Below are 72,089 nucleotides of genomic sequence, written 5' to 3' on the forward strand. Positions count from 1 at the left end.
TTTTTAAGTCTGATAGGAAACTATACACAGTTGAAGATGGAGTTTACATACACCTTAGCCAAATACATTTAAACTCAGTTTTTCACAATTTCTGACATTTAATCCTAGTAAAAGTCAGTTAAGATCACCACTTTATTTTAAGAATATGAAATGTCAGAATAATAGTATAGAGATGTCACGTCCTGACCACTAAAGGGGTTATTGGTTATTGTAGTTTGGTCAGGACGTGGCAGGGGGTGTTTGTTTTATGTGTTCCGGGGTTTTTGGGTAATGTTCTTGTTTTGTATTTCTATGGGTTTTCTATGTTGTGTATTTCTTTGTTGGCCTGGTATGGCTCTCAATCAGGAACAGCTGTACATCGTTGTTGCTGATTGGGAGTCATACTTAGGTAGCCCTTTTTTCACCTGTCTTTTGTGGGAAGTTGTTTTTGCACTGCTGTGTTTAGCCTGCAATACTGTGTGGCCGTTCGTTTTCTTGTTTTGTTATTTAAGTGTTCAATAAAAGTTAAAATGAGCACTCAACCCGCGCAGCCGTTACAAGAGAACGATTCATTTCAGCTTTTATTTCTTTCATCACATTCCTTGTGGGTCAGAAGTTTACATACACTCAATTAGTATTTGGTAGCATTGCCTTTAAATTGTTTAACTTGGGTCAAACGTTTCGGGTAGCCTTCCACAAGCTTCCCACAATAAGTTGGGTGAATTTTGGCCCATTCCTCTTGAAAGAGCAGGTATAATTGAGTCAGGATTGTTGGCCTCCTTGCTCGCACATGCTTTTTCAGTTCTGCCCACACATTTTCTATAGGACTGAGGTCAGGCCTTTGTGATGGCCACTCCAATACCTTGACTTTGTTGTCCTTAAGCCATTTTGCCACAACTTTGGAAGTATGCTTGGGGTCATTGCCTATTTGGAAGACCCATTTGTGACCAAGCTTTATCTTTCTGACTGGTGTCTTGAGATGTTGCTTCAATATATCCACATCATTTTCCCACCCCATGATGCTATCTATTTTGTGAAGTGCACCAGTCCCTCCTTCAGTAAAGCACTCCCACAACATGATGCTGTCACCCCCGTGCTTCACGGTTGGGATGGTGTTCTTCAGCTTGCAAGCGTCCCCATTTTTACCTCCAAACATAACGATGGTCATTATGGCCTAACAGTTCTATTTTTGTTTCATCAGACCAGAGGACATTTCTCAAAAAAGTACAATATTTTGTCCCCATGTGCAGTTGCAAACCGCAGTCTGGCTTTTTTTATGGCGGTTTTGGAGCAGTGGCTTCTTCCATGCTGAGCGGCCTTTCAGGTTATGTCGATATAGGACTCGTTTTACTGTGAATATAGATACTTTTGTACCTGTTTCCTCAAGAATCTTCACAAGGTCCTTTGGTGTTGTTCTTGGATTGATTTGCACTTCTCGCACCAAAGTATCTCTAGGAGACAGAACATGTCTCCTTCATGAGCGGTATGACGGCTGCGTGGTCGCATGGTGTTTATACTTGCGTACTATTGTTTGTACAGATGAACGTGGTACCTTCAGGCGTTTGGAAATTGCTCCCAATGATGAACCAGACTTGTGGAGGTCTACAATTTTTTTCTGAGGTTGGGGCTGATTTCTTTTGATTTTCCCATGATTTCAAGCATAGAGGCACTGAGTTTGAAGGTAGGCCTTGAAATTCATCCACAGGTACACCTCCAATTGACTCAAATGATGTCAATTAGCCTATCAGAAGCTTATAAAGCCATGACATCATTTTATGGAATTTTCCAAGCTGTTTAAAGGCACAGTCAACTTAGTGTATGTAAACTTCTGAACCATTTGAATTGTGATACAGTGAATTATAAGTGAAATAATCTGTCTGTAAACAATTGTTGGAAAAATTACTTGTGTATTGCACAAAGTAGATGTCCTAACCGACTTGCCAAAACTATAGTTTGTTAACAAGAAATTTGTTGAGTGGTTGAAAAACAAGTTTATTGACTTCAACCTAAGTGTATATAATCATATTTTTACTCGTATTATCTGTAAAGTATTTCCATTCATTTTTTAAACTGGTACCGGGTTAAAGAACCAGACGGGTCATGTGAGTCTTGTGCGCATTGTAGAAAAAAACAAACGGCATGTACGTGAGAGTCTCAGCTTTCAATGGTTTGTAGCCCAAACCGTTCGTACAGACATTTTTGTGAAAATACCAATTATCGGGATGTCTCCCGGTCTGACAAACACCGCTGTAGCTCTGCCACCTTCCACCGCAGATGCAGCAGGCCGACATCAGCTGATGCGGTGTATTGAGACACAGCCCATGCTAAACAGATATCTATATCTTAAACCGACAGAATTTAATGGGGATTTTCTTTATGATGCTAATTAGACAGACGCTGGAGCGCTGGCATCAACTCTTGGGGGATTAAGAGCAGTGTTTCTTAAGATGTATAAAATAACAACTTCAATTACATTTTTAAACAAACAACATCTTATAAAGGTTTTATGGACCATTCATAAAGGCTTTGTAGACACTACATAGATGCTTCTCAAAATAAAAGCAAAGTCCTACCTTATAAAGGGGAAGTGAATAAGTGAACCACAAAGAGGATGCTGAATGATTATGAGTGACTAACGCATGACAGTCAGGTTCAATCTGTGTGTGTGTGTCAACTCTGTGTACAGCCTGGCCACATGCCAAAGTACCCAGAGAGGAACAGAACATGAAGTCCCCTATAATAATCTTAAATTCCAAACAGTCAAAATATGGAACAGGCAGCTGAGTCATCCAGTACGAGCTAGCGCCATCCGCCATGTTTGTCTCTCTGACATAGCTTTATCAGAGTTGACATGGAGGGGACTTAGAGATAAACAACATGTTCATTTCATTCTGTGCCCAGCCATTTGAATCTGAACACAGGAGAAACATGAAAAACATGTGACCTTTCCAATCGTAACCAACCAGTGATACATTTCCTCTAATGTAAATATTAATGTCCTCAGTTTACGGAATCTTGTTATTTTTCTGCATCTGTCGGCATTCCGTAGGCAGCCTCCACACAACCCTACTGTTTAACAATGGAGGGAAAGAGGAAGGGATGGGGCGGGACTCCACCTCCTACCTCTCCATTTCCTCCCTCCATCCCGCCTTCCCACCGGAGGCAATAAAGACACGAAGTGGAAATAATTGGCGAGCATATTAACTCTCCTTCTGTTCCTCCCCAGGACCGTAAGGAACACCGTTATGCCGGGTAATGTGCGTTGTTGCTCACCTCACCACCAATGTGTGTATCCGAATTAGCTTGCCTCAGTACGATTTTCGCAAAAATCACACCTTGGGGGAATATCGCCCCGACGCTTGGAATGCGATTACAAACAGTAAGTTATCGCCATGGGCACAATTAAAAACTTTGCCGACGTGTGTTGTCTTATTGCAAATTGAATCAGGTATTTCGATGGCAGGGGGTTGTTACTTGTTAATTACTGAGGAAGGCTTCCTAAACAAGTATTAACAGGACTATCTGTTTAGAAAGAAACCATTACCTTGTTGCCTCCTGTGCATTCGGGATGGGCGGGATGGGGGATCAGCGATTTGGAGCAGCACATCATCTTATATTTCTCAGTGTTCATGTCACGTATGAGAGTAAGGTAGACTTTATACCATTTTATTTGGATTCATTAGTTGCCATAGCAGCAGAGGCAGTTGGGTGCAGAATATTCAACAACAACAGTAATGACAGAAAGGAAACAGGAGTTCAGAAGCAACCCAAAGGTCTTCATAATTGCCTCTTCAGGATGTTCTAAGAACACACCCAACATTAAATGTACATTTAAAAAAATGTAAGATTTACAATATTATGATTGTTGAATAAAACCTGAATGTTTCAAAACAAGAAAGAAATGTATTCAACCTTTCAACAAACCTAGTCCAAGGGCTGCAAAGTGCACAACAGCACCAGTGACCAGTGACTTCAACACCATGTCTTGCAGCTGTATAGTTTCTCACCATGTTTCTGTCCCAGCCATGACAGGAGAAAACATCCCAAGTTATGGAGGACAGCTGCCTCACAGCATACCAGTCTTACTCTCCCCGAAACATGTTCTGTTGGGCTGTGTTAGTCAATGCCCTTGTTAATAAAACACACAGGTCTTAATCAGAGCTAACCCGGTCGGTGTTCTGTGTTGTCTGAGTAAATCCAAAGTGTTTTGTGAGTGACTGCGACTGCGTGAGGCACTGATTAAAGCAATGCCACAGGCCAAAAGCTGTCCACTTCTCTCTACTAGCTGCTTTCTGACATTTCATTCAGCAAAGCTTTCTGAGACTGAAGACACTGACACAACAAGGCATGTTGCCAGGTCACTAAACATGGTACTGTTTGAAAAAGGAATGAAAGAAGAAGAAAAGCTCACTGAGATGCATCGTGTGATGTGACCAACTACAGTACATGTTACTTCACCGATTGTGTTTTACTTGGTGCTCTACAAACACTACACAGATCTACACGGATCCTTGACCAGCTAGTTACTGCATGGAACCCTGACCAGCTAGTTACTGGATGGAACCCTGACCAGCTAGTTACTGGATGGAACCCTGACCAGCTAGTTACTGGATGGAACCCTGACCAGCTAGTTACTGGATGGAACCCTGACCAGCTAGTTACTGGATGGAACCCTGACCAGCTAGTTACTTTATGGAACCCTGACCAGCTAGTTACTGGATGGAACCCTGACCAGCTAGTTACTGCATGGAACCCTGACCAGCTAGTTACTGCATGGAACCCTGACCAGCTCCTTCATTGCAGAATTTGTTAAATAAAGAAACAAATTCAGTCTTTGGAGTGTGTCACATTTTTTTTTATATAATTTTTTCCTTGAAACGTTTGAAAAACCTCTGTTTTTTTTGCCTGGCGTACAGTATTTACAGAGCTTGTCACAACAATTGCGTGATATCGCTTACGTAATGATCTCCTCTCACAGGCAATGTGTACAACTCAATTATATTATCCCTGTATTAACACAGACACCAAAAACAAGCATAGTATTCACCACACAGACAAATGAATGACCACTTAAACTACTGCAACATCTCTCTCACTCACTCACTCACTCACTCACTCACTCACTCACTCACTCACTCACTCACTCACTCACTCACTCATGGTCTAACACTTTCTGTCCTTCTTTCCCTCCATCTCTCTCTCTCACCCTCTCTTTAACACAAGCAGTTCATGCAACACTTGTGCAAAACAAGCAACAAAATAAGGTTGAGGGTGCAGAGATACCAAACATAGCTCTCAATTACAGCTCAAGTGAAAAAAGATCTCTCACTTGTACTATTTCTCTTTGTTTCTCTCTGCATTGTTGGGAAGGGACCGTAAGTAAACATTTCACTGTTAGTCTACACCTGTTGTTCACGAAGCGTGTGACAAATTAAATTTGATTTTATACACACGCACACCACCACCTCCACCACTTCCTCCTCCACTACCACCACCACCTCCACAACCACCTCCTCCACCACTTCCTCCACCACCACCACCTCCTCCACCACTTCCACCACCACCACCTCCACCACTATCACCTCCACCACCATCACCACCACAACCACCATCACCACCTCCACCACCACCATCTCCACCTCCACCACCACCTCCTCCACCACTTCCACCACCACCACCACCACCACCACCCCCACCACCTCCTCCACCACCACCAACTCCTACACCACTTCCACCACCACCACCACCTCCTCCACCACCACCTCCTCCACCACTTCCACCACCACCACCACCTCCACAACCACCACCTTCTCTACCTCCTCCTCCACCACCACCTCCACCACCACCACCATCTCCACTACCTCCTCTTCCACCACCACCACCTCCTCCACAACCTCCACCACCACCACCATCACCACCACCATCACCACCTCCACCACCTCCACCATCACCACCCCCACCTCCACGTCCACCACCACCACCACCACCACTCCACCACCAAAGTGTCATAGAGATGCGATGTGTTTCATTTGTCAACTCTCAATCTCTGCACAGAGACACTTGTGTATTTATCAGTGTGCTGCAAGTAGCCGAAATGAACTGAGCTGAGAGTTTGGAGTGACTCGTCTGAAGCACTGAGGTATGGTTTCTTTCATCACGTGTCCTGTCTGTGTGTGCCCACGGTTTTACCTCAGTTTTCAAATGTGTGTAGCCTACTCTCTTGTCAGTGTTATATCTGGGAGATGGAGAGCTGGAGATAGCTGTATAATAAAATATGTTTCTACAAGCGCTGAAAGCTGGCCAGGCAACAGGAAAGCTCTCCATCCGTCCACCACTATCACCCAACCTTGAACCAGCTGCTAAAAAGGCAGCATATGAGGAGAAAAGGATAAGAATTTTTTCATTTAACCTTTGTTATTTACAATGATGGCCTACCCCAACCAAACCCTAACCCAGACTACACTGTGCCAATTGTGTGCAGTCCCGTGGGACTCCAAATCACGGCCGGTTATGATGCAGCCTGGAATCAAACCAGGGTCTGTAGTGACACCTCTACCGCTGAGATGCAGTGACTTAGACCGCTGCGCTCAGGAGTCCAAGAAAGATCATAGGTTCAAAACGACACGGAGGGAGATGTCATGTACTGCTCAACAAATGTGTAAGTTAATCAAAATAGTTCTAGCGAACTGTTCTAGCAAATGTTAGGTTTAACAACCTGTTACCAACTGACAGCTTCACCGGCTGGCTAGCTATACAGCTAAGTTAGGTAGTTGTTAACTAGTGTTAGCACAATTGCCAGCTAGCAATGTTGTGTTAATGGTAGTTAGCATTGGCTCGCAAAACTACGTCTAACTTCTAGACTAGAGTAACCAAATATGACAAATAGTGGACAGCCTACATATTGTTTTGCAGCGCTGTAGAATTGTATGCATTCATTTTTATTTTTATTTTTATTAACCTTTCTTTAACTAGGCAAGTCAGTTAAGAACAAATTCTTATTTACAATGACGGCCTACACCGGCCAAACCCGGACGACGCTGGGCCAATTGTGCGTCGCCCTATGGGACTCCCAATCACGGCCGGTTGTGATACAGCCTTGATTTAGCGCAGGCTAAACTCGACAGGCTAAATTGGGCTTGAAATTTAAATGGGGCCTGAGAAAAACTGTCATTGTTTCAAACAAATTAAGTGATTTGAGAATACAACCTTTAGTGTCAATTAAGGTGCTTTTAAACTAGGATAATTTGCTCCACAAGAGGCTGCTGATGGAAGGACGACTAATGGAATTGCATCAACTATATGGAAACCATAGAAACCATGTGTTTGATGTATCTGATCCCATTCCACCAATTCCGCTCCAGCCATTACCTCGAGCCCGTCCTTCTCAGTTAAGTTGCCACCAACCTCCCATGGAACACACAGCCAGTGTTAAGGGAATATCATTTTCCCAAATGGGGTCCCCTGCGTATTCTATTGTCAATTTGGGGTGATACAGAAAATGTTTGGGGACATTTTGATCTCTTTGTTTTAGACATGTATCGATGTATGTCACAATTGTGAGGTAAACAGATGTCAAACAGCTTTAATTAGCCTGGAATAGGTTGGCAAGGTTATTATTCTATCCAGTATTAAATGGTAATTAATCAATTCTGCCCCACAGGGGAAAATGTCAATGAATTCACTGATGTCACTGATGTACTTCATTGTGTTGTATGCAGATTCAGTTTGTTATGCACTGAGTGTACAAAACATTAGGGACACCTGCTCTTTCCATGACATAGACTGACCAGGTGAATCCAGGTGAAAGCTATGATCCCTTATTGATTTAACTTATTAAATCCACTTCAATAAGTGAAGATGAAGGTTAACCTGTTGGGTCTAGGGGGCAGCATTTGCACGTCTGGATAAAAAAAATGTACCCGATTTAATCTGGTTACTAATCCTACCCAGTAACTAGAATATGCATATACTTATTATATATGGATAGAAAACACTCTAAAGTTTCCAAAACTGTTTGAATGGTGTCTGTGAGTATAACAGAACTCATTTGGCAGGCAAAACCCTGAGACATTTTCTGACAGGAAGTGGATACCTGATGTGTTGTATTGACTTTAAACCTCTCCCATTGAAAAACACAGGGGTTTAGGAATATTTTGGCACTTCCTATTGCTTCCACTAGATGTCACCAGCCTTTACAAAGTGTTTTGAGTCTTCTGGAGGGAGATCTGACCGAACAAGAGCCATGGAACGGTGATGTCCCATTAGACACCTGGCGCGCTACTTCATGTTGGGTACCCTCGTTCCAATACGTTATAAAAGGCTATGCATTCGTCCACCTTGAATATTATTCATGTTCTGGTTAAAAAAGGCCCTAATGATTTATGCTATACAACGTTTGACATGTTTGAACGAACGGAAATATATTTTTTCCCCTCGTTCATGACGAGAAGTCCGGCTGGCTTACATCATGTGCTAACGAGACGGAGATTTTTGGACATAAATGATGAGCTTTTTTGAACAAAACTACATTCGTTATGGACCTGTGATACCTGGAAGTGACATCTGATGAAGAGAATCAAAGGTAATGGATTATTTACATAGTATTTTCGATTTTAGATCTCCCCAACATGACGTCTAGTCTGTATCGCAACGCGTATTTTTCTGGGCACAGTGCTCAGATTATTGCAAAGTGTGATTTCCCAGTAAGGTTATTTTTAAATCTGGCAAGTTGATTGCGTTCAAAAGATGTAAATCTATAATTCTTTAAATGACAATATAATATTTTACCAATGTTTTCTAATTTTAATTATTTAATTTCTGACGCTGACTTGACTGCCGGTTATTGGAGGGAAACGATTTCCTCAACATCAATGCCATAGTAAAACGCTGTTTTTGTATATAAATATGAACTTGATAGAACTAAAAATGCATGCATTGTCTAACATAATGTCCTAGGAGTGTCATCTGATGGAGATTGTAAAAGGTTAGTGTATCATTTTAGCTGGTTTTATGGTTTTGGTGACCCTGTCTTTGACTTGACAAAACATTACACACAACTCTTGTAAATGTACTGTCCTAACATACTCTAAATTTATGCTTTCGCCGTAAAACCTTTTTGAAATCGTAAAACGTGGTTAGATTAAGGAGATGTTTATCTTTCAAATGGTGTAACATAGTTGTATTTTTGAAAAATTTGAATTTTGACATTTATTTGGATTCAAATTTGCCGCTCTTGAAATGCACCTGCTGTTGATGGAGTGCACCACAGGTGGCACGCTAGCGTCCCACCTAGCCCCAAGAGGTTAAAGAAGTATTTTTAAGTCTTTAGACAATTGAGACATGGATTGTGTATGTGTGCCATTCAGAGGGTGAATGGGCAAGACAACATATTTAAGTTGATTTTTATGGGGTATGGTAGTAGGTACCAGGCACAGTTTCAGTTTGTCAAGAACTGCAACGCTGCATGATTTTTCACACTCAACAGTGTTTAACATGAATCTGAACACTTTAACATGAATCTGAAGACTGTTATTTATCTAATCAACTAACTATGTTTAATTGTTACCCGATGAAATTAATCATGTAACAATTAACTCATTAGAATCTGGGGCACCACGAGAGCGGTTCTTTAAAGAGTTACCATCTCCAGAATTAAACTCTAAAAGGTCTTTACCTATCACGTCTATAAACAGTCAACTTATTCATCATAACCTCGTACCATATCATCATTCTGAACAGTCGTAACCTCCTTGCATCTGCAAAAACCCGTGCCTTACTTATGATTCAGTGCTACATAAATTGGTTCAATGATTTATTTACTAGCTAATTAAATGGTAACACAGGATAAACATACACACTTAATACGTTAAAAACAGGTCCCTAGTGGACTGACAACAATATGACTGCTTGTTAAAAAAGAGGTGGGAAGGGCGAGAGAGAAAGGGACAGAGACACTTAACCTTGGTACATTTAGAAACTACTCTCACTGACAGTAATCACATACTTTTCACAGGAAACTCCGTCCTCTTTGAGTAATAAATCATTAATGTTTTTATGTGAAATGCCTGGGGTCGCCCTGTATCGCTCTCGGAACCAGGCAGTCATGGGAAAGGGGTTGGGCCTTTTTGCGGCACACTTGTAAGACTGATTGTCCACAAGATTTCCAAAAAGTCTTCTACTGTTGTTCACCTCTGCAGTTGTCCGGTATCCGGTGACTTGTCATGTACAGTCGTGGCCAAAAGTTTGAGAACGTCACAAATATTAATTTCCACAAAGTTTGCTGCTTCAGTGTCTTTAGATATTTTTGTCAGTTGTTACTATGGAATACTGAAGTACAATTACAAGCATTTCATAAGTGTCAAAGGCTTTTATTGACAATTACATGAAGTTGATGCAAAGAGTCCATATTTGCAGTGTTGACCCTTCTTTTTCAAGACCTCTGCAATCCGCCCTGGCATGCTGTTAATTAACTTCTGGGCCACATCCTGACTGAAGGCAGCCCATTCTTGCATAATCAATGCTTGGAGTTTGTCAGAAGTTGTGGGTTTTTGTTTGTCCACTCGCCTCTTGAGGATTGACCACAAGTTCTCAATGGGATTAAGTTTCCTGGGGAGTTTCCTGGCCATGGACCCAAAATATTGATGTTTTGTTCCCCGAGCCACTTAGTTATCACTTTTGCATTATGGCAAGGTGCTCCATCATGCTGGAAAAGGTATTGTTTGTCACCAAACTGTTCCTGGATGGTTGGGAGAAGTTGCTCTCGGAGGATGTGTTGGTATCATTCTTTATTCATGGCTGTGTTCTTAGGCAAAATTGTGAGTGAGCTCACTCCCTTGGCTGAGAAGCAACCCCACACATGAATGGTCTCAGGATGCTTTACTGTTGGCATGACACAGGACTGATGGTAGCGCTCACCTTGTCTTCTCTGGACAAGCTTTTTCCAGATGCCCCAAACAATCGGAAAGGGGATTCATCTGAGAAAATGACTTTACCCCAGTCCTCAGCAGTCCCAACCCTGTACCATTTGCAGAATATCAGTCTGTCCCCTGATGTTATTCCTGGAGAGAAGTGGATTCTTTGCTGCCCTTCTTGACACCAGGCATCCTCCAAAAGTCGCGCAGCTGAATCAACTTTAGGAGATGGTCCTGGCGCTTGCTGGACTTTCTTGGTTGCCCTGAAGCCTTCTTCACAACAATTGAACCGCTCTCCTTGAAGTTCTTGATTATTCAATAAATGGTTGATTTAGGTGTAATCTTACTGTCAGCAATATCCTTGCCTGTGAAGCCCTTTTTGTGCAGAAACAATGATGACGGCACGTGTTTCCTTGCAGTTAACCATGATTGACAGAGGAAGAACAGTGATTCCAAGCACCACCCTCCTTTTGAAGCTTCCAGTCTGTTATTCGAACTCAATCAGCATGACAGAGTGATCTCCAGCCTTGTCCTCGTCAACACTCACACCTGTGTTAACGAGAGAATCACTGACATGATGTCAGCTGGTTCTTTTGTGGCAGGGCTGAAATGCAGTGGAAATGTTTTTTTTGCGATTCAGTTCATTTGCATGGCAAAGAGGGACTTTGCAATTAATTGCAATTCAACTGATCACTCTTCGTAACATTTTGGAGTATATGCAAATTGCCATCATACAAACTGAGGCAGCAGATTTTGTGAAAATTAATATTTGTGTCATTCTCAAAACTTTTGGCCACGACTGTAGTCCTGAATAGAACTACAGAGTTTATTTTCCTTCCATTCGCTCCTGAAGATATTTCTTTGAAGATAGGCTAGCCAGTCGTGTCGATGGTTCCCAGTGGGGTGATGAGAGTTGTGTAATATGATGGTTTGAACATAGTAGAATGGTCCCACTTAAATTCACTTTTGAAAATACTTTACAGCTAATCAGCCGTACTAGTGATTGTCCGGGAGGTGAGTTTATTGTCTCTACCTCGTGTAGGTGCAGCTTCAAGCTTTTCTGGTCTGGTATGTTAATTCTTAATCCATCATTTTATACAGTTTGTTTGAAAGGGGCGGTTCTGTCAGGCGACAACGTTCTCTGATCTCACTCAGAGGTGGTGGCTACTTACTTGTAAAAGGTTATGTAAAACAATTATCTCTTATAGTTTTCAAATCACATTCTTCCCTTAACAAAAACACATTAATAATTTTTCATATTACGTGCACAACGCATAGGATGCAATCTTCGTCCATGTAGTGGATATACTTTCCAAGTTACAGTATTTCCTTCATAACAGTTTAAATGACATCGCAAAATAACAAACAAAATGACATTTGTGTTCTATAGATCGCCTCTGACCATTCCCCCCCATTCTGTGTTAGAAATATTGTTCCAGTAGTTGCTTTTGAATGTGTTAGAGTTTTAGTGGGAAAAAGACTCTTGAAACAAAGGACATTCCTTCCGCAGCTGAGACGGTGTATGAGTGAAGTTATTCATTGCAAAACCTGACCTATTTGGATTCTTGTGGACAGTCATAACAACAGTTTCCCATGTGTATCAAGAACGGTCCATCTCCCAATCGACATCCAGTTAAGTTTTAACAACCGTGGGAAGCATTGGAGTCAACATGGGACACCATTACTAATGTTTTGTACACTCAGTGTAGTTTGCATATTGTTGGAGAATCAGAGGTTGTCCAATGTTACTACAATTACAATAATGATCATATCGCATCTGTCAATAGAATTTGTATTTTACTATTACAGAATTTTCACTTTCTGACAAGTATTTTTAGCTATTGGACAAGTAAAAAAAATCTGTCCCATTTGTCCGAATCAGTCCCACCTGCCTGGCTGGGTGTCCACTTGGCACTTCCTTCTCAATGGTCCCAGATGTCCAGATCTGGCACTGCCGAGACTAAGAGGTGTAAGGGTTTCTATGTGCAGGTACATTCTGCATGTTTTCAAAGGTCTATATTACAGTATACAAAATAGTGGAAGGATTGTATAATTCTGTAAGGTTATCATGTCAAGTTTTTCATTGAGTCAGTTTACCATTACAAAAAATAAAGGATAATCATAGTGCATTGTTGAAAGGGTCACAGAATGTTTCAAACTCTGGCAGCATCAAGATTCAACACAGTGTGGGTATTCTCTCTTCATAGGGCAAGCCAAAACTCCCACCCACACTCCACACCTGAGTTCCTGTACTGTTATTGTTGGCCACCCCAAATTCGCCCACCCCAAAGTCAGTTAACTTTGGGGTGAACGGGTTCTATTGAACCACGGCCTCTTCTACACCGTACATACCACTGAGACATCATCTATACTGTATAACCACTGAACCGTTATCAATACTGTATAACCACTGAACCGTCATCTATACTGTATAACCACTGAGACGTCATCTATACTGTATAACCACTGAACCGTCATCTATACTGTATAACCACTGAACCGTTATCAATACTGTATAACCACTGAACCGTCATCTATACTGTATAACCACTGAGACGTCATCTATACTGTATAACCACTGAGACATCATCTATACTGTATAACCACTGAGATGTGAGCAGGACGTTCATGAAATTAAATAAAACAGAGAGAGAGAGAGAGAGAGAGAGAGAGAGAGAGAGAGAGAGAGAGAGAGAGAGAGAGAGAGAGTTGGCAGCTATTTTTCATTTGATCTGTAAACAATAATTTCTCTTGTCTCCATCTCCTCCGAAACGGTCCCAAAACAATATCCCACGCTTTCCTGCATTTCAGACAACATAAAGCTCTGTGTTGGAACAGCTGAGTGTGCAGGCTCTATTGAAGCTTTATCTTGGCCCCTGCTACATTCTCATCCATCGTATCAGGATATTAGGTAATGTTGTTGGACTCATCCGGAGGTGCCAAGGAGCGCGGAGAAACAGATGGCGCTGAGAGACAGGATAAAACAGACACAGGTAATGAAAGACAAAAAAATACAGCCCATCAGAGGAGAGATAGATAAATGGCTGCATCCTCCTGGTGAGACCTAGTACTTAGAACAGATCAGACATCTCATCTCACGTCCAGAGAATCAAATCAAATCAAATCAAATGTATTTATATAGCCCTTCTTCCATCAGCTGATATCTCAAAGTGCTGTACAGAAACCCAGCCTAAAACCCCAAACAGCAAGCAATGCAGGTGTAGAAGCACGGTGGCTAGGAAAAACTCCCTAGAATGGACAAAACCTAGGAAGAAACCTAGAGAGGAACCAGGCTATGAGGGGTGGCCAGTCCTCTTCTGGCTGTGCCGGGTGGAGATTATAACAGAACATGGCCAAGATGTTCAAATGTTCATAAATGACCAGCATGGTCAAATAATAATAATCACAGTAGTTGTCGAGGGTGCAAAAAGTCAGCACCTCAAGAGTAAATGTCAGTTGGCTTTTCATAGCCAATCATTGAGAGAAGTTTCCTAATGCAACAGGGACGGCAACAATAGCCGCCAAGTCCCAGAATTAGGCAAACCCTTTGTTTTGTTTTCAACATAATTGTCATGGAGTTTTCAGAGGCTTCGTTATAATGGTCAGTCAATGTGTCCAGTCTTGTCTGTATTCAAGACAAACAACAGAACACACATATTAAATGGTCATATTACAATATAGTCATGAAATGCATTTTCAGTATCAGCTATAAAGGTTTAGACACCTCTAAGTTGATTGTATAAAAATAAATAAAACGTGTATGAATCACCAAAAGACTTCTTAAATACATACACGGTAATAATAGAGAATGTAAGCACTCTAACCAGTCCCAGGTCAGCTGTAGCACATCGGTCAACTCCACTAACCACTAATGGTTGTGTTTGCATTCAACATGCAATACAAGGTCCCTGTCTAGCCCACGAGGGTTGTGTGTGCTGTTAAAGCCTACTGAGGTCCACTAAGGCCTACTGAAATGCACTGAGGTCTACTGAGGTCCACTAAGGTCTACTGAGATGCACTAAGGCCTACTGAGATCCACTAAGGTCTATTGAGATCCACTAAGGTCTACTGAGATCCACTAAGATCTACTGAGATCCACTAAGGTCTACTGAGATCCACTAAGGTCTACTGAGATGCACTAAGGTCTACTGAGATCCACTAAGGTCTACTGAGGTCCACTAAGGTCTACTGAGATCCACTAAGGTCTACTGAGATCCACTAAGGTCTACTGAGATCTGTTACGGACTACTAAGATCCACTAAGGTCTACTGAGATCCACTGAGGTCTATTGAAGTCCACTAAGGTCTAATGAGAGTCACTGAGGTCTACTGAGGTCCACTAAGCCCTACTGAGGTCCACTAAGCCCTACTGAGATCCACTAAGGCCTACTGAGATCCACTCAGGCCTACTGAGATCTGTTACGGACTACTAAGATCCACTAACGTCTACTGAGATCCACTGAGGTCTATTGAAGTCCACTAAGGTCTACTGAGATCCACCAAGGTCTACTGAGATCCACTAAGGTCTACTGAGATCCACTAAGAACTACTGAGATCCACTAAGAACTACTGAGATCCACTAATAACTACTGACATCCACAAAGGTCTGCTGAGATCCACTACGGCCTATTGAGAACCACTAAGAACTACTGAGATCCACAAAGGTCTGCTGAGATCCACTAAGAACTATTGAGATCCACTAAGGTCTACTGAGATCCACTAAGGTCTACTGAGATCCACTAAGGTCTACTGAGATCCACTAAGAACTACTGAGATCCACTAAGGTCTACTGAGATCAGCTAAGGTCTACTGAGAACCACTAAGAACTACTGAGATCCACAAAGGTCTGCTGAGATCCACTAAGAACTATTGAGATCCACTAAGGTCTACTGAGATCCACTAAAGTCTACTGAGATCCACTAAGGTCTACTGAGATATACTAAGGTCTACTGAGACATATCAACGCTACTGCAGCCCCCACACATCTCATATGTATCCCATACACAGAACAGTTTTGGCCTTACAGTAACGGTTATTTCTATGTGAGTTATGAAATTGCTCTCAGCTTAATTGTAGCAGTAGAGAAGTAGTGGGATATAGAAGAGTTAGGAGAGGAGGTGGAAAATAACAGACCAACTCAATAACAATTTTCATGTTTTAGAGATGTATTATACTATTTTGTATTAATTGAATTCATTAATGTATATGTTGGTTTGTGTGTAGATGTATGGTGCATTTTCTTACTGAATGAATCCAATGTGATTTGATTATTGTGCTATCCAGGGGGCAGTACAGTATGGTACAGCACAACTAGAAACAGTGAGAATCTCTGACAGACACATCTAACCACACACGTCAGTCATGACTTTACAGATGTTGCATCTTCATTTGATCAACCTGTTGCAGAAGAATGTTCCTGCAATGCAGGAAATGTAAAACTTGTAGTGTATTTGAAGTTTAAAAACACTTTTGAAGTTTATAAGTTTCCCTTATGGAAAATGTCCATTAATTAAAATGTACATAATAATTAACATGTTCTGTTGCTGCAGGCTTATTTTCCTGCTGTAGCAAACTGGCTCAAATTAAGATCCTACATACAGTACCAGTCAAAAGTTTGGACACGCCTACTCACTCAAGGGTTTTTCTTTATTTTACCATTTTCTACATTGTAGAATAATAGTGAAGACATCAAAACCATGAAATAACACACGGAATCATGTACAGTAGTAACCAAAAAATGTGTAAAACAAATCAAAATATATTTTATGTTTTAGATTCTTCAAAGTAGCCACCATTTGCCTTGATGACAGCTTTGCACACTCCTGGCATTCTCTCAACCAGCTTAACCTGGAATGCTTTTTCAAGTCTTGAAGGAGCTTTCACATATGCTGAGCACTTGTTGGCTGCTTTTCGTTCACTCTGCGGTCCAACTCATCCCAAACCATCTCAATTGGGTTGAAGTTGGGTGATTGTGGAGGCTAGGTCATCTGATGCAGCACTCCAAAACTCTCCTTCTTGCTCAAATAGCCCTTACACAGCCTGGAGGTGTGTTGGGTCATTATCCTGTTGAAAAACAAATGATAGTCCCACTAAGCACAAACGAGATGGGATGGCATATCGCTGCAGAATGCTGTGGTAGCCATCCTGGTTGAGTGTGCCTTGAATTCTAAATAAATCACTGACAGTATCACCAGCAAAGCACCCCCACACCAGCACACCTCCTCCTCCATGCTTTACTGTGGGAACCACACATGCGGAGATCATCCGTTCACCTACTCTGTGTCTCACAAAGACACGGCGGTTCAAACCAAAAATCACACATTTGGACTCATCAGACCAAAGGACAAATTTCCACCAGTCTAATGTCCATTGTTTCTTGCCCCAAGCAAGTCTTTTCTTCTTATTGGTGTCCCTTAGTAGTGGTTTCTTTGCAGCAATTTGACCATGAAGGCCTGATTCACGCAGTCTCCTCTGAAAGGTTGATGTTGCGATGAGTATCTTACTTGAACTCTGTGAAGAATTTATTTGGGCTGCAATTTCTGAGGCTGGTAACTCTAATGAACTTATCCTCTGCAGCAGAGATAACTTTTGGTCTTCCTTTCCTTTGGCGGTCCTCATGAGAGGCAGTTTCATCATTGCGCTTGATGGTTTTTGACTGACCTTCATGTCTTAAAGTAATGATGGACTGTCGTTTATCTTTGCTTGTTGTTCTTGCCATAATATGGACTTGGTCTTTTACCAAATATGGCTGTCCTTCTGTATACTACCCCTACTTTGTCACAACACAAATGATTGCCTAAAACGCATTAAGAAGGAAAGAAATTCCAGAAATACATTTTTAACAAGGCACCTGTTAATTGAAAAGCCTTCCAGGTGACGATTGCATGAAGCAAATGGTGGCAAATGGTGGCTACTTTGAAGAATCTCAAATGTAAAATAGATTTTGATTTGGTAACAATTTTTGGTTTCTTCATGATTCCATATGTGTTAATTCATAGTTTTGATGTATTCACTATTATTCTACAATGTAGAAAATAGTAAAAAATAAAGAAAAATCCTTGAGTGGGTAGTAGTGTCCAAACCTTTGACTGGTACTGTATGTAACTAGATAAATAAAATACCATCACTGGTGTCCCTCTCCACCCATCAAATATTACCCACAAATCTTCCCCGGGTTGTTGTGCTATGGAAACATCTGTTGTTGTGTTGAATTCTCCCCTTTCTTCCACATCACGTTTCCCCTGCTCTACCTATGGGAGGATCGGGTAATGTTTAGCTGGGGGAGTTGGAGAGGAGGGAAGGGTGAGAAGGGAGGGGATGTAGGGGGAGAGTAAAGATTGTAGGGATAAGAGGGGGGAAGGAGATGGGAGTTAGGAGGGAAGGGAGAGATGGGGGAGATTAGGAAAAAAGAGGGAAGTAGGGCGAGAGTAGAGGAGGTAGTGAGAGATGGAGAAGATGGGGAAGGGGAGGGGAGTTAGGGGGAGATAGGAGGGAAGGGAGAGATGAGGAAAAAAGGGTAAAGTAGCGGAGAGGAGAAGGAAGTTAAGGACATAGAGGAGGGGAGAAACAGGAGAGAGCATGATGTAGATGGAGAGAAGAGGTAGAGATGTAGAGAGAGAAAGAGAGGTAGAGAGAGAGAAAGAGAGAGGTAGAGAGAGAAAGTGCGAGAGAGAGGTAGAGAAAGAGGTAGAGAGAGAGGTGGAGAGAGAGGTAGAGAGAGGTAGAGATAGAGAAGTAGAGAGGTAGAGAGGTAAAGAGAGAGAGGTAGCGAGAGGTAGAGAGGTAGAGAGGTAGAGAGGTAGAGAGAGAGGGAGAGAGAGAGAGAGAGCGATAGAGGTAGAGAGAGAGAGCAAGAGAGGTAGAGAGAGAGAGAAAGAGAGAATGCGAGAGGGAGTTAGAAAGAGAGAAAGTGCGAGAGAGAGAGAGTGAGAGAAAGAGAGAGGTAGAGAGAGAGAACGAGAGAGTGGTAGAGAGAGTGAGGTAGGTAGAGAGAGAGAGAGAGAAAGTGAGAGAAAGAAAGAGAGAGGTAGAGAGAGAGAGAGAGAGAGAGAGGCTGTGTGCTTTCTATTAAATTAGCAGCGTATTAATTATATTTAGGTATAAACAAATATGACTAGAGGACAAAACAACACAGATTCAACAGTAAGCACAGTGTGAAAATGAGCCATTTAGCCAATTATGCTGACTTTATTACTTTGCACAGCTGACTATCGTTTCTCAACACAGAGCAAAACTAGTGCTCATTACAAGGCTATTAAGCTCTCATCTTCCCCAATCTGCAGGTACCCTCTGTCTGCTCTGCTGATGTCAACATACATCTGTGGATTGTAACGTCCTTGTCTCTGTTTCTCTCTCTATCTCTCTCAATTCAATTTCAATTACAATTCAATTTAGTTATTTTTTTTGGCATGGGAAACATATGTTAACATTGCCAAAGCAAAACAATAAAAATGAACAGTAAACTTACACTCACAGAAGTTCCAAAATAATAAAGACATTTCAAATGTCATATTATGTCTATGTACAGTGATGTAACAATGTGAAAATAGTTAAAGTACAAAAGGGTAAATATACATAAATAAGGGTTGTATTTACAATGGTGTTTGTTCTTCACTGGTTTCCCTTTTCCTGTGGTAACAGGTCACAAATCTTGCTGCCGTCACAAATCTTGCTGTTGTCCCTCTCTCTCTCTCTCTCCTCTCTCTCTCTCTCTCTCTCTCCCTCTCTCTCTCTCTCTCTCACAATTTCATTCAATTTCAATTCAGTTCGAAGGAATTGTATTAGCATGGGAAGAGTAGACCAGATTCAACCTCATTTTGTGGGTAGTGTGCACATAGCGTTTCTTCTCTTGAGAGCCAGGTCTGCCTATGGCGGCCTCTCTCAATAGCAAGGCTATGCTCACTGAGTCTGTACATAGTCAGCTTTTCTTCATTTGGGGTCAGTCACAGTGGTCAGGTATTCTGCTACTATGTACTCTCTGTTTAGGGCCAGAGAGTATTCCAGTTTGCTCAGTTTTTGGTTGATTCTTTCCAATGTATCAAGTAATTGTCTTTTTGTTTTCTCATCATTTGGTTGGGTCTAATTGTGTTGCTGTCCTGGGGCTCTGTGGGGTCTGTTTGCGTTTTATGAACAGAGCCTCAGAATCAACTCTATCCCTCTCTCTCTCTCATTGGAGAATGAAGAGGGTCTCTTTCACTAATTTGCTCTGTCATCTCTGAAGAGTTTCCTATTGAAAACCAGTCTATTGTCTCCTCCACGTCACTCAATGTTCCTTCATTCACATCACATATATTACCTTCAAATTGATACACGCAGGCATAATATCACATCCTTCACAAACTCCCTAAAAGCTATCTCCTCTGTGTATGTGAGGGGTATGATTTGCATTTTAAAGTGTTATCTTTGTATCAAGGCCGTCTCTGTGTGTGTGTGTGTGTGTGTGTGTGTGTGTGTGTGTGTGTGTGTGTGTGTGTGTGTGTGTGTGTGTGTGTGTGTGTGTGTGTGTGTGTGTGTGTGTGTGTGTGTGTGTGTTTGATACCTACATAAACTCTAAAGTAATGGAACGTGCCAGTATGTGCACAGTTAGATGTTCTGTAACAAACACAGAACATCTAACTGTGCACGTGCTGTGCACGTCCATTACTTTAGAGTTTATATAGGTATCAAACACACACACACACACACACACACACACACACACACACACACACACACACACACACACACACACACACACACAATTTTCTCTCACTAAATAAGTCATTTTGGATTCAGCACTGTGAACATGTTTATTGCCATTGTCTGAGGAATATGAGAGCTGCAGTGTTTTCACTAGCCTGGCCTGAGCACTCATCAATCACACAGCAGAGTCAGCCTTCTCTCTCTGTCTCTCTCTGTCTCTGTTTCTCTCTGTCTCTCTCTGTTTCTCTCTCTCTGTTTCTCTCTCTCTCTGTCTCTCTCTCTGTCTCTCTCTCTGTCTCTGTCTCTCTGTATCTCTCTCTGTCTCTGTCTCTCTCTCTGTCTCTGTCTCTCTCTCTGTCTCTGTCTCTCTCTCTGTCTCTCTCTCTCAGCGCAGTCAAACACTAATTAAGTTACGGCTCTCAGAAACTACAAGTTTTGAAATGTGATAAAAGTAATGAGATTTCTATGAGTCGGCATTACTTACAGAGGTGAATCGATGACAATAATGACCTCTTCTTATTACACAAATGGACTTTCCTCCATTTGTCTTTCTGAAGGAGGTTTTGATAGTCTTCTTCCTGGGGGTGTTAAAACCTGTTGGGGCTACAGGTTAGCAATGAACCCCGAGTCGGGATTGCTAACAAGGCTGGAAATTCAAAACATCAAAAATCTAATAATTTCAATTTCTCAAACAATCAACTATTTTACACAATTTAAAAGATAAACATCTCCTTAATCTAACCACATTGTTCGATTTTCAAAGAGGCTTTACGGCAAAAGCATAAAGTTAGATTATGTTAGGACAGTACTTAGCCACAAAAGTACAAACATCCAATTTCAATTCAAGGTCAGGCGTCACCAAAAGCAGAAACCAGCTAAAATTATGCACCAACCTTTGACAATCTCCATCAGATGACACTCCTAGGACATTATGTTATACAATACATGCATTTTTTGTTCCATCAAGTTCATATTTATATCCAAAAACAGCATTTTACAGTAGCGTGAAATTCAGATTTTTTTCTTCTCTGAAATGCTTCCGGTGAACATAACAAAATTACTATTCGAAAACATTGGTAAATTATAATATTGTCATTCAAAGAATAATATATTATCATCTCGTAATTGCTACCGAATGGCCAGATCTCAAAATAACTTTACTGGGAAATCACATTTTGCAATAAACGGGGTGCTATGCTAAGAACAATAAGCTATGCTATACAGTTAGCATCATCTAATATCGATAATAACATTGTAAATATCCCCTTACCTTTGATTATCTCCATCAGAAGGCACTGCCAGGTCCACAACAAATGTGGTTTCTTTTGACAAAGTTCATAATTTATGTCCAAATAACACCAAGTAGTTTGCGTTCATTATGCTCCCACAAAACGTGGTGGGGGGGGTGTAAAATCACGCCGAAAAGCTAAAAAAACCTAGTAAATAATCTATTTACGTTCGTTCAAACATGTCAAACGTTGTTTATCATTAATCTTTTGGTCCATTTTTAACATTAAACATCAGTAATATTTTCACACAACCTATCCTATGTCTAGATAAACAATTGTGACAAACTCACGCTTCTCAGATTTATGCGCAGGCGCAAAAAAATGAAGTGACGACATGTCAACTTCCATGCATTCTAATTTGCTCTCTGTTTATCATAGACGCTTCAAACAACTTTATAAAGATCGTTGACATCTAGTGGAAGCCGTAGGAGTTGCGAAATGAATCCTTTCTCACTATGGTATCTATAAAACAATGACACTAAATAGTACAGTCACAAAATTCACATTTTTTTAAATCTATTTTTCACAGGTTTTTGCCTGCAATATGAGTTTTGTTATACTTACAGACACCATTCAAACTGTTTTAGAAAATTCAGAGTGTTTTCTATCCTAATGTGTTAATAATAAGCATATCCTAGCTTCTGAGTTGGTGTAGGAGGCAGTTAAAAATGGGCACATATTTTTTTCAAAATTTCTCAATACTGCCCCCGAGCCCCAACAGGTTTTAATGAATACTGTATCATTACCATCTCCCTTTATCATGGGTCTCTCTGTGTTCCTCTTCTTAGGAAGGAGGGGGAAAATACGGGCTTATGACTTTTGTAATGGTACTGTTTCCTGTTTAATAAAATGTCAATCATAAATTTGCTCTACGATGGTTAACGGGATTTTGCATACAACCCATAATGATACCTTCCATGGTGGATGTTTGGATGTTTCAAGATCTACATCCAATAGAGAAGTAACATTACAGTAGCCATCCAATAGAGAAGTAACATTACAGTAGCCATCCAATAGAGAAGTAACATTACAGTAGCCATCCAATAGAGAAGTAACATTACAGTAGCCATCCAATAGAGAAGTCACATTACAGTAGCCATCCAATAGAGAAGTAACATTACTGTAGCCATCCAATAGAGAAGTAACATTACTGTAGCCATCCAATAGAGAAGTAACATTACAGTAGCCATCCAATAGAGAAGTCACATTACAGTAGCCATCCAATAGAGAAGTAACATTACAGTAGCCATCCAATAGAGAAGTAACATTACAGTAGCCATCCAATAGAGAAGTAACATTACAGTAGCCATCCAATAGAGAAGTCACATTACAGTAGCCATCCAATAGAGAAGTAGCATTACTGTAGCCATCCAATAGAGTCTATATACAATGTGAGCAAATGAGGTGAGATAAGGGAGGTAAAGGCAAAAAAAAGGCCATGGTGGCAAAGTAAATACAATATAGCAAGTAAAACACTGGAATGGTAGATTTGTAGTGGAAGAAAGTGCAAAGTAGAAATTGAAATAATGGGGTGCAAAGGAGCAAAATAAATAAATACAGTAGGGGAAGAGGTAGTTGTTTGGGCTACATTATAGATGGGCTATGTACAGGTGCAGTGATCTGTGAGCTGCTCTGACAGTTGGTGCTTAAAGCTAGTGAGGGAGATAAGTGTTTCCAGTTTCAGAGATTTTTGTAGTTCGTTCCAGTCATTGGCAGCAGAGAACTGGAAGGAGAGACGGCCAAAGGAGGAATTGGCTTTGGGGGTGACCAGAGAGATATACCTGCTGGAGCGCATACTACAGGTGGGTGCTGCTATGGTGACCAGTGAGCGGAGATAAGGGGGGACTTTACCTAGCAGGGTCTTGTAGATGACCTGGAGCCAGTGGGATTGGCGACGATTATGAATGTCATGAAGACATGTAATGAAGACTTTGATATTGTTGTTCACATGTCAGGAAGACGTTGATATTGTTGTTCACATGTAATGAATATTGTTGTTCACATGTCATGAAGACTTTGATATTGTTGTTCACATGTAATGAATATTGTTGTTCACATGTCATGAATACTTTGATATTGTTGTTCACATGTCAGGAAGACTTTGATATTGTTGTTCACATGTCAGGAAGACTTTGATATTGTTGTTCACATGTCATGAATATTGTTGTTCACATGTCATGAAGACTTTGATATTGTTGTTCACATGTCATGAAGACTTTGATATTGTTGTTCACATGTCATGAAGACTTTGATATTGTTGTTCACATGTCAGGAAGACTTTGATATTGTTGTTCACATGTCATGAAGACTTTGATATTGTTGTTCACATGTCATGAATATTGTTGTTCACATGTCATGAATATTGTTGTTCACATGTCATGAAGACTTTGATATTGTTGTTCACATGTCATGAATATTGTTGTTCACATGTCAGGAAGACTTTGTAGCTTGAGTGTTACAGATGTCTACTAAGTGTTTTCATTCCTTCAGTGCTTGCGGTCCCATATAGACTCATCTTACATTATTGACAGTATCACTGTGTCTGATCGTTGGTTTTATAAATAGACCAGACCTCTTAGCTAACCCTAATTATCTTACTGCCTACTGTCTACACTAAACATGGCTCCCCGGGCAGGTGTTACACACACACACACACACACACACACACACACACACACACACACACACACACACACACACACACACACACACACACACACACACACACACACACACACACACACACACACACACACACACACACACGCACACACACACAGACAGACAGACACAAACATGCACGCACACACACACACACACACAAACAGACACATTTTCACACATGCGTTGATGTGTCATAACACACCTGCAACAAAATGGACAGCTCCTGAAGTCCACCATAAAGAGGCACAGATTCAGGATGAGTTTAGTATCCCTCCTATTGGGTTGAAGAACACAAACCTGATTTTGTATCAGGTCTATTGGCAACATCATCCTATAGGTCTAATTGACATTACAGTATGTAGACGTAGCTATAGCCACAAACTAGCTACATAAACCATGACAGTGGCACTGAGTCTGACTTGACATGCAAACACACATACACAAACCAGAGGTATATAAAGTGAGATTAGGAGAGTTGAGAAGCCAAACCCAGGGAGAGTCATACCAAGATGACGGAGAGAGAGAGAGAGAGAGAGGAGAGAGAGAGAGAGAGAGAGAGAGAGAGAGAGAGAGAGAGAGAGAGAGAGAGAGAGAGAGAGAGAGAGAGAGAGCACAAAACATTAGTAACACCTTTCTACTATTAGGAGTTTCACCCCCTTTTGCCCTCAGAACAGCCTCAATTCAGAAGGGCATGGACTCTAGAAGGTGTCGGAAGTGTTCCAAAGGGATGCTGGCCCATGTTGACTCCAATGCTTCCAGAAGTTGTGTCAACTGGATGTCCTTTGGGTGTTGGATCATTCTTGATACACACGAGAAACTGTTGAGCGTGAAAAACAGCAGTGTTGCAGTTCTTGAGAGAGAGAGAGAGAGAGAGAGAGAGAGAGAGAGAGAGAGAGAGAGAGAGAGAGAGAGAGCGGGCAGGGTTAGCAACGGTCTGAGTCTGGTCTGGTACTTGGCTCCTCCTGGTATTAATAAGGTGAAGGCTAAGACGAGCTGAGGGACACGGGAGACTCAGCATGTGCTCCATCCACTGATGGGCAAGTTCAAATTAAACTAATGGGTAAGGGAATAAGCCAGAAATCAAATTACCAATCCAGCTTCAAAAACAAATTAGTCGGGTGCCAAAGTTGTAATTGATAGCAATGCAGGAGCATGGATTTGGATCAGACAATATGACCTAGCTAAGTTTGTGACCGATATGTTTGCTTCTCTGTTGTTCTTGATTAAATATTAAAGAAATTGTTTGTGACAATGGTACCATCGGTGTGTCTGTGCGTAAACACAGGACAGGACTGTGTATACACGGCCTGGTTAGGGGTACGGGGGGGGGGTTCCCCAGGTGGAGACCAAACAAAGAATGGCCTTCAGTTGATTCAGATTTTTCAGGGGGAGCAGCACCTTCAGCACCTTCAGCACCTTCAGCACCCTCAGCACCTTCAGCACCGTCAGCACCTTCAGCACCCTCAGCACCTTCAGCACCCTCAGCACCTTCAGCACCTTCAGCACCTTCAGCACCGTCAGCACCCTCAGCACCCTCAGCACCTTCAGCACCCTCAGCACCTTCAGCACCTTCAGCACCCTCAGCACCCTCAGCACCGTCAGCACCCTCAGCACCTTCAGCACCCTCAGCACCTTCAGCACCTTCAGCACCCTCAGCACCCTCAGCACCGTCAGCACCCTCAGCACCGTCAGCACCTTCAGCACCCTCAGCACCTTCAGCACCCTCAGCACCCTCAGCACCCTCAGCACCCTCAGCACCTTCAGCACCCTCAGCACCTTCAGCACCCTCAGCACCCTCAGCACCTTCAGCACCCTCAGCACCGTCAGCACCCTCAGCACCTTCAGCACCCTCAGCACCTTCAGCACCCTCAGCACCTTCAGCACCTTCAGCACCCTCAGCACCCTCAGCACCTTCAGCACCCTCAGCACCTTCAGCACCCTCAGCACCTTCAGCACCCTCAGCACCGTCAGCACCCTCAGCACCTTCAGCACCCTCAGCACCGTCAGCACCCTCAGCACCTTCAGCACCCTCAGCACCTTCAGCACCCTCAGCACCGTCAGCACCCTCAGCACCTTCAGCAGCCTCAGCACCTTCAGCACCCTCAGCACCGTCAGCACCCTCAGCACCGTCAGCACCCTCAGCACCTTCAGCACCCTCAGCACCGTCAGCACCTTCAGCACCTTCAGCACCCTCAGCACCCTCAGCACCCTCAGCACCCTCAGCACCGTCAGCACCCTCAGCACCTTCATCACCCTCAGCACCCTCAGCACCGTCAGCACCTTCAGCACCGTCAGCACCCTCAGCACCTTCAGCATCATCAGCACCATCAGCACCTTCAGCATCGTCAGCACCGTCAGCACCTTAGCACCGTCAGCACCATAAGCACCTTCAGCACCTTCAGCACCGTCAGTATCTTCAGCACCGTCAGCACCATCAGCACCTTCAGCACCTTCAGCACTGTCAGCATTGTCAGCACCTTCAGCACCGTCAGCACCTTCAGCACCGTCAGTATCTTCAGCACCGTCAGCATTGTCAGCACCTTCAGCACCTTCAGCACCGTCAGCATCGTCATCTTCTTCAGCATCTTCAGCACCCTCAGCACCCCTACTTCCCGCGGCTATGTCTGTAGTAATCAATTTGTGTTGACAAATAGAGTTGTTGCTGCGGCATTCCAGTCTTGTAACTCATGTGCACTATCAAAGGATATTTCTTCACAGAGACTCTTGGTCTTGGATTTTGATTTGTTTTAATTTCAGCCAAGGGAAAGGATTTAATATAAAAACATAATGATCAGCTAAATCTTAGCAGAAATCAAACAGTGCTGTGGATCAGCAAAACGCGTACCTCAAGGCACAGTGTTGTGTGTGTGTGTGTCTGTGTGTGTGTGTGTGTGTGTGTGTATTTGAGTGTATATGTGTGTGTGTGTGTGTGTGTGTGTGTGTGTGTGTGTGTGTGTGTGTGTGTGTGTGTTTTGTGTGTGTGTGTGTGTGTGTGTGTGTGTGTGTGTGTGAATGAGTATCTCAAGGCACATTAACTCAGCCTGAATAAGAGATTATATATTTTTTTTTACCTGCAAACCTTCAAAACTTCTCCAACCCTCTCGCGTTGTCCTCAGTGAATAATGTAAATACAAATGTAGATTCTTTATAATAATGAAATTATTTTAAATTTTTTAAAGTAGCAAGGGGAAACGATCCGTGGAAAGATGGCGGTATTCGCGCAAAACTGCAAGTTCGAAACACCGCATTTAACCATGACAAGGTGACTTGGAATATGAGTACAAACAGTCCAGTTATGCCCTCCGTAAGGCAATCAAACAGGCACGTCAGTACAGAGACAAAGTGGAGTCGCAATCAAACAGGCAAAACGTAAGTACAGAGACAAAGTGGAGTCGCAATTAAACAGCTCAGACATGAGACGTATGTTGCAGGGACTCCAGACGATCACGGAGTATAAAGGGAAAACCAGCCATATTGTGGACACTGACGTTTTGCTACCGGACAAGCTAAACACCTTCTTTTCCCACTTTGAGGATAACACAGTGCCGCCAAGACAGGCCAAATCCAAGGACTGTGCACTCTCGTTTTCCGAGGTCGACATGAGTAAGACATTTAAGCGTTATACCCCTCGAAAGGTTGCCGGCCCAGACAGCATCCCTAGCCTCTCAGAGCATGCACAGACCAGCTGGCTGGAGTGTTTACGGACGTATTCAATCTCTCACTCTCCCAGTCTGCTGTCCCCACTTGCTTCAAGATGTCCACCATTGTTCCTGTACCCAAGAAAGTGAAGGTAACTGAACTAAATGACTGTCGCCCCATAGCACTCACTTCTGTCATCATGAAGTGCTTTGAGAGGCCAGTTAATTAAGGATCTTATCACCTCCACCTTACCCAGCTCCCTAGCTCCAATGCAACTCACATACCGCACCCAAGGATAGATCCAAGGATGATGCCATTGCCATCACACTGCACACTGCCCTATGTAAGAATGCTGTTCATTGACTACAGCTCAGCCTTCAAAACAATAGTACCCTTGAAAACTCATTATTAAGATCGGGGCCCTGGGTCTGAACTCTGCCCTGTGCAACTGGGTCCTGGACATCCTGATGAGCACCCAGGTGGTGAGGGCAGGCAACAACACATCCGCCAAAACACATCGAAATTGAGCTCAGGTATATCCTGTTTCCATCGATCAGCTTTGAGATGTTTCTACAACTTGATTGGAGTCAACCTGTGGTATAACTAAGTGCATGCTCTTCAACCGATTGCTGCCCACACCCTCCCCCCCGACTAGCATCACTACTCTGGATGGTTCTGACCTAGAATATGTGGACAACTACAAATACCTAGGTGTCTGGTTAGACTGTAAACTCTCCTTCCAGACTCACATTAAGCATCTCCAATCCAAAATTAAATCTAGAATCAGCTTCCTATTTCGTAACAAAGCCTCCTTCACTCATGCCGCCAAACTTACCCTCATAAAACTGACTATCCTACCGATCCTTGACTTCGGCGATGTCATTTACAAAATAGCCTCCAACACTCTACTTAGCAAACTGGATGTAGTCTATCACAGTGCCATCAGTTTTATCACTAAGCCCCATATACTACCAACCACTGCGACCTGTATGCTCTCGTTGGCTGGCCCTCACTACATATCCGTCGCCAAACCCACTGGCTTCAGGTCATCTATAAGTCTTTGCTAGGTAAAGCCCTGCCTTATCTCAGTTCACTTGTAACCATAGCAACACCCACCCGTAGCACGCGCTCCAGCAGGTATATTGCACTGGTCATCCCCAAAGCCAACACCTCCTTTGGCCGCCTTTACTTTTAGTTCTCTGATGCCAATGTCTGAAACAAATTGCAAAAATCTATGAAGTTGGAGTCTTATATCTCCCTCGCTAACTTTAAGCATCAGCTGTCTGAGCAGCTTACCGATCACTGTACCTGTACACAGCCAATCTGTAAATAGCACACCCGACTACCTCATCCCCATATTATTACGTACCCTCTTGCTCTTTTGCACCCCAGTATCTCTTCTTGCACATCATCATCTGCACATCTATCACTCCAGTATTAATGCTAAATTGTAATTATTTTTGCCTCTAGGGCCTATTTATTGCCTATCTCCCTACTCTTCTACATTTGCACACACTGTACATAGATTTTTCAATTTTTACTTATTTTGTGTTATTGACTGTACAGTTGTTTATGTGTAACTCTGTATTGTTGTTTATGTCATACTGCTTTGCTTTGTCTTGGCCAGGTCACAGTTGTAAATGAGAACCTGTTCTCAACTGGCCTACCTGGTTAAATAAAGGTGAAATAATAAAATACAATAAAATATTCAATTGATTGGACATGATTTGGAAAGGCACACACCTGTCTTTTTATCAGGTCCCACAGTTGACAATGCATGTCAGAGCAAAAACCAAGCCATGAGGTCAAAGAAATTGTCTGAACAGTTCCGAGACAGGATTGTGTTGATTCACAGATCTGGTGAAGGGTAGCAAATAATTTATAAAGCTTAGAAGGTCCCCAAGAACACAGTGGCCTCCATCATTCTTAAGCTCTCTTGGGTAGGGGTGTCATAAGCGTCGTAAGGATTGGACCAAGGCGCAGCGGGTAAAGTGCTCATCTTCTTAATTTATTAGAAATAACACTTAAACAAAAGAAACAAATGACGAAACAGTCCCATAAGGTGCACAGACTATACAGGAAATAACCACCCACAAAACACAAGTGAAACAAACACAACTAAATATGGCCTCTAATTAGAGACAATGACAACCAGCTGCCTCTAATTGGAGGTCCTACCAAAAACCCAACATAGAAATAGAAAACTAGATTTAGAAATAGAAAACATAGAACCTAAACCAAAAACACCAAAACACACAAAACAAACACCCCCTGCCAAAACTACAATGACAAACTACAATGACAAATAACCCCTTTTACTGGTCAGGACGTGACAAGGGGGGCTGTATTTTCACGTACGGATGAAAAGCGTGCCCAAAGTAAACTGCCCTGTTACTCAGGCCCAGAAGCTATGATATGCATATAATTTGATTTGGATGGAAATCACTCTAAAGTTTCTAAAACTGTTAAAATTATGTCTGTGAGTATAACAGAACTGATATGGCAGGCGAAACCCCGAGGACAAACCATCCCCCCCAAAAATTATTTCAGCATACCACTATTTTTAATGGCTATCACTTTAAATATAAGGCGAAATCCTCCCAGATTGCAGTTTCTAGGGCTTCCACTAGATGTCAACAGTCTATAGAAAGAGTTTCATGCTGGTTTTTGGAAAAATGAGCCAGAAATTGTAGTTTTTCTAGGTGGCTCCCATTTTGGCTGTAGTGTTTCCAAGCACGTGGAAGAGAGCGCATTCTTTGGTATTTTTCTCCGTCAATTTAAGACGATTCTCCGTCTTAAATTGTATCATTTATTTACGTATTGGGTACCTAAGGTTTGATTATAAACGTTGTTTGACTTGTTTGGAAAAGTTTATTAGTAACATTTGGGATTCATTTTGTATGCATTTTGAAGGAGGGAAACTGAAGCACGCCAGCTAAACTGAGTTTTTATGGATATAAAGAAGGACATTATCGAACAAAAGGACCATTTGTGATGTATCTGGGACCCTTTGGAGTGCCAACAGAAGAAGATCATCACTGGTAAGGCATTTATTATATCGCTATTTCTGACTTTCGTGGCACACCTGACTGTTTGAAATATGTTTTTCATGCTTTTGTATGCGGGGCGCTGTCCTCAGATATTCTCATGGTGTGCTTTCGCCGTAAAGCCTTTTTGAAATCTGACAGAGCGGCTGGATTAACAAGAAGTTAAGCTTTATTTTAATGTATTACACTTGTGATTTTATGAAAGTTAAATATTTATAATTCTGTAGTTTGAATTTCACTGGATGTTGGCCAGGTGGGACGGTAACGTCCCACCTGCCCATAAGAAGTTAAATGGAATAAGTTTGGAACCACCAAGACTCTTCCTAAAGATGGCCGCCCGGCCAAACTGAGCAATTGGGGGAGAAGGACCTTGGTCAGGGAGGTGGCCAAGTACCTGATGGTCACTCTGACAGAGCTCCAGAGTTCCTCTGTGGAGATGGGAGAACCTTCCAGAAGGACAACCATCTCTGAAGCACTCCACCAATCAGGCCTTTATGGTAGAATGGCCAGATGGAAACTACTCTTCAGTAAAAGGCACATAACAGCCCACTTGGAGTTTGCAAAAACACACCAAAAGGACTCTCAGACCATGAGAAACAAGATTCTCTAGTCTGATGAAGCCAAAATGTAAATATTTGGCCTGAATGCCAAGCATCACGTCTGGAGGAAACCTGGCACCATCCCTAAGGTGAAACATGGCGGTGTTTTTTTCAGCAGCACGGACTGGGAGACTAGTAAGGATTGAGGGAATGATGAACAGAGCAAAGTACAGGGAGATCCATGATGAAAACCTGCTCCAGAGTGCTCAGGACGTCAGACTGGGGCAAAGATTCACCTTCCAACGGGACAATGATTCTAAGCACACAGCCAAGACAACACAGGAGTGGCTTTGGGCCAAGTCTCTGAATGTCCTTAAGTGGACCAGCCAGAGCCAGGACTTGAACCCGATCGAACTCCTTAACTGAAAATAGATGTGCAGCGAAGCTCACCATCCAACCTGACAGAACTTGAGAGGATCTGCAGAGAAGAATGGGAGAAACTCTACAAATACAGTTGTGCCAAGTTTGAAGCGTCAAACCCACGATTACCCACGATAATCGCTGGCAAAGGTGCTTCAACAAAGTACTGAGTAAATGGTCTGAATACTTTCTATTTATTTATACATTTGCAAAAAGTTCTAAAAACCTGTTTTTGCTTTGTCATTATGGGGTATTGTCTGTAGATTGTTGAGGGGGGAAAAAACTATGTAATCAATTTTAGAATAAGGTTGTAACGTAGCAATGTGTAAAAAGTAATGTGGTCTGAATACTTTCCAAATACGCTGAATATACTCCGGACTCTGACATTGCTCATCCTAATTTTTCTATATGTATTAACCCTCCTGTTGTGTTAGTTTCATGTTAATTAATGATGTGTTCCTGATCCAAAATGACCACCCCATTATAGCTGATTATAAATCCATAATAATACCTATATTATCACCTAATGTTGTGTTACATCTTTTTATCAACTTAAGTTCTTGTGAACATTACAAGTTTTGAACTTCTATTTGCTATTTATGGCCTGTAGACCTCATTGACCTGAGCTCATACAACACATTTTTGAGTAAAAAATGCATAATGTATGGATTATTTTGACTATAACAAATACTCAGATGAAACATATTGTGCTATTTATCACAGACTATTTCACTGTCAGTTTCCTGACCTCTCTCCTCAGCAGTATCATGATAAAATACAGTATATGATCAAGAGCCTCACATAAAGTATAAAATTTGGTCTTTGTGCTGCCACAGAATGAATTGTGAGCAAGGCCTCAAAAAAGCTTTATATACCAGAGCTGCGAGGAAATTTCTATATATTATTGAAACAATGTTGCGATTGTTTGTGAGAATGCCAACAGATGTGGTTCCCGTGGGGGAAAGATTACATTGGGAAAGGTTCCCGTGGGGAAAAACTGTATGAAATGTATGCATTCACAACTGTAAGTCGCTCTGGATAAGAGCGTCTGCTAAATGACTAAAATGTAAATGTATTGTTGTGCATTGTTTAGATATCACTTCACTGTTGGAGATAAGAACACAAGCATTTCTGCTAAATATGTGCATGTGACTATTAACATTTTATTTTATTTTATTTATAACATAATAGTAAAATACTTAAAGTCCTGGGCCCAAATTCACAAAACTTAAGAAACTTCTTAAGAAAAAACAGAGATTGTTCTTAACCTCAATACAGAAACTTTCTGATGAAGTTTGTGAGTGAATTAAACATGTTCAATTGCTTTTATGAGATTTTTCTCTCACTGCCCTGACTTTAGACAAGGGTTTAGCTATCTAGGAATTAATAATATTTCCAAGAAGAAATCCAATAACTTAATAACATTTTTTAAGGGGAAACATAAGAAATAAAGTAAGAACATTTCCAAGAACCATTTTGAGGAATAAGTCTATAATACAGGAAATATGGCAGTTATTAAAATATGGTAGTTAATAAGAAAGTTATTCTTAAAAACCTCTTAAGGATCTGCCCCTTTTTTTCAATTTTCACCTAAAATTACATACTCAAATCTAACTGCCTGTAACTCAGGCCCTGAAGCAACCATATGCATATTCTTGGTGCCATTTGAAAGGAAACACTTTGAAGGTGGTGGAAATGTGAAAGGAATGTAGGAGAATTTAACACAATAGATCTGGTAAAAGATAATACAAAGAAGAAACCAAACGTTATTTTGTATTTATTTTGTAGCATCATCTTTGAAATGCAAGAGAAAGGCCATAATTTATTAATCCAGCCCAGCTGTAATTTCTATTTTAGCCAATAGATGGCATAAGTGTATGTTTAAAGTTTTAGACTGATCCAATGAACCATTGCATTTCTGTTAAAAAATGTGTATCAAGACTGCCCAGATGTGCCTAATTTGTTCATTAATAACGTTTCATGTTCAAACCTGTGCACTCTCCTTGTGACGATTGTCAAAATGAGTAGACCAAGGTGCAGCATGGAAAGTGCTCATATTTATTGCAACTCAGAACACTCAAACAAAATAACAAACCAAGGAAAAACGAACGTCACGTTCTGCAGGCTTACTGAGCTGACAAAACAAGATCCCACACAGGAGGGAAAAAGGGCTGCCTAAGTATGATTCCCAATCAGAGACAATGATAGACAGCTGCCTCTGATTGGAAACCATACTAGGCCAATCAAAGAAAAAGACAACATATAAATGTAACACAGAATGCCCCCCCCATGTCACACCCTGACCTAACCAAACAGAGAAAAACGGCTCTCTCAGGTCAGGGCGTGACAGTAACCCCCCCCCCCCCCCCCCCCCCCCAAAGGTGCGGACTCCCGGCTGCAAACCTGAACCTATAGGGGAGGGTCCGAGTGGGCATCTACTCATGGTGGAGGCTCTGGTTCGGGGCATAGTCCCCACTCCGCCCGCTGATCCCTCCAGTTTTGTGTCGCCGGAGGAACCAGACCGTGGATCATCGCCAGAAGCTCCGAACCGTGGATCGTCGCTGGATGAACCGGACCGTAGATCATCGCTGGAGACTCCGGACTGCGGACCGCCGCTGGAGACTCCGGACTGCGGACCGTCGCTGGAGACTACGGACTGCGGACCGTCGCTGGAGACTACGTACTGCGGACCGTCGCTGGAGACTCCGGACTGGGGACCGTCGCTGGAAACTCCAGACTGCTGATCGTCTCAGGAGGTTCCGGACTGCTGATCGTCTCAGGAGGTTCCGGACTGCAGGCCGTCTCAGGAGGTTCCCGGACTGTAGGCCGTCTCAGGAGGTTCCGGACTGTAGGCCGTCTCAGGAGGTTCCGGACTGTAGGCCGTCTCAGGAGGTTCTGGACTGTAGGCCGTATCAGGAGGTTCCGGACTGTAGGCCGTCACTGCAGGCTCCTTGCCATGGATCAACACTGGAGGATTTGTGCCATGGATCATCACTGGAGGCTCCGGGCCATGGATTATCACTGGAGGCTTCGTGCCATGGATCATCCCTACAGGCTCCGGGCCATGGATCATCCCTACAGGCTCCGGGCCATGGATCATCACTGGAGGCTCCGGGCCATGGATCATCACTGGAGGCTTCGTGCCATGGATCATCACTGGAGGCTTCGTGCCATGGATCATCACTGGAGGCTTCGGACCATAGATCATCACTGGAGGCTTCTTACGTGGAGCCGGAACAGGTCTCACCGGACTGGGGAGATGCACTGGAGACTGTGTGCACAGAGCAGGCACAGAATATACTGGGCCGTGGAGGCGCACTGGAGGTCTGGAGCTTAGGGCTGACACAACCTGTCCTGGCTGTATGCTTACTTTAGCCCGGCAAGTGCGGGGCGCGGGCACAGGACGAACTGGGCTGTGCAGGCGCACTGGCGACACAGTGCGTAGAACTGGTGTAGGATTCACTGGGCCTTGGAGGCGCACCGGAGGTCTGGAGCTTATGACTGGCACAACCCGTCCTGGCTGGATACCCCCCGTAGCCCGGCAAGCGCTGGGCATTGGAACATGTCGCACAGGTTTGTGCTGGCGAACTGGGGGTACTGTGTGTAGAGTTGGCGCAGGATAACCTGGGCTGAAGAGACGCACCGGAGACCAGGAACGCTGAGCCGGCACAATCCTTCCTGGCTGAATGCCAACTCTAGCACAGCAACTGCGGGAAGCTTGCACCGAGCGCACCGGGCTGTAGCTGCGCACTGGCGACACAGTGTGCATCCCCGCATAACACGGTGCTTGCTCGGTCACTCGCTCCCCACGTAAGCACGGGGAGTTGGCTCAGGTCTGATCCCAGACTCTGCCAATCTCCCCGTGTGCCCCCCCCCCCCACAAATATTTTTTGGGGCTGCCTCTCGTGCTTGCCTCGTGGTTGGTATAGTGCCTCATAATAACGCCGCTCTGCTCTTGCTGCCTCAATCTCCTCCCTCGGGCGGCGATACTCCCCAGCCAGCCAGAATCTCCTCCCATGTCCAGTTGTCCTGACCACGCTGCTTGGTCCTTTTGTGGTGGGATCTTCAGTGACGATCGTCAAAATGAGTAGACCAAGGTGCAGCGTGGAAAGTGCTCATATTTATATTTATTGTAACTCAGAACACTCAAACAAAATAACAAACCAAGGAAAAACGAATGTCACGTTCTGCAAGCTTACTGAGCTGACAAAAACAAGATCCCACACAGAAGTAGGGAAAAAAGGGCTGCCTAAGTATGATTCCCAATCAGAGACCACGATAGACAGTTGCCTTTGATTGGAAACCATACTAGGCCAATCAAAGAAAAAGACGACATAGGAATGTAACACAGAATGCCCAACCCATGTCACACCCTGACCTAACCAAACAGAGAAAAACGGCTCTCTCAGGTCAAGGCGTGACACTCCTCAAACAATATCATGGTATTATTCCACTCTAATAGCTACTGTAAATTGGACAGTGCAGTATGATTAACAAGAATTTAACCTTTCTGCCAATATCAGATATGTCTACGTTACTAATTTTCTTGTTACTTACAACCTCATGCTAATCGCATTAGCCTACGTTAGCGCAACCGTCCCGTGGATGGGACACTGATCCCAAATAAGTTTCAAGGAGGTTTTGTTAATCAGGGCCCTGGTAAAATTAATATCCATATAACTTCATATTATGTACTTTGAATAATTACATTCAGTAGATAAAAAAAAAATGCATGCTTATTAAACATGGTGATAATATGGTCTCATCTGTTTGAATATACCAAAAAAGTCCCACATTTTGAATTACTATTAAGATATCATCATGCAAAACTAACCAGTCCTTAACGACAGACCTCTACAAGAAGTCTCTCTACCAGTAGTCTGACCTGGTTGAATGAAGTTGTTCATCTGAGGTGTGTAATTTAACCCTGGCATCTGGCTGTGTCAACGGTGGGCCTCTGACAGTGAGAGCACACTCAATGAGATGCCTCAGAGGTAGAAGACAAGTACGTGTGTACTTGTCTAGGTGCACGCACACAAGTGTGTGTGTGTGCTTGTGAGTGTGCGTGTGTGCATTTGTGAGTGTCTCTGGGTGTGTATGAACACAGGGGCATCCTCTTTTGATGTCTGTTTACTGCAGAGGAGCATGCTGGGAACACTGGGCTGGCAATCTGTGACACCACTGACAGCTGGCATGTAACACATTGACTATAACTCCATCTTCAAGTCTCCCGCAGTGCTGCCCTTTCTAACCTTCACAGGGCCCTGGTTGATGATACTCTGCCCCCACAGGCTACTGACAGCTTTTTATCTCTCCCTATCTCTCCCTACTCTCCTTACTTTCAACCCGCTCTCTGTTGTCTCTGAGTTTGTCAACATATTGTTTCAAGTGATGAGTGCTGCATCAGATGACCTGACCTCCACAATCACTGAACTCAACCCAATTGAGATGGTTTGTGATGAGTTGGACCGCAGAGTGAAGGAAAAACTGCCAACAAGTGGTCAGCATATGTGGGAACTACTTCAAGACGGTTGGAAAAGCATTCCAGGTGAAGCTGGTTCAGAGAATGCCAAGAGTGTGCAAAGCTGTCATACTTTGAAGAGTCTCAAATATAAAAATATTTTGATTTGTTTAACACTTTTTTGGTTACTACATGATTCCATATGTGTTATTTTATAGTTTTGATGTCATCACTATGTTTCCAGGAAATAGTCAAAATAACGAAAAAACCTTGGAATGAGTAAGTGTGTCCAAACTTTTGACTGGTCCTGTATGTTTGTGACTGTTTTTGTCAAATACTAGTAAAAGTATTTGACAGTAAATATTAAGAAAGTCTCAAGGTTCTGCTCTCCTGAGTTAGAATAACACATGATAAACTGTAGACAACACAAGAGTTTTTCCATCATATTATTCCGTAGCCGTCTATTTTTAACACCATAAACCGATGCTGGCACTAAGACCGCACTCAACGTGCTGTATAGGGCCATAAGAGGCAAAAGAAAATCTAAATCGCCTTTTCTTCACACACAGAGATGCATACAAAGCTCTCCCTTGCCCTCCATTTGGGAAATCTGACCATATCTCTATCCTCCTGATTCCTGCTTACAAGCAAAAACTAAAACATCATCCGATGGCATTGAGTAGTTTACCAGATCAGTCATTGGCTTCATTAATCAGCACATCGAGGATGTTGTGCCCACAGTGACCTTACATACAGTATATATCCCAACCAGAAGCCATATATTACAGGCCACATCCTCTTTCAATGAGTGGGTCATTAATCCGGACACCTATAAGAAATCCCGCAACACCCTCCGACAAACCATCAAACAGGCAATGTGTCAAAACAGGACCAAGATAGAATCCTACTACGATTCCACCGAGTCTTTGTCCTATATGAAGAAACTTTGCCTTGACAGGAACCTCAGGCTGTAGTGACGCTGCAACACTGAGATGCAGTGCCTTAGACCGCTGTGCCACTCAGGAGGCTTTGCAGCCAGTGCTTTTAAAAAGAGATGGGATTCACACTAACCACAGGGGTTCCAGGATTATTTCCAACAACATCGCAAACTATTTTAGAGACTGACAGACAGGGTCTGGTAGTCCTCCAGTCCCAGCAACATCAAACTGTATTAGAGACTGACAGACAGGGTCTGGTAGTCCTCCAGTCCCAGCAACATCAAACTGTTTTAGAGACTGACAGACAGGGTCTGGTAGTCCTCCAGTCCCAGCAACATCAAACTGTTTTAGAGACTGACAGACAGGGTCTGGTAGTCCTCCAGTCCCAGCAACATCAAACTGTTTTAGAGACTGACAGACAGGGTCTGGTAGTCCTCCAGTCCCAGCAACATCAAACTGTTTTAGAGACTGACAGACAGGGTCTGGTAGTGCTCCAGTCCAAGCAACATCAAACTGTTTTAGAGACTGACAGACAGGGTCTGGTAGTCCTCCTGTCCCAGCAACATCAAGCTGTTTTAGAGACTGACAGACAGGGTCTGGTAGTCCTCCGGTCCCAGCAACATCAAACTGTTTTAGAGACTGACAGACAGGGTCTGGTAGTCCTCCAGTCACAGCAACATCAAACTGTTTTAGAGACTGACAGACAGGGTCTGGTAGTGCTCCAGTCCAAGCAACATCAAACTGTTTTAGAGACTGACAGACAGGGTCTGGTAGTCCTCCTGTCCCAGCAACATCAAGCTGTTTTAGAGACTGACAGACAGGGTCTGGTAGTCCTCCGGTCCCAGCAACATCAAACTGTTTTAGAGACTGACAGACAGGGTCTGGTAGTCCTCCAGTCCCAGCAACATCAAACTGTTTTAGAGACTGACAGACAGGGTCTGGTAGTCCTCCAGACCCAGCAACATCAAACTGTTTTAGAGACTGACAGACAGGGTCTGGTAGTCCTCCTGTCCCAGCAACATCAAGCTGTTTTAGAGACTGACAGACAGGGTCTGGTAGTCCTCCAGTCCCAGCAACATCAAACTGTTTTAGAGACTGACAGACATGGTCTGGTAGTCCTCCAGTCCCAGCAACATCAAACTGTTTTAGAGACTGACAGACAGGGTCTGGTAGTGCTCCAGTCTCAACACCATCAAACTGTTTTAGAGACTGACAGACAGGGTCTGGTAGTCCTCCAGTCCCAGCAACATCAAACTGTTTTAGAGACTGACAGACAGGGTCTGGTAGTCCTCCGGTCCCAGCAACATCAAACTGTTTTAGAGACTGACAGACAGGGTCTGGTAGTCCTCCGGTCCCAGCAACATCAAACTGTTTTAGAGACTGACAGACAGGGTCTGGTAGTCCTCCGGTCCCAGCAACATCGAACTGTTTTAGAGACTGACAGACAGGGTCTGGTAGTCCTCCGGGCCCAGCAACATCGAGCTGTTTTAGAGACTGACAGACAGGGTCTGGTAGTGCTCCAGTTCTCCCTGTCAGAATAAGCAACAGAGGACTTGGTAACCATATCAACTCCTATAGAAATGGCAATATGGTTATTGTGAGTAACCTAATTTATGTTCCTTTAGCTCCCCCTTCTAGTGAGTTTATACAAACTCTTATCTCCTACCTTTCTGACAGACTGGAGACTGTCAGAAAACATGGTCGTAACGTTGGTATTCCATTGGTTACCTTGAGGCAGATTCCCCAGGGGAAGAGTGGCCCACACATTGAATATGGCGCTTTTAAATGTTAAAGCAGTCATATGTAAAACCTTTCTCGTGAATGACCTAATTACTGAGCACAAAGTTGATTGCATGTTTCTCACTGAAACATGGCTGTAATTAGACTGTAGTGCTGCTCTTATTGAAGCCTCCCCCAGACTACAGCTTTTCATACTCTGTCAGAAAAGGGAAAAAGGGTGGGGGGACAGCCTCTATTTTTACTAACGCGCTCAGCTGTAAGGACATTTCGTTTGGCGACTTTGAGTCTTTTGAGCATCACGCTATGCTGTTTAAATGTCAGCCACTAGTGCTGGCCATAACCCTGTATAGACCACCAAAGCACTGGCCCACTTTCTTTACTGATTTATCTGAACTATTGTCTATTGTCCTTGAGAAATATGATAAAATCGTTGTGTTGGTCGATTTTAATATTAATGTTGACAAAGATTGACTTCAAGGCCATTGAATGTATTAATATTTTGAACTATTTGGACTTTCTCCAACATGTTTTTGGGCCCACCCATAACCGCGGCTGTACTCTGGACCTGGTTATTACCAAGAGGCTTTATATTAACATATTCTCTGTTGTTGATGTTGCATTATCTGATCACCACTGTGTATTTTTTACTACCTTGTTGCCCATAGCACAGTGTAATATTAAACAGATTATTAATAAACACTATCTTACCTCTGAAGTTGCTACAGATTTTATTGACTGTATGAACAATACACCATCACCTATTCTGCCTTCCTCTTGTGATGATTCTGTTGAAACATTTAATAGAAAATTAAGGGCAACCATTGATGCCACAGCTCCAGTAAAGTGAAAAAGGTCAGATCCAATTGGAAAGCCCCTTGGATGAGTGGGGAAACTAATCAATTAAAGAGAAATTGCATAAAGGCAGAGCAGAAGGGGAGAAAGTCAAAGTTGTAGATCCTTTATGATGTTCTAAGAGAGCAACTTGGCATATATAACAAGGCAATTACAAATGCCAGATGGGCAAATTTTTCTAACTTCATCTGTCACACCCTGATCATTTTCACCTGTCCTCATTATTGTCTCCACCCCCTCCCGGTGTCGCTTGTTTTCCCCAGTGTATTTATCCCTGTGTTTCCTGTCTCTCTGTGCCAGTGTATTTATCCCTGTCGCTCTGTGCCAGTTTGTATGTTAGTCAAGTCAACCAATGTGTTTTTACCGTACTCCTTATGCTATTCTCTTTTTGATAGTACTCCCGGTTTTGACCCCTGCCTGACTCTGGACTTCTTTCCTGCCTGGCCTGACCTTGATTCTGCCTGCTCTTCGGTACCTTTTGAACTCTGAACTGGTTTTGACCTTTTTGCCTGTCCACGACCCTTTTCTTGACTTCCCCTATTGGATTAATAAATATTGTAAGACTCCAACCATCTGCCTCCTGTGTCTGCATCTGGGTCTCGTATTATGTCATGATATGATCACTAATAGTCAGAAGAATTTGAGTGCTCTTATCGAACATTGATGGCATGATAAATCCTACCCCCTGCAAACCTTGAATTTTCCTCCACATTTAAATGTGATGAGTTTGCATATTTCAGAGATATTCAGCCTAATGTTGGTTGTCAGTCAACTAAGATCTGATGAGGAGTTTGATATGTGCCCTATCCTACCACGCAAAGATATTATGGATTTATTTTCCCTGGTTGATACAGACATACACAGGAAAATGATATCACAACTTAAGCCTTCTACCTGCCTTCTCGATCCTGCATATCTGAGGAAGTGCAAGCTATTGTTAATCACTCCCTGTTCACAGGAACTTTCCCAACTGCACTAAAAAGCTGATATGGTGAAACCCCTTCGGAAGAAAAGTAATCTAGATTCTTCAACTCTTAGCAATGTTTAGCCAATCTCCAACCATCCATTCTTAAGTAAAATTCTAGAGAAATTGGTGTTCAAACAGCTAAATGATTTTTGAAGTGCCAACTCAATTTTAGAAAAATGTCAATGTAGTTTCCTTGCCCCACACAACACAGACAGCCTTAGTTAAAGTGATAAATGATCTTAGAGCCAACACAAATGCCGAACAGTTCTCTGTCCTTGTACTCTTAGCTTTAAGTGCTGCATTCGACACTGTTGACCATGATGTTCTTCTTGACAGACTGGAGAGGTGGGTTGGCCTCTCTGGTGCAGTTCTAAATTGGTGTAGGTCCTATTTAACTGGTCAAGAGATTTTGTCACGCTTGGTGAAAATACATTTCACATGTGGCATTCCACAAGGTTTGATTTTTGGTTCAGTACTATTCAGTTTATATATCTTACCCCTTGGCAGCGTTATCAGAAAGCACAGCATTGATTTTCACTGCTATGCAGACAATCCACAACTTTATATTTCTGTGTCACCAGAGGATTTTAGCTCCACGGATGAATTAGACTGTATTAGTGATTTAAATACTTGGATGGCTCACAACTTTCTCTAGTAAGACAATATCAAGGTACTTATTGTTGGAGCCAAAGCACAGAGAGAGATTTTTAATTCATTTTCATTTACACCAGGTATAAAAAAAATAGCTGTTATTTTAGATGTTGAATTATATTTCGAATCACACATTAGGAATGTGACCAAAATAGCTTTCTACCACCTGAGGAACATTGCAAAGTTGCGGCCGTTTCTCTCTCAGGCTGATACAGAGAGACTCATCCATGCTTTTATTACAAGCAGGCTCTCCTGTCTGGTCTACCCAAGAAAGCACGGGTACTGACCAAGACCAGACGGAGAGCACACATTACACTGGTTTTAATGTCTCTGCACTGGCTGCCTGTGAGTTTTAGAATTAATTTCAAGATTCTTCTATTGGTTTGAAAATCAACCCACAATTTTTCAACCCAATATATGTCACATGCTTTTAAGTTATGTACCCAATAGGTCCTCAGGTCCCCTGACACTGGCCTTTTAACTATCCCAAAGCCTAGGACCAAGAGGCATGGAGAGGCAGCCTTTAGTTACTATGCCCCCAGCCTCTGGAACAGCCTGTCAGAGAACCTGAGGGGGGACCAAGAGGCATGGAGAGACAGCCTTTAGTTACTATGCCCCCAGCCTCTGGAATAGCCTGTCAGAGAACCTGAGGGGGACCAAGAGGCATGGAGAGGCAGCCTTTAGTTACTATACCCCCAGCCTCTGGAATAGCCTGCAAGAGAACCTGAGGGAAACTGTGGACATATTTAAAAGAGATCTTAAAACACACCTTTTTAGCTTTGCTTTTCCTTCGGTGCTTTTTAGCTGTTCAGTTTGTGTCATTCTTTAATTTTAAATTTATGTTTGTTGTGTAGTAAATATTTCATATTTTGCCTGTAAAGCACATAGCATTGCATTCCGTGTCTGAAATGTTCTGTATAAATAAAGCTTGATTTGATTTGAGTATACCAAACATTAGGAACACCTTCCTAATATTGAGTTGCACCCCCTCAATTTCTCGGGCATGGACTCTACAAGGTGTCGAAAGCATTTGACAGGGATGCTGACCCATGTTGACTCTAATGCTTCGTACAGTTGTGTCAACTTAGCTGGATGTACTTTGGGTGGTGGACCACTCTTGATACACACGGGAAACTATTGAGTGTGAAAAACCCAGCAGCGTTGCAGTTCTTGACACAAAACAGTGCACCTGGCACCTACGACCAAAGGCACTTACTTTTTTTTGTCTTGCCCATTCATCCTTAGGAATGGCACACATACTGTACACAATCCTTGTCTCAATTGTCTCAAGGCTTAAAAATCCTTCTTTGTGACAACACAAGGGTTAACCTGTCTCCTCCCCTTCATCTACACTGATTGAAGAGGATTAACAGGTAACATCAATAAGGGATCATAGCTTTCACCTGGATTTACCTGGTCAGTCTACATCATGGAAAGAGCAGGTGTCATTAATGTTTGTATACTCAGTGTAGTTCCGTCTGAAAAAAAAAAGAAACAGGAAATGATTGGAAATAGTACAAGGGAAGAAGAGAGTTTGTAGAGGTTTGATCCACCTGTGGTTTGATCTTAACGTTCCTGTCTCCTGATTCTTTGTGTGTTCTTATAAAACCTTTATGATGACTGTCGGTTTTATATGGCTTTAATAATAAAAGAATAAGGAACCTCAAAGTCTCCCATTGCAGATAAAAGCCAGAGTCTGAAGTATAGGAGTCATATTTGATAGATGACTGCTTTTTACTCAGTGATATATGAATATCTGGATGAACCATGTACCGTATAATCATACTCAGTTTTCTAACGTGGCTCTGATGCATATCTGTCTAAATGCATTTTGACATTTGCCTAGTTACAAGAGTGGAATCTGACCAGCACAGGCTAGGTATGCAGCTTAGAGAGAGAAAGAGGAGTGATTTTCCAAGCCAACCCACGGCAAGACATTAGGGACGTGATACAATTGTTTTCCCAAATCAAAATAAATCGGTCACCAGAGGTTCTCATATCATCAATTGTGTTGGAGTCAAAAGCCAGCTGTGCAATATTGACTGTATAATTCAATCTTGTCTCCACAGAGTCTATTTAAAAACAATATATTTTAAGAGATGAGGTACATGGAGAGGAGTCATGCATCAAGTAAGATGTCCCCGACAGATTTGGCAGCTCTGCTTCTAGCTCCTGAGCAACTTTGCAGTATTTAGTTTTTTTGTGTGTTATTTGTATATTATTAGCCTAGAACATTTTTGTGTTATTACATACAGCTGGAAATAACTTCTGGATATCAGAGTGCCGGTAACTTACCAGTGTTACGACCAGGAATACAACTTTCCCGAATTGGACCCTTTGTTCGTACCCACCAGGGCAATTCAACTTATTCCAGAGGCTGCTCCAAAACACAGCTATCGGAGAAGAGGTATTCAGGGTGGACTTCTAGTCGGACTCCACTGGCTTCCAGTTGAAGCTCGCATCTGCTACAAGACCATGGTGCTTGCCTACGGAGCTGTGAGGGGAACGGCACCTCCGTACCTTCAGGCTCTGATCAGTCCCTACACCCAAAGAAGGGCACTGCGTTCATCCACCTCTAGCCTGCTCGCCTCCTTACCTCTGCGGAAGCACAGTTCCCGCTCAGCCCAGTCAAAAGTGTTTGCTGCTCTGGCACCCCAATGGTGGAAGAAGCTCCCTCACGATGCCAGGACAGTGGAGTCAATCACCACCTTCCGGAGACACCTGAAACTCCACCTCTTTAAGGAATACCTGGGATAGGATTAAGTAATCCTTCTAACCCTCCCCCCTACCCTCCCCCCAAAAAAGATATAGATGTACTATTGTAAAGTGGTTGTTCCACTGGATATCATAAGGTGAATGCACCAATTTGTAAGTCGCTCTGGATAAGAGCGTCTGCTAAATGACGTAAATGTAAATGTAAATGTGCACACTATCAACTGCTTCCAAGTATATTACTCGCCAATGTACAGAGTCTGGATAATAAAATAGATGAGCTCAGGACAAGGATCTCCTTCCAGAGAGACATCAGGGATTGTAACATACTCTGTTCTCGTAAACATGGCTCTCTCGGGATATATTGCCGTTGTACATACAGCCATCTGGGTTCTCAGTACATAGAGCAGACAGGAATAAAGAACTCTCCGGGAAGAAAAAGACAGGGGTGTATGTTTCATAATTAACTACTCATGGTGTGATTGTGATAACATACAGCAACTCAAGTCCTTTTGTTCACCCAACCTAGAATACCTCACAATCAAATGCCGATGTAACGGCTGTCTGAGGAAGAAGTGGACCAAAATGCGGCGGAGTTAGGGTTCGTCATATTTAATTCAACGAACACTATGCAATTCACAAAAACAACAAAACTGACAGCCAACACAGTCCTGTCAGGTGCAACCACAATGACAAGAACAATTACCCACGAAACACAAAGGAAACGTAGGCAACTTATGTGTGACTCCCAATCAACCACAACCCTCTACAGCTGTGCCTGATTGGAAGTCACACGGCCAAAATCAATGAAACAATAAAAAAACACACACTCCCTTCTGCTACATCCTGACCCAACTACACCCTCAACTGGTCAGGACGTGACAGTACCCCCCCTCAAAGGTGCATACCCCGAAATGCACCTACACAAAACACAGAAAAAAAAGAAAAAAAACGACAACAAACCAAAAAAAATCCCCTAAAAAAAAAAAAAAAGGGAGGGAAGGGAGGGTGGCTGCCGTCAATGACGGCACTGTGCTACACCCTCCCTCCCCAACCCACTTATCCTGGAGGTGGCTCAGGTGCAGGACGTGGACCTCGCTCCACCTTCGGCGTCGCCCACTCCGATAGCTGCGCCGGGCAGACGGACCACTCTGGCTGGGCCGGAGGACAGACGGGCCACTCGGGCTGACCCTGGCAGACAGACCACTCGGGCTGAGCCGGAGGACAGGAGGGCCACTCGGGCTGGGCCGGAGGACAGGAGGGCCACTCGGGCTGGGCCGGAGGACAGGAGGGCCACTTGGGCTGGGCCGGAGGACAGGAGGGCCACTCGGGCTGGGCCGGAGGACAGAAGGGCCACTCGGGCTGGGCCGGAGGACAGGAGGGCCACTCGGGCTGGGCCGGAGGACAGGAGGGCCATTCGGCTGGGCCGGAGGACAGGAGGGGCAGTCTGGCCACTCTGGCAGCTCCGGGCAGTCTGGCCACTCTGGCAGCTCCGGGCAGTCTGGCCACTCTGGCAGCTCCGGGCAGTCTGGCCACTCTGGCAGCTCCGGCTCAGGATTCACCAGGCTGGGGAGACATAACGGAGGCCTGGCTCTGGGCGCAGGCCCTGGACTCACCAGTCTGGGAAGACCCGCTGGAGGCCTGGTTTGAGGAGGTGGCACAGGAGGGACCAGGGTGGAGAGACCCACTGGAGGACTGGTCCGTGGAGGAGACACGGGCTTGACCAGGATTGGGAGACCCACTGGAGGACTGGTCCGTGGAGGAGGCACGGGCTTGACCAGGATAGGGAGACCCACTGGAGGACTGGTCCGTGGAGGAGACACGGGCTTGACCAGGATAGGGAGACCCACTGGAGGACTGGTCCGTGGAGGAGGCACGGGCTTGACCAGGATGGGAAGACATGCAGGAGGCCCGGTTCTGGGCGCAGGCACAGTCTTTACCAGACAACCAGCACGCACCTCAGGACGAGTATGGTGAGCTGCCTCAGGTGACATCATTCCCACGACACGCTCATTAGGGCGAATGCCATACTTTATGCACCACACTAGCAGCTCTCTCATCTCTCTCTCTCTTAATTTCCCATTAACCCCGTCACAGTCTCTGCCTCGTATCCCTCGCTCACCTCCAATGTCATCCCGACTGGCTCTGGTTCCGACCTCAGTTCCACCGACTGTCCCGTGTGCCCCCCCCAAAAAAATTATTGGGGCTGCCTCTCGCGCTCGTTGCGCTCTCTCTCCTCGTAATAGCGCCTCTCCGCTCTCACCGCTTCAATCTCCCACTGCGGGAGGCGATAATCCCCAGCCTGAGTCCATGGTCCCTCTCCGTCCAGGATCTGTTCCCAAGTCCATTGGTCCATCACGCTGTACTCCTGCTGCTCCTTCCTCTTCCGCCGCTCGGTCCTGGTTTGGTGGGTAATTCTGTAACGGCTGTCTGAGGAAGAAGTGGACCAAAATGTGGCGGAGTTAGGGTTCGTCATATTTAATTCAACGAACACTATGCAATTCACAAAAACAACAAAACTGACAGCCAACACAGTCCTGTCAGGTGCAACCACAATGACAAGAACAATTATCCACGAAACACAAAGGAAACGTAGGCAACTTATGTGTGACTCCCAATCAACCACAACCCTCTACAGCTGTGCCTGATTGGAAGTTACTCGGCCAAAATCAATAAAACAATAAAAAAACACACACTCCCTTCTGCCACATCCTGACCCAACTACACCCTCAACTGGTCAGGACGTGACAGCTGACTCTATTACCTCCCAAGAAAATAGTCACAGCTGTGTATATTCCCCCTCAAAGAACTACACAGGACTTTATGCAAACTGGAAACCACATATCCTGGACCACTGCTTTTGGGCACCCGAGTGGCACAGCAGTACAAGGCACTGCATCTCAGTGCTAGAGGCGTCACTACAGATCCTAGTTCGATTACAGACAGCATCACAACCATGCCGTGATTGGGAGTCCCATAGGGCGGCACACAATTGGCCCAGTGTCGTCAGGGTTTGCCCGGGGTAGGCCATCATTGTAAATAAGAATTTGTTCTTAACTGACAAAAAATTCCTGCGGCAAATTTGAGGAAAGCACTATTGAAGTTCTACTAACACATTGACTGTAATACATTGGACCACTGCAACTCAACTTTTTGAAATGCTTACAAGGCCCTCCCACGCCCTCCCTTTGGCAAATCTGATAATGACTCAATTTTGCTCCTCCCATCCTATAGGCAGAAACTCAAACAGGAAGTACCCATGCTAAGGTCTATTCAATGCTGGTCTGCCCAATCGGAATCCATGCTTCAAGATTGTTTTGATCACGCGGACTGGGATATTTTCTGAGTAGCCTCTGAGAATAACATCGACGAATACACAGATACGGTGACTGAATTCATCAGGAAGTGTATAGGAGATGTTGTACCCACTGTGACTATTAACACCTACCCAAACCAGAAGCCGTGGAAAGATGGCAGCATTCGCATAAAACTGAAAGTGTGAACCATCGCATTTAACTATTACAAGGTGACTGGGAATATGGCTGAATACAAACAGTGTAGTTATTCCCTCCGAAAGGCAATCAAACAGGAAAATCATCAGTAAAGAGACAAATGGAGTCACAATTCAACGGCTCAGACATGAGACAGATGTGGCAGGGTCTACAGCAATCACAGACTACAAAGGGAAGACCGGCCACGCCGCGTACACCGACGTCTTGCTTCCAGACAAGTTACACCTTCTTCGCCCGCTTTGAGGATAACACAGTGCCACCGACGCAGCCCGCTACCAAGGACTGTGGGCTCTCCTTCTCCGTGGCCGACGTGAGTAAGACGTTTAAGCGTGTTAACCCTCGCAAGCTTGCCGGCCCAGACAGCATCCCTAGCCGTGTCCTCAGACCATGCGCTGACCAGCTGGCTGGAGTGTTTAAGGACATATTCAATCTCTCCCTATCCCAGTCTGCTGTCCCCACTTGCTTCAAGATGTCCACCATTGTTCATGCACCCAAGAAAGCAAAGGTAACTGAACTAAATGACTATCGCCCCATAGCACTAACTTCTGTCATCATGAATTGCTTTGATAGGCTAGTTAAGGATCATATCACCTCTACCTTACCTAACAGCCTAGACCCAAATCAATTTGCTTAACACCCCAATAGACCAACAGACGATGCAATCGCCATCGCACTGGACACTGCCCTATACCATCTCAACAAGAGGAATACCTATGTAAGAATGCTGTTCATTGACTATAGCTCAGCCTTCAACACCATAGTACCCTCCAAGCTCATCATTCAACTCAAGGCCCTGGGTTTCAACCCCGCCCTGTGCAACTGGGTCCTGGAGTTCCTGACAGGCCGCCCCCAGGTGGTGAAGGTAGGAAACAACACCTCCACTTCGCTGATCCTCAACACAGTGGCCCCACAAGGGTGAGTGCTCAGCTTCCTCCTGTACTCTCTGTTCACTCATGCCTGTGTGGCCACATACACCTCCAACTCAATCATCAAGTTTGCAGACAACACAACAGTAGTAGGCCTGATTATCAACAATGACGAGACAGTCTACAGGGAGGAAGTAAGGAGACTGGGAGAGCGTCGCCAGAACAATAACCTCTCACTCAACGTCAACAAAACAAAGGAGATGATTGTGGAATTCAGGAAACAGCATAGAGAGCACGCCCCATCCATATCGACGGGACCGCAGTGGAGAAGGTGGAAGCTTCAAGTTCCTCAGCGTTCACATCACTGTTGATCTGAAATGGTCCACCCACACAGGCAGTGTGAAAAAACAGGCGCAACAGCACATCTTCAACCTCAGGAGGCTGTAGAAATGTGTCTTGGCCTCTAAAACCATCACAAACCTTTACAGATGTTTGAGAGAGTCCTGTTGGGCTGTATCACCGTCTGGTAAGGCAACTGCACCGCCTGCAACTGGCTTTCCAGAGGGTGGTGCGGTCTGCCCAACACATCACCGGGGGACAAACTACCTGCCCTCCAGGACTCCTACAGCATCCAATGTCACATAAAGGTCAAAAGATCACCAAGGACATCAAACACCCGAGCCACTGCCTGTACACCCCACTATCATCCAGAGGGCGAGGTCAGTACTTGCATCAAAGCTGGGACCGAGAGGCTGAAAAACAACTTCTATCTCAAGTCAATTAGACTGTTTAATATCCATCACTAGCCGGCTTGAACCCGGTTATGCAACCCTGCAACTCAGAGGCTGCGGCCCTATATACATAGGCCACTTTAATAATGGAACACTAGTCACTTTCATAACATTTAAATATTGTTTATATACTGCTTTACTCATCTCATATGTATAAACTGTATTCTATTCTACTGTACTTTAGTCAATGCCACAGATCTTTCTTAATTCCATTATTTTACTTTTAGACGTGTTTGTATTTTTGTGAATTAATAGATACTACTGCATTGTTGGAGCTAGGAACACAATCATTTCGCGACACCTGCAATAACATCAGGTAAATATCAATCAATCAAATGTATTTATAAAGCCCTTCATAATGTGCTACACAGAAACCTAGCCTAAAACCCCAAACAGCAAGCAATGCAGATGTAGAAACACGGTGGCTAGGAAAAACTCCCTAGAAAGGCCGGACCCTAGGAAGAAACCTTGAGAGGAACCAGGTTCTGAGGGGTGGCCAGTCCTCTTCTGGCTGTGCCAGGTTATAACAGTACATGGCCAAGATGTTCAAACATTCATAGATGACCAGCACGGTCAAATAATAATAACCACAGTGGTTGTAGAGGCTGCAAAAGGTCAGCACCTCAGGAGAAAAGGTCAGTTGGCTTTTCTTAGCTGAGCATTCAGAGTTAGAGACAACAGGTGTGGTAGAAAGAGAGAGTTGAAAACAGCAGGTCCAGGACAATGTAGCATGTGAACAGGTCAGGGTTCCATAGCCACAGGCAGAACAGTTGAAACTGGAGCAGCAGAAGGACCAGGTGGACTGGGGACAGCAAGGAGTCATCAGGCTAGGTAGTCCTGAGGCATGGTCCCAGGGCTCAGTTCCTCTGGGAGGGCAGGGAGAGGGAGAGATAGAATTAGAGAGCACATACTTAAATTCACACAGGACACAGGATAAGACAGGAGAAATACTCCAGATATAACAGACTGACCGTAGCACCCCCAACACATAAACTATTGCAGAATAAATACTGGAGGCTGAGACAGGAGGGGTCGGAAGACACTATGGCCCCATCCGACGATACCCCCGGACAGGGCCAAACAGGCAGGATACAATCCCACCCACTTTGCCAAAGCAAAGCACCCACACCACTAGAGGGATATCTTCAAACCACCAACTTACTACCCTGAGACAAGGTTGAGTATATCCCACGAAGATCTCCCCCAGTGCTAAAACCTGAGGGGGGCGCCAACCCGGACAGGAAGATCACGTCAGTGACTCAACCCACTCAAGTGACGCACCCCTCCTAGGGATGGCATGGAAGAGCACCAGTAAACCATTGACTAAGCCCCAGTAATAAGGTTAGAGGCAAAGAATGGAGAGAAGGGAACCGGCCAGGCAGGGACAAGAAGGGCAGTTTGTGACCAAATATGTGTATGTGACCAATACATTTGATTTGATTAGATCAAAGCCCCCAAAACATCCCCTTTCTGTGCCCGTAACACTGGATTTTATGAACTGGGTGAATTTGTGGGACCGACTTTAAACATTTTATTTATTTCAAAAAAGATAATGCCACAAAAGTAATCCATTTTCGAGGCTTGAATGATGTTTTTCCCCATAACATAACATATTAAATACTGATGTGTGTATACCATTTTAACCAATGAGAAATGCTGTTTTGTTTAAGTTTTATTATTATTTAATAATATAGCTGCAAGCAGCCAGGCCAGGGTTTAAGCTATGTTCCCCACCGTGCCACCATCAGAAGAGAGAAGACAAATTGTCCTTAGGATGAGCTACTTCTGAACTCCTTACCATGCTTGCCAAATATCAGATATCAAAATCAAACAATTCATGCATTATACTTCATAAGAATTTTGGACCATTTTTTTATGATTTTGACTACTTAAAACATCTTCTCCAGAACCGCTGGACCGATCAGTACAACATTTGATATACTGTATAGCGTCAATGGAGTCTTTCCCAAGACTCTAGCTCAGACAACATGGCTGCTATAAGCCAATGAGCTCGCATTAATGTTTTTTACATTAATGTCCAACAGTGCCACCATGCGACCAAACAGAACCATACTCTACATGTCAGCTACACTCACATCCCTGTGCATGTTTTAACGCCACGATATGGTCAATCTGAATACACTTGCATTTTTTTAAGTCTTGACGGTGTTTGGAACATGTCTATTAAATTTTGTTACAATAAGAATATCCATGTCTGATTTATATGCATTTTTGTGCCAGACCACGCCCAAGTAAATGTTTATTGGTCAGTAGTGGCCATGTTGTTTGAGATCCTGGCCTGAAAAATATTGTGTTAAGAGACCTTGGTCCATAGAGCCAAATATCAAGCTTTGTGCGTAACGGTCATTCGGTCAGCCAGAGGAGTAGCATTTAAAGTGTTTTTTACAACATTTCAAATAGTGGAAAGTCCATCATGGTGGAGCTTATTGGTCCTTAGGCAAATGTGTTCATTGTGAGGAGAGGAGCATATGTACAACATTTCATGACTCTTGGTCACACAGCCATGTGGCCATTTGGCATTGCATTGCATGAGAGTGTGTGGCCCATGGCTTTTTGGCATCATGCAAGGTTGCATTCTCATAGGCCTTATTATCTCACAGGACTTTGATTTTTTTCACCAAATTGGCAGAAGAAGTAAGAAATGAACACCAAGAAAACAATAGGGTTTCTCACAGTTTCGCTGCTTAAAGCCCTAGTAATATCTGTTGGATATGAAGAAGATTACTCTGCATTTTGGGAAAAACACATAAAACTTTAGTTTTGACAGAAGTTTTTCATCATAAGTTTGTGCTTTGCAAACCTGCTTTGCAAAATAATAACCATGGACTTTTTGAAATTCTTATTCTAATCACCATTCTTTCCCCAAACGCATCATGTCCATTTTGTTCAACTGAACCTCATCCTGAGTGTATGCCTTCACTTGAAACAATAGCAATAACTTTTCTCAATAATTTTATCTCTGCTGCATTTCATTGTAAGAAAGCATGGGTATACACAGTGACACCCCATACATTTGTGTCGGTGAAAAGCAGCCAACAGTAATTTCAACAGAATCATTCACCAAATCACAGAACTTAGGGTTTCCAAGCTGTACTGCTTTTAGCCTATTTTGATAACCTGTCATTACTTTCGTCTGAAATCAAGGCACACTGGGCTGGACGCTCTCATAGTCCGAAGGGAATAAATCAAACGTACTTGTGACATTATGAAGCAATACATCAGTCACAAATGACTCAGTCTTCCCGACAGAAAACAAGTGATTATTAACGTAAGTGCCTCCTATAAAAGGAAGTATATTGCAGGTAAATGTGGGAAGTTTCAGTTCTCATACGAGACCACATCCTCCATTGTTAACAAGAGTAGTATGAGTTGAGATTAGGCTACCTAGCAAGTTCCGGATCGTAACTTGAGATACACACTCAAAAGTTGGAATACAAACTGCTGAAGGGTACTGTACTGTAGAGTTGGAATAATACAACGACTGTGTGAAATTCTACTCCTGTAAATTGGCATACTGTCTTCAGTACCACTGGTATATTGACATAACACCTGGCACAACATGCCATGGTAGCTATTGACAACCAGGAGGTAGAAAAAACACATTCTATATCTATAAATTGAATAATAAGATTATTTTTATGATAAAATAATTAGCAACATGAAGTCAGGCTAAGAATACACTGACGTGTGAAGAATGGAGTTCTCCATCGTATTTGTTTTCAGAACTTGGGTGTCTTTTAGTTTGTCCCAACTCATGAAGTGGTCCAGTGGGTCCACTGCTATCATACTCAACGACACGTTTAGAATCAGACTAGTTAAGAATGGATAATCCATTTAAAAAGGGCAAAAAAGTTGAGAGCTATATTCCAAACTCAACATGAACCCCTATCCATTATTTAGAATGAAGTGGTCAATATGCACTCACCGGACAGTTGATTAAATACACCCATCTAGTACCAGGTTGGACCCCCCTTTGCATTCAGAACAGCCTGAATTCTTCGAGCCATTCTACAAGATTTGCAAAAGAACACAGACACTGGACAGATATATGGCTTTTTCTTTGCAACTCTGCATTGATGGCCAGCATCCCGGGGTTGACTCTTCACTGTTGACGTTGAGACTGGTGTGGAAAGTGTTGAATATAGCAATATGAATGTCAGTTTAATACGCAGTGCAGATCACCTCCTATTACCCTTCTCAGAGTTTTAAGAATTGTGTGTGTTCAATTATTTGTGACATTGTGGCATTTAAAGCATTTTGAAAATAAAATAAATAGGATTTGAAGCAATAGCCTACCTGCGTGTGGGCAACTATTTCAGCACCGACTGGTTTTGATAAATCAATGAGATTTTTAAATTCACTGAATCTCCGTTTAAGTATTGGTTAGACTAAAATTAGGGTGTGGAAATGTTAGGATTATTTTTCTCTTAGTAGCCTACTCCTGACTGGTCATGTTGTATAATGTAATTTTTTCTAATGAAAACACTGAGGGTTTTGTTTTTAGTTTTTCTTAGAATAGAAACACCATAATATTATCAAATTAATTAAGCAACATTTATTAAAATCAATCCCATACACTATGTTCTTACAAAAAAGGTTTTAAATTCTCTCGTACAGCTAATATTACCAAAAAAATGCGCTCTGGTGGTCAAACTAGCACTAACTAGCATTAATGGCAACAATGGCTGACACTTAAATAATGTGCCACACCCTATCCCTTCTTCTTGTCTCTACATTTTAAATTAGGGATGTCATTAATGAAAATACTAAGCTGTAGTGTTAAAAAATCCACTGTTGAAGATACATCTGAAAATGTATGTAAAATGTTAACGTTCACTGCCAGACAAGTCAGAATTAATTTTGCTGGATATTTTGGGTCAGATCTAGTCCACCTCGGATCCAAATCGAATCAGGTATTGGTTTTGAGAAGAAAAAAATGACTGAGTCCTGTTGGTTTTGGATGGGAATTTCACGCATCCAATTTGGTTCGGTTCTCTATTTTGGGATCCGAGAAGAACTCTATTTGGGAGCAATTGAGATGCATTGTCTAGTTATAGTAAAATATAGTCTGTGTATAATGAGATGAAGTGATCCGTAGATTTGAGGGAAATTGCTTTATTTCCTTTGATTGACTAATTGCCTGGGCCAGGTGTTCCATAAAAATAACAAAGGAGAAATTGAATCACCTTGTCTGGTGCTTCTAGTGATTCTGAATGGAGCAGAGCAGACATGACCTGTTTTAACTTTGGCTGAGGGAATAGCATATAGTATTTAAATCATATTAATGAAATTGGAGCCAATTCCCAAATGTTCCATGACAGACCAGAGATGTGACCATTCTAGTCTATTACAAGCTTTTTTTGCATCGAGAGATAATACAGCCCAAGGAACTGTTGTTTCTGATGAAGCATGTAAGATATGTAATAGTTAACGGAGTTTATCCCCCCTCCTTCAATTGAAGTCTCTTGTTTATCCTCCCCACACTACATTATGTGAATGGAACTCACTCTGGGAGAAGAATGAGAACGGATAACTGCTGTATTATGAAATGTAATCTCGTCTAGACACGCAGTGTATTCCCCCGGTAGACCAGAGGTGCTTTGTCTTTCAGGTGGTGTTTAGACACTATGACATGGTAATGTGTGCAACCAGAGCACAACTTTTCATTAAATCCCAGCCCCTCTGTGTTTCTCTGGCGCTCGGCGCTCGCATCATCACCGCAAGACTGTACACAGCCTGATCTCTGGGATAATTTGTTGGGTTCCCTCCAGGGGACTATTGATCCCGTTGTGATGAAAGAGAGTAACAACAGTGGTCTAATTACAGGTTTAAGACCCAGGTAAAGCCAGATGATTTGATTTTTATCGGTGTCAAGTATGTTATTAGCTATTTGCCATCGATCAGCAGTCATTTCGACAGACACAGATGTAATCATTCAGTGACAGACAGAATTTTGAAAAAAAACTTTTTTAGAAGAACAATTATTATTTGTTAAACATAATCTCTTTCTCTGAGCAATTGTGTTAGTATAATATAATTTTCCCATTTTTTTTCCAGACAATCTGGCTCAGTAATTGAAATATACAATTTATACAGTCTTTATCAAGGGGCCAATAATTTTGCAGCTGACTGTTTTGCATCAATCCCGTATATAGAATGCCATATGTAAAGTGCAACAGTTCTGATCAATTAACAAAAACAATTATTATTTGTAAATGGATCATGTAGTTAATAATGTAATGGTTAATGTGTTATTCATACAGAGAATGTTTAATGAGTGGTTATTGATCATGTACTAGGTTCAATACATTGTTGTTGATCATGTAGTAGGGTTACTGTTCCAATTCCATCATTGTAAATAAGAATTTGTTCTTAACTGACTTGCCTAGTTAAATACAGGTTAAATAAAAAAAAGTTAATAAAAATGATGTGTTGTTATTGATCATGTGGTAGTTGTATGTGTTATTGATCATGTAGTGGTTTAACATGTTGTTATTGATCACGTGGTGGTTTCATGTGTTACTGATCATGTAGTGGTTTAACATGTTGTTATTGATCATGTGGTAGTTTAATGTGTTATTGATCATGTAGTGGTTAAATATGTTACTGATCATGTAGTAGATGTAATATGTTATTATATGTAGAAGTTTCATGAGTTATTGATCATGTGGTAGTTTAATATGTTGTTATTGATCACGTGGTGGTTTAATGTGTTACTGATCATGTAGTGGTTTAATATGTTATTGATCATGTAGTGGTTTAATGTGTTATTGATCATGTGGTAGTTTAATGTGTTATTGATCATGTAGTGGTTTAATGTGTTATTGATCATGTGGTAGTTTAATGTGTTATTGATCATGTAGTATGTTAATCAGTTGATATTGATCATGTAGTGGTTTAATGTGTTATTGATCATGTAGTGGTTTAATGTGTTATTGATCATGTAATATGTTAATCAGTTGATATTGATCATGTAGTGGTTTAATATGTTATTGATCATGTAGTGGTTTAATGTGTTATTGATCATGTGGTAGTTTAATGTGTTATTGATCATGTAGTGGTTTAATATGTTGTTGATCATGTAATATGTTAATGAGTTCACACAGAGAATGGCAACATATCTGCCATGCTGATCCTCAACACAGGGGCCACACAGGGCTGCGTCCTTAATACCCTTCTCTACTCCCTGTTCCCCCATCACTGCGTGGCTAAGCACAACTCCAAGACCTGATCACCGACAATGATTAGATAGCCTATAGGGAGGAGGTCAGAGACCTGGCAGTGTGGTGCCAGGATAACAACCTCTCCCTCAACATGATCAAGACAAAGGAGATGATTGTGGACTACAGAAAAAGGAGGACCAAGCATGCCCCCATTTTCATCGACGGGGCTGTAGTGGAGCATGTTGAGAACTTCAAGTTCCTTGGTGTCCACATTACCAACATACTACCATGGTCCAAACACACCAAGACAGTCATGAAGAGGGCACAACAATGCCTATTCCCCCTCAGGAGACTGAAAAGATTTGGCATGAGTCCTCAGATCCTTTAAAATATCTACATCTGCACCATCAAGAGCATCCTGACTGGTTGCATCATCACCTGGTATGGCAACTGCGTGGCCTCCGACCACAGGGCACTACAGAGGGTAGTGCATACGGCCTAGTACATCACTGGGGCCAATCTTCCTGCCATCCAGGACCTCTATACGGTGTCAGAGGAAGGCCCAAAAAATTGCCAAAGACTCCACCCACCTTAGTCATAGACGGTTCTCTCTGCTACCACACGGCAAGTGGTACCAGATTACCAAGTCTAGGTCCAAAAGGCTTCTTAACAGCTTCTATCCCCAAGCCATAAGAATCTTGAAGAGCTAATGAAATGGCTACCCAGACTTTTTGCATTGTCCCCACCCCACCCACCATTTTTACGGTGCTGCTACTCTCTGTTTATTATCTATGCATAGTCACTTTACCCTTACCTATATGTACATATTACCTCAATTGCCTCGACTAACAGGTGCCCCTGCACATTGACTCTGTACCTGTTCCCTCTCTATATAGCCTAGCTACTGTTATTTTATTGTTGCTCCTTAATTATTATTTACATTTTTTATTTTATCTTAATTTGTATTTTTATTAACTTATTATTTTTTATATTTTTTACTTCAATTTATTTTAGTAAATACGTTCTTAACACTTTTTTTTCCCTTAAAAATGCATTGTTCATTAAGGGCTTGTAATTAAGCATTTGACAAATAACGTTTGATTTGATTTGATTTGACGAGTTCACACAGAGAATGGCCCTCACAGTCTGGCCTAGCCCCTGGCTAATTTATTCTGAGAGAGAGATGTTGCCACAAGAAAAGGGCAAGAACAAACATCATTGTAAATACAACCCATATTTATGTTTATTTACTTTCCCGTTTGTATTTCAACTATTTGCACATCGTTACAACACCGTATATAGACATAAAATAACATTTGAAATGTCTTTATTCTTTTGGAACTTCTGTGAATGTAATGTTTACTGTAAATTTATTTTTTATTTCACTTTTGTTTATTATCTACTTCACTTGCTTTGGCAATGTTAACATATGTTTCCCATGCCAATAAAGCCCTTGAATTGAGAGACAGAGAGAGAGAGATACACCTAAACTCAGCAAAAAAAGAAATGTCCTCTTACTGTCAACTGCGTTTATTTTCAGAAAACTTAACATGTGTCAATATTTTCATGAACATAACAAGATTCAACAACTGAGACATAAAATGAACAAGATCCACAGACATGTGACTAACAGAAATTGAAAAATGTGTCCCTGAACAAAGTGGGGGTCAAAATCAAAAGTAACAGTCAGTATCTGGTGTGGCCACCAGCTGCATTAAGTACTGCAGTGCATCTCCTCCTCATGGACTGCACCAGATTTGACAGTTCTTGCTATGAGATGTTACTCCACTCTTCCACCAAGGCACCTGCAAATTCCAGGACATTCCTGGGGGGGAATGGCTCTAGCCCTCACCCTCCGATCCAACAGGTCCCAGACGTGCTCAATGGGATTGAGATACGGGCTCTTCGCTGGCCATGGCAGAACATTGACATTCCTGTCTTGCAGGAAATCATTCACAGAACGAGCAGTATGGCTGGTGGCATTGTCATGCTGGAGGGTCATGTCAGGATGAGCCAGCAGGAAGGGTACCACATGAGGGAGGAGGATGTCTTCCAGTGTTGAGATTGCCTGCAATGACAAGAAGCTCAGTCCGATGATGCTGTGACACACCGACCAAGACCATGACAGACCCTCCACCTCTAAATCGATCCTGCTCCAGAGTACAGGCCTCGGTGTAACGCTCATTCCTTCGATGATTAACGCGAATCCGACCATCACCCCTGGTGAGACAAAACCGTGACTTGTCAGTGAAGATAACTTTTTGCCTGTCCTGTCTGATCCAGTGACGGTGGGTTTGTGCCCATAGGCGACGTTGTTGCCGGTGATGTCTGGTGAGGACCTGCCTTACAACAGGCCTACAAGCCCTCAGTCCAGCCTCTCTCAGCTTATTGCGGACAGTCTGAGCACTGATGGAGGGATTGTGCATTCCTGGTGTAACTCGGGCAGTTGTTGTTCCCATCCTGTACCTTTTCCGCAGGTGTGATGTTCGGATGTACCAATCCTGTGCAGGTGTTGTTACACGTGGTCTGCCACTGCGAGGACGATCAGCTGTCCGTCTTGTCTCCCTGTAGCGCTGTCTTAGGCATCTCACCGTACAGACATTGCAATGTATTGCCCAGGCCACATCTGCAGACCTCATGCCTCCTTGCAGCATGCCTAAGGCATCTTTCTTTTGGTGTTTTTCGGAGTCAGGAGAAAGGCCTCTTTAGTGTCCTAAGTTTTCATAACTGTAACCTTAATTGCCTACCATCTGTAAGCTTATAGTGTCTTAACAACCGTTCCACAGGTGCATGTTGATTAATTGTTTATGGTTCATTGAACAAGCATGGGAACAGTGTTTAAACACTTTTCAATGAAGATCTGTGAAGTTATTTGGATTTCTACGAATTATTTTTGAAAGACCGGGTCCTGAAAAGAGGACTTTTCTTTTTTTGTTGAGTTTATATCTGATAAATACCTATTATTCCCTCTGATAATCCTCCTGCTACAGGTGACAGACACACTTGACATGAAATGACTACAGTACAAGATGTTGTTATTGTGTCTGTGTGTGTATTCATGCCAGTGTGTGTGGTTGCAAGCTTGTGCTTTGTGTGTGTCACATATTGACTCACACCACCAGGGTAGTTTATTTCTGCAGGATTTTCATCAGAAGAGCTTGGTGAAGGGATTCCACAGTGTAATGACACATGCACTGGGGGAAAACACTAACTAGCTACCAAAACACCATGTCTCTATGGTGATGGCTATGCTGGTCTGCCAACAGGAGTCTCACAGACTTATATCCTGTAACAGCTTGTGGCCTAACAGGAAGCTGCCTAATTTGCAGGTTGATGCAAACATCTATGGTGGTGGCGAAATAATGGGCCTCCATTCGCACCACGTTGCAGAGCTGAAATTAGTATTCTAGGACAAAAATGTTAAACATGTTTTCTCCAAACAGCGTTCTGAGAGATGAGCGAGTCGGGCTGGATGGGCTTAGTGCAACAGTGCCATTAGTAAACATTGGCATGAATTCTTAACAAGGAAACTTTTCACATGGTATTGAATAGTACATAAGTAGTACTCTTGACTATGAGGTCATAGGTTATATTTACAATAATAACGTTGTGGACGCCACATTACCAATCATGCATTTCTGAGCAATGAGTGATTTATTCTGATAAACAGACCTAAACAGGGACCTCAATAATGTTGTCAGGGTGAAATATACAGTGTAAAATGTATGGGATTACATATACTTTTCAGTGGATTGAAATGTTCCAAATGAAAAAAACGAATGGAACACTGGAGAAAGGTGAATTAGCAAGGGAGTTAAAGTGGATGAAGGTGAAATATAAAGGGAGTTACAGTAGATAAAGGTGAAATATAAACTGAGTTAAAGTGCATAAAGGTGAAATATAATGATGTACTGGGTCGTACGGACTACCCTCTGTGCCTTGCGGTCAGAGGCCGAGCAGTTGCCATACCATGAGGTGATGCTCTTGATGGTGCAGCTGTAAAACCTTTTGAGGATCTGAGGACCCATGCCAAATCTTTTCATTTCTTCTGAGGGGGGAATAGGTTTTGTCGTTCCCTCTGCACGATTGTCTTGGTGTTCTTGGACCATGTTAGTTTGTTGGTGATGTGGACTGCATGGAACTTGAAGCTCTCAACCTGCTCCACTACAGCCCCGTTGATGAGAATGGGAGTGTTCTCGGTCCTCCTTTTCCTCTAGTCCACAATCATCTCCTTTGTCTTGATTACGTTGAGGGTGAGGTTGTTGTCCTGACAACACCCGGCCAGGTCTCTGACATCCTCCCTATAGGCTTTCTTGTCATTGTTGGTGATCAGGTCTACCACTGTTGTGTCATCAGCACACATAATGATGGTGTTGGAGTCGTGCCTGGCCGTGTAGTTATGAGTGTACAGGGAGTACAGGAGGGGAATGAGCACTTACCCCTGACGGGTCCTCGTGGTAAGGATCAGCGTGGTGGATGTGTTGTTTTCTATCCTTACCACCTAGGGGTGGCTGTCAGGAAGTCCAGGATCCAGTTGCAGATGGAGGTGTTTAGTCCCAGGGTCTTTAGCTTAGAGATGAGCTTTGAGGACAGTATGGTGTTGAATGCTGAGCTGTAGTCAATGAATAGCATTCTCACGTAGGTGTTCCTTTTGTCCAGGTGTAAAAGGAGTGCAATAGAGATGCATCATCTGTCGATCTGTTGGGGCGGTATGCAAAGTGGAGTGTATCTAGGGTTTCTGGGATAATGGTGTTGATGTGAGCCGTGATCAGCCTTTCAAAGCACTTCATGGCTACAGACGTGAATGCTACAGGTCTGAAGTCATTTAGGCAGGTTACCTTAGTGTTCTTGGGCACAGGGACAATGGTGGTCTGCTTGAAACATGTTGGTATTACAGACTCAGACAGGGAGAGGTTGAAAATGTCAGTGAAGGCACTTGCCAGTTGGTCAGCGCATGCTCAGAGTACACGTGTTGGTAATCCATCTGGCCCTGCAGCCTTGTGAATGTTGACCTGTTTAAAGGTCTTACTCACATCGGCTGCGGAGAGCGTGATCACACTGGAACAGCTGGTGCTCTCATGCATGTTTCAGTGTTACTTGCCTCGAAGTGATTTAGCTCATCTGGTAGGCTCCTGTCACTGGGCAGCTCTCGGCTGTGCTTCCCTTTGTAGTCTGTAATAGTTTGCAAGTCCTGCCACATCCGACTAGCATCGCAGCCGGTGTAGTATGATTCGATCTTATTCCTGTATTGACACTTTGCCTGTTTAATGGTTCTTCTGAGGGCATAGCGGGATTTCTTATATGCTTCCGGGTTAGAGTCCCACTCCTTGAAAGCTGCAGCTCTGCCCTTTAGCTCAGTGCGGATGTTGCCTGTAATCAATGGCTCCTGGTTGGGGTATTTACGTACTGTCACTGTGGGGACGACGTCATCGATGCACTTATTGATGAAGCCAGTGACTAATGTGTTGTACTCCTCAATGCTATCGGAGGAATCTCGGAACATATTCCAGTCTGTGCTAGCAAAACAGTCCCGTACCTTAGCATCTGCTTCATCTGACCACTTATTTATTGACCGTGTCACTGGTGCTTCCTGCTTACATTTTTGCTTGTCAGCAGGAATCAGGGGGATAGAATTATGGTCAGATTTACCAAATGGAGGGTGAGGGAGAGCATTGTACCCGTCTCCATGTGTGGAGTAAAGGTGGACTAGAATTATTTTCCCTCTGGTTGCACATTTAACATGCTGGTAGAAATGAGGTAAAACGGATTTAAGTTTCCCTGCATTAAAGTCCCCGGCCTCTAGAAGCGCCACCTTTGGATGAGCGTTTTCATGTTTGCTTATGGCGGTATGCAGCTCATTGAGTGCGGTCTTAGTGCCAACATCGGTCTGTGGTGGTATGTAGACATCTACAAAAAATACAGATGAAAACTCTCTAGGTAGATAGTGTGGTCTACAGCTTATCATGAGATACTCTACCTCAGGCAAGCAAAACCTTGAGACTTCCTTAGATATCGTGCACCAGCTGTTGTTTACAAATATACATAGATCGCCACCCCTTGTCTTACCAGAGGCTGCTGTTCTATCCTGCCAATGCAGTGTGTAACCCGCCAGCTCCATGTTAAACATGTCGTCGTTTAGCCACGACTCGGTGAAACATAAGATATTACACTTTTTAATGTCCCGTTGGTAGGATATGCGTGCAATTAGCTCGTCCAATTTCTTTTCCAGCTATTGTGCGTTGGCCAGTAGTACGGATAGCAAGGGCAGATTAGCCACTCATCGGCTGATCATCACAAGGTACCCTGATGTAACGCCCTGGCCATAGAGAGGGGTTTTTGTTCTTTATTTTGGTTAGGCCAGGGTGTTACATTGGGTGGGCGTTCTATGTTCTTTTTCTATGTTTTTGTATTTCTTTGTTTTGGGCCGTGTGTGGCTCCCAATCAGGCACAGCTGAAGTTCGTTGTTGTTGATTGGGAGTCACACATAAGTGCATGTTTTTCCATTGGGGTTTTGTGGGTAATTGTTTCTGTCATTGTGTTTCACCTGACAGGACTGTTTGGCTGTCAGTTTCTTGTTTTGTTTGTATAGTGTTCTTTCTTAATTAAATATGATGAACACTAACTCCGCTGCGTTTTGGTCCACTCTCTCTCACGGCAGTCGTTACACCTGATCTCTTTCTGCGAGAACTTTTCTGTCTCTTTCTCCTGCGAATGACGGGGATGAGGGCCTTTCCCCGTGTCTGGAGTAAATCCCTCTCGTCCGACTCATTCACAGGAGAGTTATAAAGGTAAAATTTGAAGGGAGCTAAAGTGAATAAATGTGAAATATGAAGGAAGTTAAAGTGGATAAAGGTTAAATATACAGGGAGTTAAAGTGGATAAATATAAATATAAAGGCAGTTAAAGTGGATAAAGGTGAAATTTAAAGGGAGTTATAGTGGATAAAGGTGAAATATAAAGGGAATGAAAGTGGATAAAGGTGAAATATAGAGAGTTAGTGGATAAAAAATTTAATATAAAGGGAGTTAAAGTGGATAAAGGTTACATTTAAAGGGAGTAAAAGTGGATAAATGCGAAATATAAAGGGAGTTATAGTGGATAAAGGTGACATTTAAAGGGAGTTATAGTGGATAAAGGTGAATTATAAAGGGAGTTAAAGTGGATAAAGGTGAAATATAAAGTGAGTTATAGTGGATAAAGGTGAAATATAAAGGGAGTTATAGTGGATAAAGGTGACATTTAAAGGGAGTCATAGTGGATAAAGGTGAAATATAAAGGGAGTTATAGTGGATAAAGGTTAATTGTAAAGGGAGTTATAGTGGATAAAGGTGAATTATAAAGGGAGTTATAGTGGATAAAGGTGACATTTAAAGGGAGTCATAGTGGATAAAGGTGAAATATAAAGGGAGTTATAGTGGATAAAGGTTAATTGTAAAGGGAGTTATAGTGGATAAAGGTGAATTATAAAGGGAGTTAAAGTGAAAAAAGGTGAAATATAAAGTGAGTTATAGTGGATAAAGGTGAAATATAGAGAGTTAGTGGATAAAGGTCAATTATAGAGGGAGTTAAAGTGAATCATGGTGAAATGAGAGTTAGTGGTTAAAGGTGAAATATTATGGGAGTGAAATTGATTATATATAAAGGGAGTTAAAGTGGATAAAGGTGAAATATAAAGGGATTTCAAGTGGATAAAGGTGAAATATATACGGGGAGTTAAAGTGGATAAATGCGAAATATAAAGGGATGTATAGTGGATAAAGGTCACATTTAAAGGGAATTAAAGTGGATAAAGGTGAAATATAAAGGAAGTTAAAGTGGATAATGGTGAATTATTTAGGGATTTAAAGTGGATAAAGGTGAAATATAAAGGTAGTTATAGTGGACAAAGGTAAAATTTAAAGGGAGTTAAAGTGGATAAAGATGAAATATAGAGGGAGTTATAGTGGAAAAAGGTGAAATATAAAGTGAGTTATAGTGGATAAAGGTGAAATATAGAGAGTTAGTGGATAAAGGCGAAATTTAAAGGGAATACCAAGACACTGTGGGCCTATTGACTGTTTTCTTTCTTTTTTTATTTTACACCAAAGCACTTTGACTGCCCTTCTCTCTCTCTGTCTCTCGCTCCATTGGTATTCATGGTGGGTTTGATGAACTGGAGAGAGGAACACCAGGCAAAACTACTCTCATACCTCCCTATTAAAATGCAGACAAAGTGCAGGCCATAAAAAGTTCCCCAATCACATCTAATACATTACGCACAAGTGAAAAAACTCACAAATAGCCCTTTTAATCTCACTTTATTGCCACCGGAGTATATGTGATATGAAATGTACACTTAAATATTTAAATCGTGCTCTTTGCCGTTTGCAAGGACCTGCGAGTCGGTTTCTTACTAGGGGCACAAAGAGATAATGGCAGTCGACAGGTCAGGATTTTATGTTGTGTAACTAAATTCAAAAAGAGGACATTCAGAGCTCAGCGGCCAATTTGCTTCCCATTTACTAATCAATGTTTTCCTTTTCACTCAGAAATAGCTCCCCCCACTATTGATTCAAGCATGATTAAAAATGTATTGATTAATTCTGGTGCCAGGGGAACAGATGTTGGGGTTTTTACCTCGGAGCATTAGCTGCAATAAAAGTATATTGCTCAAAAGCCAGCCAGGATTCTCCGAGGGCCAAATGTCCAGTTCATAAAGGAAGAGCAAAGGAAAATAAGCAATTTACCTCTAAAAAAACTCCCCTTCACAACTAGATCTCTCATGGCACCAGACAGGAAAAATGAGCACATGAGCCTTTATTTGATGATTTATACGCTGGTGTCAGAAAGTCAATGTTGTAGTGGGTGTTCGGAGGTGACAATATTAAAGACATCATTTAACCGTAAAATTTCAAATAACAAGCATTATTTTCTTACGTCAAAATTGGTCAGAGGACTTATCTCAATACAAAATGATTGGGAAAGATTGGTGTCATTATTCCTGGCCAAATATGCAACAATTAGGCTGGTCAGAGATAATGTGATGGCAGAGTTCATGAGAGTTGTTATATAGTAGTTAAGGTGTTGCCTGTGTGTTTTGTGCATGGGGTCACGTGTGTGTGTGTGTGTGTGTGTGTGTGTGTGTGTGTTTTGCAGAGGGCAGAGGTTGTATGAGGTGTCACAGGAAGGCAACACACACACACACACACACACACACACACACACACACACACACACACACACACACACACACACATACAGTTCACACACTTACATACATACACACGTACATACACACATACATACATACTGTACATACATACATACATACATACATACATACATACATACATACATACATACATACATACATACATACATACATACATACATACATACATACATACATACATACATACATACATAAAGTGAGGGAAAAAAGTATTTGATCCCGTGCTGATTTTGTATGTTTGCCCACTGACAAAGAAATGAACAGTCTATAATTTTATTGGTATTTTTATTTGAACAGTGAGAGACAGAATAACAACAAACAAATCCAGAAAAACGCATGTCAAAATGTTATAAATTGATTTGCATTTTAATGAGGGAAATAAGTATTTGACCCCTCTCAATCAGAAAGATTTCTGGCTCCCAGGTGTATTTTATACAGGTAACGAGCTGAGATTAGGAGCACACTCTTAAAGGGAGTGCTCCTAACCGCAGCTTGTTACCTGTATTAAAGACACCTGTCCACAGAAGCAATCAATCAATCAGATTCCAAACTCTCCACCATGGCCAAGACCAAAGAGCTCTCCAAGATTGTAGACCTACACAAGGCTGGAATGGGTTACAAGACCATCGCCAAGCAGCTTGGTGAGAAGGTGACAACAGTTGGTGCGATTATTCGCAAATGGAAGAAACACAAAAGAACTGTCAATCTCCCTCGGCCTGGGGCGCCATGCAAGATCTCACCTCGTGGAGCAGCAATGATCATGAGAACGGTGAGGAATCAGCCCAGAACTACACGGGAGGATCTTGTCAATGATCCCAAGGCAGCTGGGAACATAGTCACCAAGAAAACAATTGGTAACACACTACGCCATGAAGGACTGAAATCCTGCAGCGCCCTCAATGTCCCCCTGCTCAAGAAAATACATATACATGCCCGTCTGCAGTTTGCCAATGAAAATCTGAATGATTCAGAGGACAACTGGGTAAAAGTGTTGTCGTCAGATGAGACCAAAATTGAGCTCTTTGGCATCAACTCAACTCGCCGTGTTTGGAGGAGGAGGAGGAATGCTGCCTATGACCCCAAGAACACAATCCCCACCGTCAAACATGGAGGTGGAAACATTATGCTTTGGGGGTGTTTTTCTGCTAAGGGGACAGGACAACTTCACCGCATCAAAGGGACGATGGACGGGGCCATGTACCATCAAATCTTGGGTGAGAACCTCCTTCCCTCAGCCAGGGCATTGAAAATGGGTCATGGATGGGTATTCCAGCATGACAATGACCCAAAACACACGGCCAAGGCAACAAAGGAGTGGCTCAAGAAGAAGCACATTAAGGTCCTGGAGTGGCCTAGCCAGTCTCCAGACCTTAATCCCATAGAAAATCTGTGGAGGGAGCTGAAGGTTTGAGTTACCAAACGTCAGCCTCGAAACCTTACTGACTTGGAGAAGATCTGCAAAGAGGTGTGGGACAAAATCCTTCCTGAGATGTGTGCAAACCTAGTGGCCAACTACAAGAAACCTCTGACCTCTGTGATTGCCAACAAGGGTTTTGCCACCAAGTACTAAGTCATGTTTTGCAGAGTGGTCAAATACTTATTTCCTTCATTAAAATGCAAATCATTTTATAACATTTTTGACATGTGTTTTTTTTAATGGATTCTGTCTCTCACTGTTCAAATAAACCTACCATTAAAACTGATCATTTCTTTGTCAGTGGGCAAACGTACAAAATCAGCAGGGGATCAAATACTTTTTTTCCCTCACTGTACATTTTCAACCACTCCACAAATTTCTTGTTAACAAACTACATTTTGGCAAGTCGGTTTGGACATCTACTTTGTGCATGACACAAGTCATTTTTCCAACAATTGTTTACAGACAGATTATTTCACTTATAATTCACTGTATCACATATCCAGCGGGTCAGAAGTTTACATAGACTAAGTTGACGGTGCCTTTAAACAGCTTGGAAAATTCCAGAAAATGATGTCATGGCTTTAGAAGATTCTGATAGGCTAATTGACATCATTTGAGTCAATTGGAGGTGTACCTGTGGAAGTATTTCAAGGCCTACCTTCAAGTTCAGTGCCTCTTTGCTTGACATCATGGAAAAATCAAAAGAGACCAGCCAAGACCTCAGAAAAAATTGTAGACCTCCACAAGTCTGGTTCATCCTTGGGAGCACTTTAAAAATGCCTGAAGGTACCACGTTCATCTGTACAAACAATAGTACGCAAGTATAAACACCATTGGACTACTACGCAGCTGTCATACCACTCAGGAAGGGACGCGTTCTGTCTCCAAGAGATGAACGTACTTAGGTGTGAAAAGTGCAAATCAATCCCAGAACAACAGCAAAGGACCTTGTAAAGATGCTGGAGGAAACAGTTACAAAAGTATCTATATCCACAGTAAAACTAATCCTTTTTCGCCTGCACCTGAAAGGCCGCTCAGCAAGGAAGAAGCTACTGCTCCAAAACCACAATAAAAAAGCCAGACTATGGTTTGCAACTGCACATGGAGAAATGTCCTCTGGTCTGATGAAAGAAAAATAGAACTGTTTGGCCATATTGACCATCGTTATGTTTGGAGTAAAAAGGGGAGGCTTGCAAGCCGAAGAACACCATCCCAATCGTGAAGCAGGAGGGTGGCAGCATCATGTTGTGGGTGTGCTTTGCTGCAAGAGGGACTGGTGCACTTCACAAAATAGATGGCTTCATGAGGAGGAAAATTAAGTGGATATATTGAAGCAACATCTCAAGACATCAGTCAGGAAGTTAAAGCTTGGTCGCAAATGGGTCTTCCAAATGGACAATGACCCCAAGCATACTTCCAAAGTTGTGGTAAAATGGCTTAAAGACAACAAAGCCAAGGTATTGGAGTGGCCATCACAAAGCCCTTACCTCAATCCCATAAAATATTTGTGAACAGAACTGAAAAAGCATGTGCGACCAGGGAGGCCAACAAACCTGACTCAGTTACACCAGCTCGTTCAGGAGGAATGGGCCAAAATTCACCCAACTTACTGAGGGAAGCTTGTGGAAGGCTACCGAAACATTTGACCCAAGTTAAACAATTTAAAGGCAATGTTAACAAATACTAATTGAATGTATGTTATCTACTGACCCACTGGGAATGTGATAAAATAAATAAAAGCTGAAATAAATAATTCTCTCTGCTATTATTCTGACATTTCACATTCTTAAAATAAAGTGGTGATCCTAACTGACCTAAGACAGGGAGTTTTGAAAAACTGAGTTTAAATGTATTTGGCTAAGGTGTATGTAAACTTCCGACTTCAACTGTACATGCATATATATATATATACATACAGTACATACATACATACATGCAGAATATATACACCTAGACATACATACACTATTGTGCAAAAGTTTGGGGTCACTTCGAAATGTCCTTGTTTTTGAAAGATAAGCATATTTTTTGTCCAGCAAAATAACATCAAATTGATCAGAAATACATTGTCGACGTTGTTAATGTTGTAAATCACTATTGTAGCTGGAAACGGAAGATTTTTTTATGGAATATCTACATAGGCTTACAGAGGTCCATTATCAGCAACCATCACTCCTGTGTTCCAATGGCACGTTGTGTTAGCTAATCCAAGTTTATCATTTTAAAAGGCTAATTGATCATTAGAAAACACTTTTGCAATTATGTTCGCACAGCTGAAAACTGTTGTCCTGATTAAAGGGGTAAGTATCTGAATATCTGGAGCATTAGCATTTGTGGGTTCAATTACAGGCTCAAAATTGCCAGAAACAAAGAACTTTCTTCTGAAACTCATCAGTCTATTCTTGTTCTGAGAAATGAAGGCTATTCCATGCGAGACATTGCCAAGAAACTGAAGATCTTGTACAATGCTGTGTACTACTCCCTTCAGGCGACTCCGGGATGCTGGCCTTCTAGGCAGAGTTCCTCTGTCCAGTGTCTGTGTTCTTTTACCCATCTTCATCTTTTCTTTTTATTTGCCAGTCTAAGATGTGGCTTTTTCTTTGCAACTCTGCCTAGAAGGCCAGCATCCCGGAGTCACCACTTCACTGTTGACGTTGAGACTGTTGATTTGCGGGTACTATTTGATGAAGCTTGTATGAGATCTTCAGACCAATCCATAACACTAAAGATAACAATTACATCATTAATACTAGATTATTTGATTGAAAATAAAACAATGGCAATGCTAACTATTCTCTCTTGGAATTTGAAAGGCCTAAACGGTCCTATTAAACATTGCAGCTGTCTTGATCTCCTAGCAAGAAACCATATTGATATAGCAATGCTCCAAGAAACACACCTGCTCCAAAAGGACGCACATAGAGAACTATTAATACAACCTGGCTGCTTTGTCATCATCCCCAAACACAACTAAAGGTGTTCAACATAATGATACATAAGAAACCCTAATTCACCATCTTGGGTGAAGGCAAAGACCAAGAAGTCAATAACTGTTCTCAAATGTGTCCATAAAGGACAGAAAATTGCATTTATCAATGTGTATGCTCGAAATTCATATGATCCTAATTTTTTTGATTATCTGAACAGCATATTGTTAGAATTAACTGACTTACATCTGGTTATTGGGACAGACATGAATGCCATTTTGGACATGCGGGACGAATCTAATAAAACAAATTACAATCCACATGCAACTAAGGCTCTCCAGCATATACTCTCTGATTACAACCTCATTGATGCCTGGCAAGCACATAATCCTTAAGTAAAAGAGTACACTTTCTACTAAAACAGGCATAAATCATTCTCACAAATGGATTTCATACATTTGTATTATTCATACAAATGAGCTTGTCTGACCACCACACTTACTACTGCCAACTTCAAATTTCAGAATCTCCTAAAAGAGACACAACATGGCGTTTCAACATTTCATTACTACAAAATCCTACATTCTGAGATCAATTTGAAAATTAACTAAATTAATTTATAATGATTTATAAAAAATTCAGTCGATGACCCCCGGATTCTTTGGGATGCCACCAAAGTGTTTATGAAAA

This window comes from Salmo salar, chromosome 29 (assembly GCF_965601325.2).
Source record: "Salmo salar chromosome 29, fSalSal1, whole genome shotgun sequence".
Lineage (NCBI taxonomy): Eukaryota > Metazoa > Chordata > Actinopteri > Salmoniformes > Salmonidae > Salmo > Salmo salar.